The sequence below is a fragment of the Silene latifolia genome, chromosome 3 (assembly GCF_048544455.1).
Source record: "Silene latifolia isolate original U9 population chromosome 3, ASM4854445v1, whole genome shotgun sequence".
Taxonomy (NCBI): Eukaryota; Viridiplantae; Streptophyta; class Magnoliopsida; order Caryophyllales; family Caryophyllaceae; genus Silene; species Silene latifolia.
In genome coordinates this window covers 120,777,730-120,849,818 of record NC_133528.1, presented here as the reverse complement: position 1 = coordinate 120,849,818, position 72,089 = coordinate 120,777,730, and the positions used below count along the sequence as shown (strand labels likewise).

At 39.3% G+C, this 72,089-nt stretch overlaps 1 long non-coding RNA gene and 2 other non-coding genes across 3 annotated transcripts; all 3 read right to left on the bottom strand.

The window, feature by feature from the left end:
- Positions 1-2,096: 2,096 nt before the first annotated feature.
- On the bottom strand, positions 2,097-2,203 carry LOC141650707 (small nucleolar RNA R71). The gene has a single exon (XR_012546725.1). It is a non-coding gene; the product is annotated as a small nucleolar RNA R71 (small nucleolar RNA).
- A 35,304-nt stretch (positions 2,204-37,507) lies between these two features.
- Positions 37,508-38,066, bottom strand: LOC141646254 (uncharacterized). Its single transcript, XR_012545461.1, has 4 exons — positions 37,983-38,066; positions 37,839-37,890; positions 37,668-37,729; positions 37,508-37,587 (listed from the first exon to the last, which is right to left on the bottom strand). It is a non-coding gene; the product is annotated as an uncharacterized LOC141646254 (long non-coding RNA).
- A 2,287-nt stretch (positions 38,067-40,353) lies between these two features.
- Positions 40,354-40,459, bottom strand: LOC141650175 (small nucleolar RNA R71). The gene has a single exon (XR_012546224.1). It is a non-coding gene; the product is annotated as a small nucleolar RNA R71 (small nucleolar RNA).
- Positions 40,460-72,089: the final 31,630 nt, after the last annotated feature.

Sequence of the window (72,089 nt, the reverse complement as noted above, 5' to 3'; positions counted from 1 at the left end):
CCGAGCGGATTGCCAGCAATCCGTACGTCCTGCACAATCCGAGCGTCCCTTGCCAGAATCCGCTCGGATTCTCCCTCAACAATCCGTCCGGATTCCCCAGAATCCGCTCGGATTCCACCGCCCAAATCCGGCCGTCCCGACCTTATTCCGCCCGGATTTCATCACAGCACGGATTGTCTTCTTCAAGCTACGAAAAGGGCTAACCGAGTCCTCCTTGCTCAACTTAAAAAGTGTAATTACTAGTTTAGCCCTTAGTTAACCCTAATGCATCCTCCCTAATTTTCACTATAAATACCCCATTAGGCTAATTAGAGGAGCATGTTCTTCTTATCAATAATTAGTGTAGTTAATATCAATCAAAACTCTCTTCAATATTGTAATCAAGTATTAATCAAGTTTTAATCCAAGTTTTAGTTCTTTAATCTCTCTTTTGTTCATCCTTTATTTTGGGTAATTGAAGATTATTTGGGTTATTATTGGGAGATTGACAACCTCTCAATCTAGCATTCAAGTACTTCTATTATTCTTGCTTTATTATTGGAATCATTAGTAGGTATAATCTCTTAATCCCTTTTTAATTATTGTTAATTACTTTCATTTATTCATCATGTTTCATATTGTTAGTATGATTGACAACCTTGCTAGCATGATCAACATGATAATGAGTGAGTAGTCTCTTAGCTAGGGTTAATGGGTGATTAGGGGAAACCAACATGGGGAATGATTCATGCTTAAATTAATATGCTTTCATGCTTTATTTGTTTGCTTGTTTTGATCTCAACTCATGCACATGTTATACTTGATGAAATGCTAAGCCTATGAATCCTTGCATTTACTATCATCTCCTATCTTTTCAATGAGACTTGTAAGACAAAACCAACTCGAGTCTCATTAGACCATGCATGTTGTTGAGTAGGGAAGATTAAGTCGACTTGTAGGTGTTGTACAATCTAATCGATTCGGCTCCGGGACCCAAACTTTCCTAGGATTGTAAGATATAACCCAACTCAATCCATCACAACAATAATTGCTTGCTTATAATTTGAGAACATGTTTGTATGATCATATCCCATGATTCCCCTATGATCCCATGACACCCTAGTGCCTTTAATCAATTGTTTACACCCCTTTTTATTCATCTTGCTTGTTTATTTTCATTGTTATTCTAGTTTAGTAACCTTCTACATCAACCCAATTTGTGACACCCCTTAGACACCGCTAGTTACAATAGAAATCTCATTTCAACTCCCGTCCCTTGGGATCCGACCTTTACTTGCCTCTTTACTAATTGTAGAGTTGCTTGTTAAGCTATAAATTGTGTTTTGATTCGACCGTGACCAACGACCACATCTATTTATTTGTGAATACGAAACGGACCGATCAAAAATGGCGCCGTTGCTTCTTGGGACGGTGTTTGTTTGACTTAGATTTCTTTTTATTGTTTTTAGTTGTGTCTTTCTTCACCTTGAGGAAGTAACACTCCTCAAGGTTTGTTCTAATTGTTTTTGAGTTGTTTGATATTTTGCATGTCTAGAAGGTTACAAAGTGATTTGTTACCTTTTGACCGTGAAATCGAAAGAACCTTGACGAACAATAGGAGACTTGTTAGGAGGAATTTGAGAGGTGTTGGTGAAGTTGTTCAACCCACTAGTGAGTTTGTCAATCCTTTCGCAATAGAAGGAGAAGAAAACCCATTACACAATACCCCACAAAATCCACCTACAATGCCGAAATTCTCGTCACACTCCGTACCCACCGAGGATAATCTACCAAATGGTACTCCTACACCGCAACATCTCACCGGAAATTTTATTGCCAAGTCCGCCTTCATCCAACTAGTTGAGAGGAGCCAATTTGGGGGGATGCCTAGTGAGGATCCTCATTCTCATATGGAAACCTTTTGCGATTATTGTGATGCTATCTCTCAAACGGGCGTGACTCAAGACCAAATTAGATGGGTCTTATTTCCTTTTTCCTTAATCGGCACCGCAAAGCAATGGTTGAAGGGCCTTGATAAGGCCACCCTTGGAATAGATTCTTGGAAGAAGTTGGCTCTAGCTTTCTACAAAAAATTCTACCCACCGGAAAAGACCAACATGCTAAGAGCTCAAATTACGGGTTTTAAGCAAAGGGATGAAGAGTCTTTGTATGAAGCTTGGGAGCGATTTAAAGGTATTTGTCGCTCATGTCCTCACCATGGACTTAGCGAATGGTTTTTGGTGCAACAATTTTGGAATGGTTTATATGAAGATTCTAGGAACATTCTCAATATGGGATCAAATGGAATGTTCACCGAAGTTGATGACAATCAAACATGGAACAAGATTGAGGAAATGGCGGTCCATAACTCACAATATAGTAGACCTCGCAAGGCTACTAGAGGAGGAAAGCATGAAGTGGACTCCGTTACTCAATTGGGTGCTCAACTTAGTGCTCACATTGACACAATCAACTTGAAGTTTGAACAAGCTATGGCTAGACTTGAGGAAAACTCAAAATCATCGAAGCATCATGTCAATGCCATGACGGCATCCTCATCAATCCCATGTGGGATATGTGAGAATTGTGGAACTTAAGGTCATGACCCAAGTGAGTGTAGGGGAACAACCGAACAAGTTAATGCTTTCCAAGCTTACAAGAGTGGTACCCCTTATTCCAATTTTTACAATGAGCACACCAAGTTCCATCCAAATCTCTCATACAAAAGCCAAAATGTTCAAAACCCTCAAACAACATACACTCCACCACCCATGAGAAACCAAAATCAAAGACCCTTTTACAATCAAAACCAAGGTTACCAAAATCAAAATCCATACAATCACCAAAATGACCAATGTTTTGATGTCCAAAAAGCGGTCCTCCAAATGCAAAAGAATCAACAAGAATTTTTCACCAAAATGCAAAAAGATAGCCAAGCAAAGGAAACCACCATCAACAACATTCTAGCTCACACCAAGATGTTGGAAACACAATTGACTCAACTAGCATCTTCAAGCTCACAAAGACAAAAGGGGCAATTACCACCTCAAAGTAATCCCCCTAGACATGAAACGGTTAGTGCCATTCACTTGAGAAGTGGTACAAGGTATGAAGCACCGAAGAAGCAAGTTGAGGATGAAGTTGTGGAAGCTAGTGAAAAGGAAGAAATTGTGCAAAACTCCAAAGATGGAGAATCAACAAAAGAAGAAAGTTCAAAGAAAAGTGAAGACAAGGCCAAAGAGAAGGAGCCCATTGTGATTAGACTTCCTTTTCCAAGTCGTCAAGCCAAGCCCAAATTTGATGATCAACTTGGAAAGTTCATGGAAATTGTGAAGAATTTAGAAGTCTCAATTCCTTTCACGGAATTAATCAATCACGTTCCGGCCTATGCGAAGTATATGAAAGATATCCTCACAAAGAAGAAGTCGATCCGGAAACTTGAGACTATCGCCTTCACTAAGGTGAGTAGTGCAATACTTCAAGGGAGTTCACCTCCAAAGTTAAAGGATCCGGGAAGCTTCTCAATACCGTGTACCATTGGCGACACAACGATCAACAAAGCCTTATGTGATCTAGGGGCTAGTGTGAGTGTCATGCCATACTCGGTAAGTAAAAGGTTGGGGATGAGAGAGCTTAAATGCACCAACATCACACTCCAAATGGCCGATAGATCGACGAAGACACCGTTAGGGATATGGGAAGATGTCCCCGTGCGAATTGGGAAGTTTTTCATCCCGGTGGACTTTGTCATTGTTGATATGGAGGAAGATTCCAACATTCCAATCATCCTAGGAAGACGTTTCCTACACACCGCCGGTGCGGTGATTGATGTGAAACATGGAGAGCTCACTCTAGAAGTGGGAGATGAAAGCATAACTTTTAATCTTGACAAGACTATGAGAGCTCCTAGTTTGCATGAGCCGTGTTTCATGATTGATCATTATAGCCGAAAAGATGAAAGAAAGAAATCGGAACTCCAATGGAGGAAGAAAGTTGAAGATGCTCCATTCAAAGAGCAAGTGAATTATGACAAGGAGAGCTTGCAAAGCTCATCAAAATCAACCAAGGAAGAAGAGGATGGCCTCATTGGCCAAGAGAAGAAATTGGGAGAGTTGTCTCCATCTAAGCAAGAGATTTTCAATGATCAACTCAATGAAGTTTGTGGTCTTTGGGACGACGAGTTTGAAGGGATTTTTAATCCCTACATTGGGCATGCCATCGATCATGATCAACAACAAGGGCCACGGTCTATTGAGGACCTCTACCATAATAATGAACAAGCTTTTGATTACTTTTTCAAGGTGTTAAGCAACATCAACAACACCTTGAACATGCCCCCTTGACATCTCATCAAGAATGAGAGTTTGGTGGAGTCCTCCCTAAACCACCACTTGTAAATATTTCTAACTCCCTAACTTACATTTCAATTCTTGTATTGCATTTTTGTCATCTTTGGATTTTTATTTACTTTGATCAAAATAATTGTCATGAAAGAGAGAAGTGAGGGAGGGACTAACAATTTCAATTGATGTGTAGTGCTTTACCTTAGTGTGGGGATGACAATTGCCTAGGCTATCCATGCCTTAGTAGTGCCCCCACAAAGAAGAACACAAGACTTGAAAGAAAGAATGGAAGGATGATAAAGGGAAAGCGTGTGCACGGGTGGAACCAATCCGTGTACACAGAGGACGAATCCGAGCGGATTCCCAAGAATCCGCCCGTCTTATGCAATCCGAGCGTCTGCGCGAAAAGACGCCCGTCTGAATCGAGCTGAATTTTGAAATTTTCTTGATCATTAAAGAATCCGAGCGGATTCACGAAAATCCGCCCGTCTGCGAGAATCCGTCCGTCACGGAAAAAGACGCCCATCTTTGCGGTGAGAAAAACAAGCAAATTTCTCTCGGACGAAAATCCGTCCGTCTTTGGAGAAATCCGCCCGTCCGTGTTCAAGAAATCCGAGCGGATTGTACCAAATCCGCCCGTCTTTAGGCGAGCTTTTGCAAAGGTAGAAGAAGCAGAATCCGCACGGATTGAGCCTAATCCGCATGGATTGCCCCTGCAGTTTTGAAATTTTCGGCCTCTTTAAAACCCCTCCCACCTTCATTCATTCATTCATTCATTCATAAACACTACCCACAACATCAAAACCCTCATCCCCTCCATCATAAAAACAAAAACCCTCAACAACATTCAACAAAAACAAATCAAACCACCCTTCCAACAACAAATTAATCACTCCTTCTTCAACAAAAACCAAAACCAAGAACAAAATCTTCAACCTTTGAGTCGATTTTTGTTTTCATAAAGGCAAAGCCTTTCACCTTCAAATCGATTTGGGCATCCTACAAATTGAAGATTTTTCACTCTTTTCTTGGTTAAGCTCATCAATGGCAAGGACTAAGGGTGCAACAAAGGCAACAAAGGCACCAAAGGCTAAGGCACTCTCACAAAGGCAAAAGGCTCTTCAAACAAAGAAAGCTTTGGCTATGGTGGTGGCAACACCAAACTTGGAAGTGCAACAACAACAACAACCTTCTATGGGACCATCAACACCTTCTACTCCGGTAATTAATCAACTTTTGCATTATCCGGAGGTAACCTTTATTTCCGATACCCATAGAAATACCTTTGTCAAGTTTGCTATGAAATCTATTCAATCCACCAAATTCATATGTAAAGATGCCTTGGAAAAATTGGGTGTTCTTGAACAAACAAAAGCCTTTTTCAAAGCCATGGGGTTGGAGAAATTGTTTGAAACAAAGGAATTGACATACCCCTCCCTTGTCTTGGAATTCTTAAGTTATTTAAAAGTCACCAAAGTTGAGAATAGAGAAAATCTCGAGTTTCGTCTAGCTAATGTTAGTAGACGCATTACCTTTACGGAATTGGGTGAAATTTTGGGTCTTAGTGATGAATCAAGTTATCTTAAGCATTATGGAAAGTATGACCCCGAGCCTCTTTGGGAGGCAATATCCGGGAAGAAATTTGAGGATTTTCATGCATGTCGTGCTCTCTTGGTCCATCATCCGGGCATAAGAGTATGGCACAAGGTTGTGGGAAATACCATAATTGCTAGGAAAGACACCAATCATTTCACAAGACTTGACTTTATTCTCCTTGAATCGGCTTTGAATATCGGAAGAATTCATACCAAGCCTTACAATTCTTTGAGGCTCTTGGTAGAAAGATGGCTTAATGTTGATAATGGGAAGAAGGGCACAACCGTTATTGTTAATGGCGGCCTAGTCACGCTCCTAGCCAAGCACTTTGATCCTAATTTCAATAAGGATAGCAAGTACAAAGCAAAGGAAGGTGGCCATCTTATTGATATGCATATTATGATTCACAAGTTCAAGTGGGTTGCCCATAACCCCCTTGACACCAAATATGGATTGTTAACTAGTGAAGCTAGATCGTTCACCTTGCCCTCGAAGATTTGTCGCCTAAGCGTCCACCGGACCAATTATCTACTTCCCCTTTCCGAAGAAGCCGAGTTTATCATTCAACAACAAAAGGGTGATCTTGAAGCTCCCTCCTCTTCCATTGTCATACCACCTTACCCCTTTGAGTATGAAGAGTTCAAACCGGAAGGAATTGAAATTGGGAAAGACTATGTGACTCTCCTCATGCAAGCAATGCACAAGCAAGCCCATGAAGATCGGAAAAATGCGTATTTGGCTCAATATCCACCCCTCCTACATCTAGCTAGGCAAGGACTCCTTGATTCATCTTGTCCTTTGCCTAGTTGGGCGGATAGAGAAGTCTTATTTCCGGGTGCATCTAGGGACGTGGTGGGAGACAATGAGGTTGTTGGAAATGATGAAGAAGTTGATGATAATATTGAGGAAGAAGCAAGTGAAGAAGAAAGGGATGGTGAAGAGGAAGATGAGGAAGAAAGTGAAGAAGCAAATGACAAGGAAAGTGGCAATGTGACCACTTCTCATGAGGGAAGTGGTGATGATGATAGCATGATGGAAGACTAGCAAGCCTTGGAGACTCCTACACTCCCAAGGTTTGTGTCTTGTCTCTTTGTATTTTATTTCATTTTGATCATTGTTAGAGTAGTCCTAGCAACATCAAAGGACTCACACCTCGGTACCATTGAGGTGTTCTTATTTTATTGTTCCCATTTGTAAAATCCAAAATGACAAACTAGTTTCATGCATAAGCATAGTGTATGCATGAACTATACCCATCCTTGGACACTAGCAATAGTGTCTCACTCGGTTTGGGGAAGTTAATGCATACGCAACGGGAGGTAATCTAAATTATCCTCTCCGTCATAACAAAAACCATGCATCATGTAGTGTAGCTTAGTATAGAATTGCATTTAGTGTAGAAATCATGCATCATCTTTGCATAATTTCCATCATTTTGGCCATTGAGGACAATGCCCATATTAGTGTGGGGATGGGAATTCTAACATTTAACTATTATTCAAAAAATCATACAAATTGAAAAATTTGAAAAACCCAAAAACAAGTTCATTTCCTTTGTATATATTGTTTTGTATATATTGTGTTTGTTCATCCTTGTTCACATTGATTGACTACGCCACATCCGAGACATGAGGATATTGAAGACCGCATGGTATGATCTTTCCAATCTCCTTTTTCCTCTTTATGTTAATGACTATGTGGCTTTATTTTGATTGATGTGGTATAACAATGTGAACTTAGGACTTACATTTAGATTGTTTGTCATATTAGTTGGTAGAATCATATGCATTAGGATGTTTATATGTTAGTTGCATCATGGCATGTAGTTTGCATGTTAGAAAAATTTTGCGAAACCGTCTACTTGGGAAGCTTGACAAGTGTATATAGGCCCTAGTAGATGCTTTTTCTTCTTAAGACTTTGCTTGTTAGAATACTTGTAAAACACCCTAGAATGTGTCATGCTAGTATCCTTTGACCCATGGATTAAGGCCTAGTCAAGAGTACCTTGTGGTGTGATAACTCCTTGGCTAACGTTTATTCCAAGGTGACCCTTGAAACCATGCATACAACCATCATCCATGTTCTACCACATTTTTGTCATCAAAGGGAATGGGCACAAAAAGAAATCAATTTGAGTTCAATGAAATGAAAAGTGAAAGAAAGTTTGCAAAAATGCATCAAATGAAAAGAGGAGCAAAAATAGAACTCCTAAGCTTCAAATACAAGGCACCCTTGTTACTAATTGGGGTGACTTTGAAAATGTTCAAAAAGAAAATGCAAAAAGTTGTCAAGTGTTGAAAATACCAAAAATCAAAAGAAATGGCAAAGAAAGTGTTCTCAAATGTTATATGCCACAAGAAATTGGGGGGAAAACAAAAAAACAAAAGCAAACTCCCAAAATGAAACTCAAATTCTATCGATCCCTTTATCCACCGTATCCATTTTTGTGCATGGTAGAGAGGGGACGACCCTTCTTCTTGTCTAGGCAAGAGGGGGAATTCCGCGATCCTCCAGTGTTTCTAACACCATAGGGAGTCTACTCTTGACAAAAGCATTTAACGATTGAGGACAAAGGTACCCTAGCTTGACACATTTTGGAGGTGATTTATTGGTATCCTTCTAGGCTTAGTAGTTTGAACAAATTGCATCTATGAAGGATTGTGTACCCTTGAATTGCTTCCCTTGTAGATAATTTCCGCCACTTAGATGAGGAAAGTGGCTATTCTTTTGTAGATGCATCCATTATGTGTTTTTGTGTGCTTTAATGTTTGGATGTGTCGCCATTTTGGCAAGACCCACCTTGCCTTGCAAGAAGGCATCCTACCTCATGGTTGTCTTGTTGTGAGTTGAAGGGGCGGAGTGAGACCCGCTAATTGTCTCATATCGGCTATATCATTAGGATAGGTTAGTATTGGTCCTAGTCTTTGTCACCTCTTTACTCGGGACGAGCAAAGGTTCGGTTTGGGGATATTTGATGTGACCATAGTTGGCGCATATTTAGCCCCCGAATTAGCCTTGTTTCCATGCTTTTTAGTGCTTATTTGGGTCATTTCTTATCTTTAGTTCTTTGTTTTGCATATTCTTTGAGATTTTGATCCCTTGGTAGGAAAGGAGTAAGAATCTTACATTTTCATGGCAAAACAAGACTAAATTGATCGAATCCAATGACCAAGCATCAAGGAGAGACAAGATTAGAAGGCCTTTGTACATATCATAGTAGAAGAGCAATGTTGAGGAAAGATCCTTGAGTCCCCAAGGAAATCCCCAAGGAATTTATGAAGAAAAGGGAAGAAAAAGAAGAAGTTACTATGCTTTGACCGACAATCCGAGCGGATTGCCCGGCAATCCGTCCGTCTGCACAATCCGAGCGTCCCGTGCCAGAATCCGCTCGGATTCCCCCTCAACAATCCGACCGGATTCCCCAGAATCCGCTCGGATTCCACCGCCCAAATCCGGCCGTCCCGACCTTATTCCGCCCGGATTTCTTCACAAAGACGGATTGCCTTCTTCAAGCTACGAAAAGAGAAGCCCTTCTCTCGAAAAATACCGGGTCCTCCTTGCTCAACTTAAAAAGTGTAATTACTAGTTTAGCCCTTAGTTAACCCTAATGCATCCTCCCTAATTTTCACTATAAATACCCCATTAGGCTAATTAGAGGAGCATGTTCTTCTTATCAATAATTAGTGTAGTTAATATCAATCAAAACTCTCTTCAATATTGTAATCAAGTATTAATCAAGTTTTAATCCAAGTTTTAGTTCTTTAATCTCTCTTTTGTTCATCCTTTATTTTGGGTAATTGAAGATTATTTGGGTTATTATTGGGAGATTGACAACCTCTCAATCTAGCATTCAAGTACTTCTATTATTCTTGCTTTATTATTGGAATCATTAGTAGGTATAATCTCTTAATCCCTTTTTAATTATTGTTAATTACTTTCATTTATTCATCATGTTTCATATTGTTAGTATGATTGACAACCTTGCTAGCATGATCAACATGATAATGAGTGAGTAGTCTCTTAGCTAGGGTTAATGGGTGATTAGGGGAAACCAACATGGGGAATGATTCATGCTTAAATTAATATGCTTTCATGCTTTATTTGCTTGCTTGTTTTGATCTCAACTCATGCACATGTTATACTTGATGAAATGCTAAGCCTATGAATCCTTGCATTTACTATCATCTCCTATCTTTTCAATGAGACTTGTAAGACATAACCCAACTCGAGTCTCATTAGACCATGCATGTTGTTGAGTAGGGAAGATTAAGTCGACTTGTAGGTGTTGTACAATCTAATCGATTCGGCTCCGGGACCCAAACTTTCCTAGGATTGTAAGATATAACCCAACTCAATCCATCACAACAATAATTGCTTGCTTATAATTTGAGAACATGTTTGTATGATCATATCCCATGATTCCCCTATGATCCCATGACACCCTAGTGCCTTTAATCAATTGTTTACACCCCTTTTTATTCATCTTGCTTGTTTATTTTCATTGTTATTCTAGTTTAGTAACCTTCTACATCAACCCAATTTGTGACACCCCTTAGACACCGCTAGTTACAATAGAAATCTCATTTCAACTCCCGTCCCTTGGGATCCGACCTTTACTTGCCTCTTTACTAATTGTAGAGTTGCTTGTTAAGCTATAAATTGTGTTTTGATTCGACCGTGACCAACGACCACATCTATTTATTTGTGAATACGAAACGGACCGATCACTAGGACCTCGGCATTACCCAAACCATTCGAAACCGAAGCCCCATCCTTTTCCTATCCCAAACCCGAGAACAACTCCGCAATCAACTTATTTTGAACATCTAATTTTTCACAAATACTCGTCATAAACGAGTCCAACTTTTGTTCCACAACCGACATCTCATCGAAAGTCTTCTCTACCACATTACCCTTAGCCAAGAAAACCAAGTCGGGTGCAATTATGCCAATTTTCATGAATTTTAGATGAGTGTCACACATCTCATCTTTGACCAAGACGTCATAGCTAGTAGGACCGACAACCCCTTTATGTTCTAATAACCGAGAAATCCACATTCCAAAAGGTAAATCCAAAGTAGTGTACAATTTTTCCTCGGTGACGGAAATACTTGTTTGGATAATCCGATGAAAAACAAGACGGGGAAGACTAACCTTGGTTCCTTCGAGCCACTTTGAGACCAAAACCATTTCATAACTCGACAACTTATCACAACCACCTATCCTCGGGACAACTGTTTTCCAAAGAAAATTTAGAAAGAATTTCAACTTAGGAGTAAACGATCCCGCTAACATATTACTCGACCCCGTAGCACCATCATCAAAAGACCATTTAATTTGAAGCTTTTCTTCCTTCGTCACATCCCCCCATTCCGCACTTGGGTTGATTTCGATCCCATCATCAGGGACCGAAAACAGAGTACAAAAATCGTCAAGGGAGATGGTGACTTTGGACTCTTTGACCATTGCATGCAACATATTATTCCTCATAGAAACCGAAAAATAAAATTGGATTACCTCAATCGGATAGACGAGACCGATGAAAGAGCCAACCGTTTTCCACTCTTGATAAGTTAAAAAATCTTTGAAAAATTGTAAGGCTTCAATTTTTGCATACCACTTTTCGGAATAGGACCGTCCTCCATGAATACCGTATCTCATAACACGGTTTACCCTAGTCCTTTCATCCGCGGTAAGTCGAACCTTATCAAGATCCGTCATTGTTGCATTCGACATGTATTCATGAAACATAGCTCTTTGAGAACCCTCTTGATTTACCACTACCTCGGTTTCTTCCACCGAACCTTCAAAACCGACAACCTTCTTCTTACCCTTATTGAGCTTCCGTCTTTTGCCCTCTAGATTAGGATCAACCCGGTTATGATCGAGATTGGTAGGCTTAGGATTTGGTTAAGGTGAAGGAGTTTTGGTAGGAGTAAAGGGTTTGTTGCATGGTAGCTTAGATGACCCGGTCCGAGTTGTGGACCGAGTTTAGGGAGAGTGGAGGCGAGTTGAAGGTGGTGTCATGATGATGATTAATTTTTGGAGGTTGAGTGTGGAAAAGTTTTGAGAGAGGTAAATTTTTAGGGAGTTGTGTGGTGATAGGGACGTGAGGTTGGGTATTTATGGGTTTAGTCAATATGAATTATGGCAAGTTTGAGTTTGTGTAGGATTAGGAAAGCAGAGTAGGGTGGCGTGTAGGATTAGGTAAAGGGATTTTGATAGATTTTATTTTTTTGTTTTTTTTATTTTGTTTACTTACCAAATTAAACAAAAGGCTTAGGTATATTGTTAGGGTAAATCTTTTGTGAGATATGGTAAGATAAAATTTGGCAAAAGATAGAAATGTAGTAAGAAATTTCGATAAAGAGATGTGAAAGAATAATTTGTTATCGACTTTATGGTTCGTAATAAAACATAAGATATACATGACTAGCAGACGGAATATTCTCGTAATATAATAGAACATTTAACACAAATAAACTTGCAACGAAGAATACGGACACACTTATATAATCTCGTCAAATATAGTCAGTCATACGGAAAATAAAATATTTGTGACAAGTTTAATTGCCACCAATTAAACCAGTTTCCAACCGTAAAATCTCAAAACGTTCTCTAGCCAATGCTTTGGTAAAAATGTCAGCCCATTGTTTTTCTGTACAATAAAATTATAGTCTTATGTTGCTTTTATCTACATGGTCACGTAGAAAATGGTGTCTAATATTTATATGCTTAGTTCGTGAGTGCTGTGCAGGGTTTTTAGATATAATTATAGCACTCGTATTATCACATAAAATAGGTATACAACCGACATTAACACCGTAATCACATAATTGTTGCTTAAGCCATAAAAGTTGAGAACATACCAATCCAGCGGTAATATATTCGGCTTTAGCTGTAGATAACGCAATGGAATTTTGCTTCTTTGACCCCCATGTAATAATACACGGTCCAACAAACATAGCTATGCCGGAAGTACTTTTTCTGTCAAGTGAACAACCTGCATAATCTGCATCTGAATACTCTATGAGATCGAAATTACATTCAATAGGATACCATAGATATAATTTTGATGTACCAATTAAATACCTCAAGATTCTTTTAGCTGCAATCATATGCGATTCTTTAGGGCACAATTGAAATCGAGCACATACGCATACACTAAACATAATATCAGAACGACTTGCAGTTAAATAAAGAAGTGAGCCAATCATACCTCGATAAGTCGTCTCATCGACAGACTTACCATTTTCATCCAAAGTATACTTCTTATCTGTACCCATAGGAGTTAGATTAGAATTAGAATTTTCCATACCAAATTTCTTGATTAGCTCCTTGATGTATTTTTGTTGGTGTATCATAATTCCTTCAGTAGTTTGTTGAATTTGGAGTCCAAGGAAGAACTTGAGTTCTCCCATCATGCTCATCTCAAATTCTGAGATCATTAAGTCTGAAAAATACTTACATAAACGATCATTATTTGAACCAAAAATAATGTCGTCAGTGTAAATTTATACAACTAATAAATCGGAATCCCCAGTTTTCAGAAATAAGGTTTTATCGAGAGATCCTCTTTTAAAACCACTTTCAAGTAGATATTTTTACATCTGTCGTACCACGACCTCGGAGCTTGTATCAAATCATACAAGGCTTTATCTTATTTGAAAACATGGTTTTGAAACTTGCTATCGATAAATCCTGGAGGTTGTTCAACAAAAACATCCTCATTCAAATAACCGTTAAGAAATGTTGTCTTAACTTCCATTTGATAAAGTTTAATTCCTTTATGAGTAGCAAATGATATTAATAATCTAATAGCCTCAAGTCTGGCTACAGGAGCGAAGGTCTCATCATAGTCAATTCCTTCTTGTTAATTGTACCCTTGTACAACCAATCTAGCTTTATTTCGTAAAATTACTCCTGTATCGTCCAACTTGTTTCTAAAAACCCATCTTGTACCAATAACAGTTTGGTCTTTAGGTCTTGGAACCAAATGCCAAACTTTGTTCCGTTTGAACTGTTGAAGCTCTTCTTGCATAGCAACGATCTAATCTGGTTCTGCAAGTGCTTCTTTTATATTTGTTGGCTCAATGGCTGAGAGAAAGGAATAGAATGAGCAAAAGTTGTTAAGTCTTCTACGAGTTCGAACACCTTCATTCAGACTTCCTAGGATGGTTTCCATTGGATGAGAGTCCTTATATCTCTATTTCTCAAGAGGCACATCTTCATCTGAACGAGTCTCACCTTCTTCGAATGATTGGGGTTCAAGCCTTGTTCCCCCTGAATCCTGGGGTTATAACAGAATCAGGTATGCCATTGGATCTAGTTTGCTGGCTCGGAGTTGATGTTATAACATCATCAGCTATAACTTTATTCCTCAATTGCTTGGATTGAGAAGAGGTTTTAGTATCATCAACTAAACTCTCAGTTCACTTTCCTTTATCATTCCAAGGGCTTCCTTGTTCATCATTTGTGCCCACGATTTCTTTATCTTCCTCATCCAATTTCGGAAGATCATCCCTAGACAGTCGAAAATTAGGTTCGTTCAAGTCTTCTTCCTCATCCTGTTCAGCTTTGTCAAACATATTATTCTCATCAAAAACAACATGAACACTTTCTTCGATGCATAAGGTTCTCTTATTGAAAACCTTATATGCTTTACTATGATTAGAATAACCGACAAACACCGCTTTGTCACTTCTGGGATCGAATTTGCTTAATCTATTTTTGCCATTATTATGGACAAAACATTTACTCTCGAAGCAACGTAGATGTGATATGTTAGGTTTACGTCCTCTAAGAAGCTCATAAGGAGTATTCTTGAGAATGGGTCTAATCAAAGCTCGATTATGAACATAGCATGCAATGCTAACAACTTCAGCCCAAAAATTGCGAGGTAGTCCACTACACAATAATATAGTGCGTGTCTTATCCTCCAACGTCCTATTCATACGTTCAACAACACCGTTTTATAGTGGGGTTCGTGGTGCTGAGAAGTTATGCCCAACACCATTCTCCCTACAATATTCTATAAAAGCATGGTTATCAAATTCGGTGCCATGATCCGTATGAATGGAAACTAATTTTGATTTGTACTTATTTTGGGCAAGCTTCATTAGAAATGCAAACTCTTCGAAAGTTTCATCCTTTGAATTGAGAAAGATTGGCCAAACATATCTAGAGTAATCATCAACTAGAATGAAGACATACCTGGATCCACCTCTATTTCTTACCTTCATTGGGCCACATAGATCCATATGCACGAGTTCTAGTGGTTCATTGGTACTTACCATTCTCTTGGGTTTGAACAATGATCTCACATGTTTGAAACGAGCACACGAGTCACATAATGTTTCTTGATCGAATTTGATTGAGGGAAGTCCTTCAACCAGATCCCATCTCTTTAGCTTATTCAACGTTGTTGAATTTATGTGAGCAAACCTTTTGTGCCAAAGACACGGATCATCTGTTGTTACTTTCATGCATGTGAATGAATTAGTAGGAATATTATTTAGATCAATCATATAAACATTCCTTCTACGATGTCCTTCGAGCACAACACTACTTGTTCATTCAATTATTATTCGACAAGAATCTGAATGAAAGACAACTTTATTTCCTTTGTCGCATAATTGAGAGACTCAGTAAACTGTGCTTGAGACCACTAATAAGATAAACATCACTAATATCATGAGAAGAGGATATTCAAACTTTACCAACACCGATAACCTTATCTTTCTTGTTATCACCAAATGTGACCTTACCTCCATCGAAGAGTTCAAGTGAAAGAAATAAATTTACATCTCCAGTCATGTGCCTTGAACATCCACTATCAAGGTACTATAAGTTATTTTCTTTCACCACAACCTGCAAAATGATTAGATACAGTTTTTAGGTACCCAAACTAAGTTGGGTCCTTTGACGTTTGTCACTCTAAAAACTAAATATTTTCTAACCCAAACCCTTTTAATAACCTTACGTTTTGGAGGCAAATAGGATTGTCTGGGAACCGTCTTGGTTTGAGTTCTGGGTTCCTCATGTCGTGGTCTTTCAGGTTGTTTTGGGGGAGCTTTGGTTTTGAAGGGCTTTTTAGGTTTAGGTGTTTGTTTTGATTTGGTAGTCTTCTTAAAATCAAAACTCATATCATAGAACCAACGATGATCATTGTTGCGTTCTTCAATTGTACTTGGTTCAGATGGGGTACAATCATTATCCTCGAAAACAGTGTCAGAAACTTTAACAAAGTTGATTCCTTTTTTTAAATCCTGAGCATATTTGACACAGTTTTCTTGGATATGTCCAGTATGACCACAGTAATTACAAATCAAGTACTCTGGTAGATTTGTATATTTTCTCCTTCTGAAATCTCGTTCGAAAGGGGTTGATATGAATTTAGAGTGATCTCTACGACCATAGCACTCGTGCCCTAATCTCATTTTCATATTATTATCTGATTGCTCAGTTAGGAAATTTAGGACACGTGTGCTACCTTCCCACTTTTCATGGACCTTTCTAGCATGTAAGAGTAAGTCTTTTAAGGACTGATCTTTTTATTACATTTGGAATGGTCTGACTCTACGACCTTGGGAGGATGAGTCTCTTCATAATTGTCACGAAAGTTTTGGAATATGTCATTAAGAACTCGTACCATCTCGGTATGAGTTCTTTTAGTATTTGATAGAATGGTTTTAGATTCCTTTAATTGCTGAGTTAGAGATCAATCACCTTCTTTTGATCTGAGATCACGGCTTCTCTAGCCGTAGCCTTTGACTCAAGAAGCTCTTTGACTTTCCTCAATTCTAAGATTATAGCTTCACTAGCTGTAACTTTGGCTTGAAGATGCTTAATGTTGAGTTTCAGGTATGAGGTTATAGCTTCATTAGCTATAACTTTAGACTCAAGAGCCTTCTTCTCAGCATTTGTCACATCTGAAGTTATAGCCATATTAGCTGTAACTTTAGATTTAAGCTTTTTGGCCTTTGCTTTAAGGAGATGATTCTCTTCAGCAATATCGAGAATTTGTTCTTTCAAGTCTTTCAATTCCAATTCTTGTTCGTGACACTTATCAAGAGATTGCTCAAAGTATTCAATTAAGGCATTTTTAGGCAATCTCTTAACGCTTTTCTTAAGTTCAAGATAGCTTACCTTTTCTTCTTATTCTGAGTCGGAATCTCCTAGAAAGCAACAATAGGAGTCCACGCTATCTTTATCATTGTATGAAAATAGGTCAAGACTCCTCACATTGCTTAGACATAGGTTAGCAACTTCTTCTTCTTCTGATGGTTCGTCGTCCTCAGTGTCGAGATCTCCCCAGCATGATGCCATCATCACTTGCTTGAATTCCTTCTTGGTCTTCTCACGTTTTGCTTTGTCTTTAATTTTCTCCCATGTGAGATAATCCTTAATCATATGACTGGATTCTCCGCACTTGAAGAATCATTTGTTAGAAAACTTATTATTAGACTCAGAAGTTTTCATATTATAGGACTTGTTGTTGTTGTTGAATGATTTTGCTTGCTTATTTCTGAAAATAAGTTTATTAAATCGTTTAGCAAAACTGTTTTGTCCTCTATTTCAACATCTTCTTCTTCCTTAGCAGAAGCTTGTAGAGCCATGCTCTTACTGTTACTGGCTTCGGCCTCATCGTCTTCCAAGACGAGTTTATGAGCCATGAGAGCACCAATAAGTTCTGCATAAGGTAGAGAAGTGAGATCTCTGACTTCTTCCATAACCGTGACCTTGGGACAACATTTTTTGGTTAAACTCCTAAGTACTTTTCTAGCAATATCCTCGGAGAAAAGTTTTACGAAAATTTTTAAGCTCATTAACTGTAGTAGAAAATTGTGCTGACATGCTATCAAGGGATTCATTCTTTTCCATTTTAAAAAGTTCATATTTTTGAATCAACAAGTCAATATGATATTTTCTAACAGCCGATGTTCCTTCATAGGCCAACTCAAGACCATTACATATTTCCTTAGCCGAAGTGCAAGAAGAAAACGATCGAATTCAGTCGATGTCATGCCGTTTTGTAACAGGCTTATCGCTTTCAAGTTTTTCCCAGCCTTATTATAATCAGCCTCAATATAATCTTTTTGTTTTTCCTCATAGGTAGTGGCTTCCGAAGATGCGACCAAATTTTTGTGTGGTCCATTCTTAATAATCGTCCAGCACTCCCAATCATGTTCTTTCATGTAGTAAGTCATCATGTTTTTCCAAAGTCCATAGTTCTTCCCATCAAAGATAGAACACATAAGATACTTGGAATCCATTTCACACGTGTAAGGCAGCGGAATTAAAATAAAATAAAAAAAATAAAAAGATAGACGGATCAGCCTCTTTGCGGTTAGGCAATCAAGAGCACGAGGCTCTGATACCAATTGAAGAGTCTATCACAGTCGAAATACTCGAGGGGGAGGGGGGGGGGGGGTGTGAATTGAGTATTTAAAAACTTATGCCCGCTTTTTATTTTATATCAATGAAATTAATTACTTAAAGTTTATTGATTAAACTTTAACTAATTAACTGAGTGATTGTGAATGTAATGAAATGAACAAAAACGTAAACCGCTAAGACACACGGTTTTGAAGTGGTTCTGCTTCACACGTCGAAGCCTACGTCCACTATTCTCGATTAATAACTTTAGTACCATTCTCCGGATTACAAAATTATCAACCCAAGTCGTATAACTAACTCTAGTTATAACTCAATTTGAATATCACTAGATATTCGATTTTGATTATCTTAAATTACTAAGAAAGCACTTGATTGTTCTTCTAAGTATTCACACAATTGAACGAGTAAGAAACAATATGAAGTACTATTATATTATAACGTAACCTTAAGAATAATATGCAAATTAAAGAGCAAGACTTTTCGTAAAGATTTTCAAATGCAAAACAATAAAAATAACTGATTAAAATTAAACTCAAAATTGTTTGCTAGGTGTTTTATATTTCGAAAAGCTAATTTAAAATTATGAATATCACAAGTATATATAGTAGAGAAAAGCACTAGGGTTTTGATCGAAACCCTAGTAGAACCGTGGGGCAAGATAAATTGTCCTATACGAAACAAATCTTATCTTTCCTTAATTTAATCTACTAAATATTTTGATTAATTAAAATAAGGTATATCTAATATATTTTATAAGATATAGAAATATCTTATGGCAATATAGAAAAGATTTGACCTAATAAAATTTTACTTCAATAGCGAGTAAGGTCGGCCACCACACGGCTCATAAGCCCACCTTGGTCGAAACCCTAGGTCAAAATATCAAGGAGTAGATTAGGGTTAGGTTTAGATAATTTAGCAAACCCTAGGTAGCATGACAACTCATAAGATGTTTTACTAACCAATAGAATAATGCAAATTATTTACTCTAAATAACCCAAATTAAGTCTCTATTTTTATTTTTGGTGAAATGTGAGTATATATATATTGATATCAAACAAATACAAGTACAAGAGAGTCTTGACAGCATATGCAATATAAAACTACTCGCTAACAGCCATCACTTAGAACAAGCTACCACCAGAGTCTAGACTACAATGCCCCATTTCTGAAGCCAAGTCCTTTCTTCATTCACTGCAGGCCTTCCAAATTTAGACCTGATCCTTCTCATGGCATCCTCCATGATCTTAACAGCCAGAGTCTCAAGCCTGGTAAGGATCAAGTTCACTCTCGATTCTTCCTTTGACTCCATATATGGTAGAAGCAGGAAGACCAAATGAGATAATGAGTATGCCTCTTCAGTCTTGCCCCTGCACTCCTACCACTGCTAGCATAAGAATCCACTGCAATTTTGAAATCACACCACTGCTCAATTAAGCTCAGCACCTGTCTACTATATAAACAATAAAAAAAGAGATGCTCCTGTGTTTCAGGTTCCTGATCACAGATACAACATCTGTTGTCAGGACAACATCCAAACTGAAACAGTTTGGCTTTAACATTAAGACCTTGGTTCATCACCAGCCACGAGATCAAAGCATGCTTTGGGAAATTCCAATTATTCCAGACCAGCTGAACCCATTCTTTTTTAGGCTGTTTGTTTCTAAGCCATTCATACCCCTCTCTGATAGAGTACCCCTTCAGGTTAACAGACCATTGATCATTCTGATAGCCAGCCTTCATTATTTCCTTGACTTTGCAACTACTTTTCCAGGACCAGGCAACACCAACTGCATGATTATAGGTGTGCCAGTCCTGCTGCTTAAGATACACCTGGCTTATCCATTTGATCCAAAGCTTATCAGCTTTGTTATAAACCCAATCAACCAGTTTAGCCACAACTGCTATGTTGCATAGTTCTGCTTTCTTTATGCCCAAACCACCTTCATCCTTAGGTAATGTAAACTTGTCCCAAGCAACTAAGGGAACTCTATGGTAATCTGAACTACTATCCCACAAATAGTTCCTTCAAATGCCTTCAATTCTTCTGATTACCCATTTGGGGATAATGAATATCCCTGCCCAGTAGAAGTGTAGAGTATTAAGCACAGAGTTTATTAGGACTAATCTGCCTGCATATGAAAGCTTTTTGGCCCCAATACTTCTTATCCTATTCACCATTCTCTCCACCAGGGCATTGCACTCTAGCTTAGTTAACCTGCCAGCTTGTATAGGGACACCCATGTATTTGAAAGGTAGAGAACCTTCCACAAACCCTGTTGCCTGGTGAATGTCATTCTTCAGTTCTGAGGAGACACCATTATAGTGTTAGGTTTATATACCTATTATTAGACTCCTCTAATAGTGAACTAATTAACTTGTTAATTATATGTTCTTTAGATCTAGTGCATGCATAATAAATGAAAGATTTATAAGAAAAACAATTTCCCTTACATTGTTATATGATTCGAAATATAGGGCAAAAGTAAGGTCTCCTTCCTTCACTTGTTCTTGAGCTAAATATGATGGATGATCCTCCTAAGACTCCAAATATAGAAGCCACTCCAATAAATTGCACCCAAGATTAATCCCAAAAATTCCTACTAATATTAACTAGATATGTAGTAGAAATGTTCTCTTAATATTACTAATATTTTTAGTATTACTACCTCTAGTAATATATTGAGTGTATTAGTATTTGTGAGAGTTTGTTGCAATATGCATATGAGGGAAAGTTAGAGAAAAACAAGCAAAACTAGTAGTGGAAAAATGAGCAACAAATGCTCATTATATGGAGCCAAAACCGGTGGCTTCTTCCCATGTAGGGAATCTTATTGCTTTTGTTTTTACTCTTTTGTATAGTGTAGGTAGAGTGTAGGGAGCATAGGTGTAAGAAGTAGTATGAAAAGGCTTGTGTGATATGTCACAATCACACAACCAACACAAACAAAAGACAAAAGAGCATCTTTTGTGCTCTTCATTTGGCCGAAATATTGGACCCATTTTGGTCCATTTTTGCCTTTTGTCATTTGTCCCACAAATGCTTATAAGTCATATGTTTAACTATCTTACATAATTAATTATTAATGTAATCATTTAACACTTAAATATTACAATTAATAATATAATATACACTCCACTTTTTGAGTAGTATACTACCATTATATTAACATATAATGGGTCCCATAATTACTAGTTAGTTAAAATTACAACTTCTTGTAACCTTAAATAACTAATTACCTCTACCTCAAAACTTATATTAAAACCTCATCTAATTTAGCAATTTAACACTTAATTACTAAATTAAATCTTATTTAATCACATTATAATAAGACGTAAAATTGCACTCCCATAATTAAGGAATTAATTAATCTGTATCACATACAATTAATTAAATATCTATTTGGGCCTCATCCTATAGGTGTGACCTAAAGGGATCAACTGACCACCACCGTCACACGACAGTAATGTCAAACTCTAGTTAGCTAATCATTACCGATTAATGACGGTCAGTCGACTTATATAAAGAATCATCCCTCACGTATTCTTAGTATGAGATTTAATTATGATATTAAATCATGTAATCGCACTGCTGTCGAGGACACATTTCCCAACAATCTCCCACTTGTCCTTGACAAGTGTGCGTCACCAATTCTCTTGTCCTATTACAATCTCCCACTCAATGCAAGGTGTCTTGCAGGTCGTACTTACATTTGATCATATCTTGAGTGGTTTTCTCGATCTGGAGATTAACTGTCTGACCGGAATTATGTATCATAGTTGCCTTCCGAGCGTGGCCACGCATTTCCAGTTAACTACTCCTCGAGTGGCCTTGAGATTTCAAACAACCCTGACAAGGGGTAGAAAATTCCTATCGCCCTATTCCCTTCGTTCAGCCACAGTCCATCATAACCCAAAATATACCCAGTTTGACCTCATTTACGAAAACGTAGAGTATAAATCAAAGCTAATCAGAAGTTGTGCCAACTTGGGCGAATAGTCTCTAGTCAAAAGAATTGACTCATAAGAATACTATAGTAGCTCTTGCCACGACCAGGCTTTGTGAATTACCAGAACTCTATAAGCGGTCACTGCCCGACAGATTGTCCGATACAGTCTATCTATGTGATCGACTAGTCATCCCATATGACTCTATGGCACTTGAACTTGCCATCAATCACATCACACTCTAGTCACTTCGAGACGTCACCTCATATAAGTAACTAGGGGCGAATACCATGTCAATCCAGTTCACTTTAATGGGGTTCAATTTGTCTCTACAACCCATTCGGATACGACAAGGTAGCGGGTGAGTTTATTAAAACTCAAACGATAAATGTGATTATCACATATGAATAGTCAATACACTATTACTACTTCATATTCTATAATCATTAGTGTATTATTAACACTAGTTAAAATGCAATACAAGCTTGGCTAGTGGATATACCCGATGTCTATATATTCCAACTTTATTAATTGCTATTTCCTTCAATTCGATGTTATCTCTAATAACTTGAATTTATCCAGGTATATGTCTAGACTACTTACTAGACTTGGGCTCTTTAACTTGAAAGATGCTCCCACTGTTATCGCATAACTTGTAACAAAATCATTTGTAGAGGGATTCACCCTTAATCCCTTCATTGACGATTTTATCACAATTTACTTGGATTCCTTTTGTAAAATTTGCAATGCACGAAACTAAAACACTTTTCTTAGTTTCTTACTCCTTAGTCAATAAAGCAGCCTAGGATTTCGACAAATCCCTTTTGAGTTTGGAAACTAAAGTTTGTGCAACACTTCAACACCTAACTTAGTTTGTCATCCAAACATGTGAACTAATCCTTAATTCTTCTCAAGAATCTCAAGGATGTTCTTTAAGGCTTTCACAAGCCATAATGTGGGAATTATCCCTTTAATTGACTTATTGCGCTCTCAGCATATATCACATCATGGCACGTGCGTCTGTTGGCATACATGATCATTCTAATGGCGGAAACATTAGAATTCGATTTCATGTGATCAACAACTTAATAGGTTCAGTGAATGATAATGACTCCATCATTGTAATTCCACTTTCATCAACATGAATAGCCTATTTGACTTTGTTGTTGTACAACATATGTGAAATATCTTATCCTCATAAGACTCTCAACTCTATGACAATATTCGCTCACATAGATTCAAAATCTAGAATACTTTGCATCCCTTTCCAAGTCTCCCAATTACTCTTGCCAGAAGAGAGCATTGGTACATCATTCTCAATAAGTAATAGGTTATCAACATATGATACATGGAGAAACAATTCTAGCTCCCACTTAACTTCATGTATAATCATGATTCTTCAATCATGTGAATGAAACCATCCACTATTATCACATGAATGAAAAACATAATCCTTTAATGCTTGCTTAAGATCATTCTAATATCACTCAAGAAAGCTACGCATAATATGTTAGAATTCTTAGATCTTCATCTAAGATTTTGTGTTTCAAACACTTCCTTCTCTAAATTCCCATTTGAGAAAAGCGAATTCAATTTGCCATTCTTCATAAAATGAAATGCGGCAATTCCTAACATAATTTATCTTGATCAACATCTTCATGTAAATCTTATGCATTTATGTACCCTAAAGCTCTATTTACTTTTGAGGAGACCCTCGCCTTAAAGTAATTGTTACTCTTGAGTAACAATTTTCGGATTGTAATGCGATGGCTCGTATGTAACAAGGTCATGATACTATCACTTTCACAAAGTAATATTTTTAAACAATAAGACATGTGCGATAAACTCCCACTGAACTATGCTCTCAATCTATCTTCATAGACTATAGTTCAATACCAACTCCCACTCTATAATTCTATTACTTTCACAAAGTAACATTTCAACTATAAGAGATGTTTGTGACTATTCAATCTACTCCCACTCTATCTCTCAGAAATACATCTATCTTCTTGAGAGATAGCTTTGTGAGTTACAAACATATATATTTAACGGAGTATTAGGAGTTTATCTAGACTATGTATTAGCTTTCAAAAGGCCATCCTAACATGGCAGCTTGATATATGTAATAAGGCAGTCTGATCCATGTGATTTGGTTTAATAGACTCTCTATTCTAGGTATCTCATGGTTGACCATCCGTTTAGAATAATGTGTCCATATGGTATCGTAAATTCCCTACTTGATGAGTTCAAAAACTCATTACAACTTTATAATTGATCTTACATAAGTAAGTTGTTACTTTAAGTAATGATGACATAAGGAGAATCAAATTCATAGCTTATGGACATATAATGATCCCATCATCATAATCGTCTATTTGATCAATTTGAGTTGTTTATCTAATGTTTCTCTACGCAAGTAATTTATGATGATGATTTTAGAACAAATAACATAATAAAACAAGTGATTTGGGTTGAAAACCAAATCACCAATATCCAAAATACAACCCGTGTTTAAAGGATACAAACCAATTTCCAAGTCACACAAGGAAATCAAAATAGTTCTAAAAACTTGAAATACATAATAAAAATTAAAGACAAAGCAAATTAAAGCTAAGCTTCCATTGATTCATCACTGCGGTCGGCTACTCTAGCTTCCCTCATGATCCTCTAGGCTTGCTTCTCCTTGCCTTTGTCCTTGGTAGGAGGCCCTATTTACAATAAAAAGGGTAATCATCACAACTTGTATCAACATACCAAAGTTGAGATTGAAACATAAAAGATAGGGATAGTTATATACCTACTGGAATAACCTTTCCAGCTTTGATGTCGCCAAGGTATTTGGAACAGTTCCTCTTCCAATGCCCAACACCACAACAATAGTGGCACTTGTCCCCAGTGGGGGCACTGTACTTGGGCTTGGAGGTACTACCTTCACAAGCTTTAGCTATATTCCTGTTGGGAGTTCGCTTCTTCCCCTTTTTCCCGCCTTTCTTGAAGGTTCCCTTGCTCTTATGATTGACATTGAGCACATCTTTTGTGGTGCTAACACTTAGCCCTATGTCTCTTTTGGCTTGCACAAGCATTTTGTGCAACTCATCAAGGGAAACTTTCTTATCTTGCATATTAAAATTCACCCGGAATTGAACATATGCTTTGATTTTGTTGAGGGAATGAAGAATTCGATCAATTACGAGTTCATTGGGAATTTCCACCTTATGCATTTTCAAGGTCTCAACATGCTCCATCAACTTGAGCACATGAGGGCTCACTTTTGGCCCTCCTCGACGTTAAGATCAAAGAATGCAGAAGCTGCCTCATATTGAATGACCCTAAGAGCTCGTGAAAACATGTTCACAAGCTTCATGTAGATCTCAGGAGCAGTGCTAATCTTTATAGCACTACGTTGGAGTTCGGCCTCCATAGCAAAGATCAACACATTTTTGATCGCGGCCGACTCCTTTTGGTAAACCTCATAGGTTTGCCTAGCAGCGGGGGTGGACCTAGCATTAGGTTCGGAGGGAGATGCCTCGGTAAGGTAACGAAGCTTGTCGTCACCTTGCGCGGCCAAGCGAAGTTGCGCGTCCCAATCGGAGAAATTAGACCCATTTTTTTCTAACTTACAACGATCCATGAAAGATCGGAGCCATGACACATTGGTAAGCGTGGTGGAACTAGTGGATGCGGACGTGATTGGAGTTGCCATTGCGGTTGATAAAACAAGTTTGACTACAAAATAGGAAATGAAGGAATTAATTATCATCTATCGTTTTAATAATACTCGTAAATTTAATTACAAGTATTGCATTTATATAGTGACCTCCACCCAACTATATAAATGATTCCGAGATCCAAATTCATATCAACTCGGGCACGGTGAGCCGATTCATCCCTTATTAATATAACTCGGTGGATTAACTCTTTAATCGATTCTACTTTTAGAACTCTCGGTCGATAAAAATTACTCTAATTTTCATCTTTAGCCCGGAACACATGCGACTACGGTCAACAATACTTCCGTTGAGCTCAATCCAAATTTCGATGTAATAACATTTTACTACCCCACTTCGCCAACGTAACAAGGTTTGTATTACGGTAAAGCTGGCTCAACTCCCTTATGAAATTGGTACTTCATGGGTTTCTACTTTTTGGCAAGGCTAATTCTCAATTATTATATGTGAGAGGTCTTGTCAATTTATTATCTATCACGTTTTAAGTGAACTAATGAGGCGAACTACGATAATTATAATTGACACGGTCGATGACTCGATATGATATGCATGTGTTGTTATGGCGATTTGGCAATGCATGCAACATATTAAAAGAAATGCAAAGCAATAAATAAAATTCCTAGTATGGCCTTCCTAAAATAGAAAATCAAATAATATATTACATATTCGGAAACCAACTCCTTTGGTCCCTTGGATCTTCAAGTGGCACGCCTCCCAAGACACCGTCTTCGTCGGATCACCTTTCCGAATGGTACCGTCTTTGAAGATGCTCCATAATTACAAATAATAATAAAAATACAAAGCTATTCATATTATACATTTGTAAAATGGAAAAACTAATGAAATAAAAATAAAAGTGATACGAGATCACATTAAATTACAATCGAATCAATATTCCCTTTCATTACGGGTAATATCGATTAAAACTAAGGCCATATTAAGATAAAATTACATAATTCAAAATTATATCAATAAAAGACATTCAACAATTGAAATATGCAGCATTATAATATGTACCTATCATGCATGATGTGCCAAATCGCCCTATTTAACTTATGCCATACATATAACCCGGTTTTATGGAAATGCGTGATAATAACTTTTTAAAATCACTAATTAACACTTAAATCACATCTAAGCTCAATTTAATTATCCTAACACTTTTTAGGACTCAAAAATTAGTCATCACTCAATGTTTGACAATAATTCAACTTGATTTAATTTTATGCTCATTTTTTACCTTAAAATCATAATATTTATGAAATAAATCCAAATTAAATTATAAAAATTTCAAAATTTGAATTTTAAATTTTTGAACATTCTGGAATAATTAAATGACACTCATAATGTCAAAATCATGGTTAAAATTTTCGAATTAATTTTGAGAAAATATAGTTGCATTTTATCGGCTTTATCTCATAAAATACTTAAAGTATCCGAAAATTAATCCAATAATTTTTACAAACATAGATCTGATTATTGGGATATTAATAAAACTTAAAATAATTTTCTCAAGCCATGCAATACATTTTAGCTAATTTTGCTTAAATAGTCACTATTTATGCCATTTTTACTCTAAAAATCCATAAATCATGCTAAAAGAGATATTTTAATCTAGAAATTTACATACTATCTGTAATTATGCATGTAAAATCATATTAAAAGATCATTTCTTAATTCGAGATTTAACTATTTGTAACCATTTTACCTCTTTTAATCCATTTTTATCTCATAAAAATCATAAATTATGCAATATTAATCAAATTAACTCGACTTTTTACACACAACTTGTAAAATATGCATGTGAGGTCATATAAAATTTTCAAGGTCAGAAACTTAGTTTAACTATTTTTAGCATTTTAATTCCCATTTTAGTCATAAAAATGTAATAAAATGATCAAAAATCATTAAAATGAGCTATAAATTTCCATAAATCATAAAAATGACCTAAAAACATTTTAGGACCAGAATATATAATATGCATGGTGATTTCGTGGCTTATACTTATAAATCACAAATTTTTAGTTTTATATGTTAACCTTTTAACTCGGAAAAATAATAACCGATTATGCATGCAACATCCTTATGCTCTAATACCACTTGTTAGGTTTATATACCTATTATTAGACTCCTCTAATAGTGAACTAATTAAATTTTTAATTATATGTTCTTAGATCTAGTGCATGCATAACAAAATGAAAGATTTATAAGAAAAACAATGTCCCTTACATTGTTATATGTTTCGAAATATAGCGCACAAGTAAGGCCTCCTTACTTCACTTTTTATTGAGCTAAATATGATGGATGATCCTTCTAAGACTCCAAGTATAGAAGCCACTCCAATAAATTGCACCCAAGATTAATCCCAAAAATTCCTACTAATATTAACTAGATATGTAGTAGAAATATTCTCTTAATATTACTAATATTTTTAGTATTACTACGTCTAGTAATATATTGAGTGTATTAGTATTTGTGAGAGTTTGTTGCAATATGCATGTGAGGGAAAGTTAGAGAAAAACAAGCAAAACTAGTAGTGGAAAAATGAGCAACAAATGCTCATTATATGGAGCCAAAACCGGTGGCTTCTTCCCATGTAGGGAATCTTATTTCTTTTGTTTTTACTCTTTTGTATAGTGTAGGTAGAGTGTAGGGAGCATATGTGTAAGAAGTAGTATGAAAAGGCTTGTGTGATATGTCACAATCACACTATAACCAACACAAACAAAAGACAAAAGAGCATCTTTTGTGCTCTTCATTTGGCCGAAATATTGGACCCATTTTGGTCCATTTTTGCCTATTGTCATTTGTCACACAAATGCTTATAAGTCATATGTTTAACTATCTTACATAATTAATTATTAGTGTAATCATTTAACATTTAAATATTACAATTAATAATATAATATACACTCCACTTTTTGAGTAGTATACAACCATTATATCAACATATAATGGGTCCCATAATTACTAGTTAGTTAAAATTACAACTTCTTGTAACCTTAAATAACTAATTACCTCTACCTCAAAACTTATATTAAAACCTCAACTAATTTAGTAATTTAACACTTAATTACTAAATTAAATCTTATTTAATCACATTATAATAAGACGTAAAATTGCACTCCCATAATTAAGGAATTAATTAATCTGTATCACATACAATTAATTAAATATCTATTTGGGCCTCATCCTATAGGTGTGATCTAAAGGGATCAACTGATCACCACCGTCACACGACAGTAATGTCAAACTCTAGTTAGCCAATCATTACTGATTAATGACGGTCAGTCGACTTATATAAAGAATCATCCCTCACGTATTCTTAGTATGAGATTTAAGTATGATATTAAATCATGTGATCGCACTATTGTCCAGGACACATTTCCCAACATATAGTACACTTCAGATTGAGCATTGTTCATAGTAAGTCCTAATGCTCTAGAGAAGGAAGAGAAGGCCCTTATCAAAAGCATAATAGACTGTGCATTGCCTTTACAGAACATTAGCAAATCATCTGCAAACATTAAATGATTGAGTTTAATCCCCTTACATAAAGGGTGGTACTGGAAAGGCCAGTGGTCAGTGGCATAGGCAATCATCCTTGTTAGGTAATCCATACAAAGAGTGAACAAGAGGGGGGAAATGGGATCCCCTTGCCTAAGCCCTCTCTGCCCTTTTAAGTACCCTAATTGACTACCATTCAGGCATAAGGAGAATCTTGTTGAGGTCACACAAGTCATAACTCTATGTGAGAAAGCTTCAGGAAAACCAAGGCCATGTAGTAGCTGCTTAAGAAACTCCCACTCCACTGTATCATAGGCTTTTTGTAAGTCAATTTTAAATAGGCATCTAGGTGACACAGCCTTTCTCTTATACAGCTGCACAATATCTTGACAAATCAAAACATTTTCAATAATGGATCTCCCTTTAATGAAAGCTCCCTGGTTCTCACTTACAATGTTAGGAAGGACCAAGGACAATCTATTGCACATGAGCTTTGAGATAACCTTGTATATCATATTGCAACAAGTTATAGGCCTAAAATGTTTGACTGAAGTAGGTCTCTCACATTTAGGAATAAGAGTAATGTTTGTAGCATTCACCTGAGACAGCAGCTTACCTGAGGTAAAAAAATCTTTAATAGCAGCACAGATATCTTCACCAATTATGTCCCAACTGTCTTTAAAAAATGCACTAGTATAGCCATCAGGACCTGGAGCTTTATCATTAGGAGTGTTAAAAAAGATTGATTTAATCTCCTCATTGGTGATAGGAGTATTAAGCATCTGAATATGCTCATCAGTACAATACCTCCCTTGACTGAGAACCTCAGTTCTCACCTTTTCAGTGGACTTCCTGCTGCCTAAGAGGGATTCATAATAGTCCAGGAATGCATCCTGGATACTCTTGCTATCTGAACACATAACCCCCCCTCTGATTCTCAATTTGGATAACTTTGTTCAAATTACATCTCCTCCTGATTACACCATGAAAATAGGCAGTGTTACTATCCCCATCCTCAAGCCATTGAGTCTTAGCCTTCTGTTTAAGGAAACTGATCCTTGCTGGCTGGAGTTGTTTTAACTTAGCAGTACTTTCCAATTCCTTCTGGATGAGACTAGCATTCTGAGGGTCAGAATCAATTTGCACTTGTATAGCAGCTAACTCACTTTCAGCAATTTTTGTGGCATTTTCAATATCAGCATAGCATTCTTTATTCAGATCTTTGAGCCTAGGTTTTAGGGCCTTAAGCTTCTTGACCACACTAAACATCTTGTGACCAGGGTAATCCTTATCCCATTCCTCTTTAACTCTGGTTAGAAAATCAGAAGCCTTCCCCCACATGTTAAAATACTTGAAACTGGCTCTTCTAGTCATTACTAGCTTAGCATTACTCACAGTGCATGGACTATGATCAAATAAGCCAGCAGGGTGGAAATGAGCCATCATATCAGGAAAACTTGATTGCCATTCCTGATTGACAAGAAACCTATCCAACCTACTATAGATCCTCGAGGTATGGTCTTGTTTATTTGTCCAGGTATAGAAAGCTCCAGTGGCAGGAATGTCAGTCATACCACAGGTTGCCAAACAGTCAATGAACTCATCCATATCAGATTGTTTTGTATTTCCACCAAGTCTCTCATCAGGATTAATAACAGTGTTGAAGTCCCCTGCAATTGCCCAGGGACCATGACACTGTCCAGCAAACCTCTCTAAGTGACTCTAAAGCTCCCTTCTATCAAGCCCTTCATTAAAGGCATATACCATTGTTAGGTAGAATTGCTGCTGGGAAACTCTTGCAATGACCTTGGTGTGTATGAATTGTGCATCATACTGCAGTATATGAACATAAAAAAGACTAGGCCTCCATAATATCCACACCCTGCCTCCTTTATGACAGCTAGAATTGGTCGTAACACACCATCCATCCAACATACTACTTGAAATATTACTCACATTTGCACCATTTACCTTGGTTTCAATAAGTCCAAACAGACCTATGTCCTTATTATGAATAAACCATTTAATATTATTCTGTTTATTTACGCTATTTAACCCTCTAACATTACAAAAACCAATATTATTCATTTAAAGTAGGAGATATTGGGTTACCCTTTTGACCTATGCCTACTTTTGGAGTCCCACAGCCTGAGGCAACTTCCTTGTATGACCTGTTATGGGAGCTCTCAGCACTGGTCACTGGTTTCACAGGAGAAGAAATAGGTGTCCTCTCCTCATTAGGAACTGAGACCTGAGTGTTTACCACCTGGGTAGCTAGTTTTGCCACAACAGGTTTCCAAACTTTTTGAACTGTTTGCTTTTTGTTCCCTGTCTATGCACCAGACCTGCAATTAGTATGCTCGTGCCCTATTCCTTTGCATTTAGAGCATACTATAGGCTTCCACAAATTAAGTCTCTATTATATGTACATATGATTTCGAAACATATTTGAAGAATTTTATCTTTTGAAAAATAATTTTGAACTATTTAAAATCGTGCCTTCAAATGCAACCCAAGGTTATAGTAGGAATAGCTATAACTTTAAGTTTGGTAAATAAAGTTATAGGTGAAATAGCTATAACTTTACTTTCCCAATATTTCTTCTTAAGATACCGTTATTAGATGAAGACCTATACTAGCTAATCTTCCTGGAGATCTTCAGTAGTAGGATCTTCTCTTCATCTTGATCATAAGCTCTTCATCTTGAGCTTGTTATAGACTTGAACAAGCCTTTTGCTTGAGTGATCATCATACTTGAAACTTGTTACGGTTACTATGACGCTTTAAGAATCTCCAATGTTATAGCTCAAGCTGCTATAACATTACTTGAACGATGCTTCACAAATATTCAATGTTATAGCCAAGGATGCTATAACATTACTTGCTAAACTCGTAAACCTAAGTCAATCTACTAAAGACTAAGCAAACGATTACGTGCAAGAGTATATGTAATATGAAGCACACACTTGTCATTATCAAAACTAAACATATATCTATATGGTTCAACATCATAGCAATCACACAAAAATCACTAGCAACCTAAAGGACACAACTAACAAAAGGAAAGGAAAAGAAATAGACAATACAATTAAACAAGGTACAAGGGAGGAGAATAACGGGTAAGAGCTTATAATTCCCCCTAACCAGCTGCAAAAATAGGGAAAAAATCATCAACCGCGCAATTCCAAAAATGTGGTTATTCGATTGAGCCTCGTCTTACTCGATCGAGGAACCATCTGGACGAGTAACTTCCTGCATTTAAAATAAATACGCACACAAATCATGATCAATACAAGTTAAAGCTCGTAATAGTAAATCAAAAAGTAGCGCATGTGCCACACACAAGCATAAGTAGCACCAATAAATAGTCCAAACAAATAATAAAAATAATGAAAATTTTCCTGGCTCATCAAACTCAAAGTCTAATATAAAATATGAGCAATGTTTATCATTCTTCGGGTCATCCTCTTGAAGAAGGAGGTAAGGCACTTCGTCTGTCATAGAAGCTTTATCGAAAACTCTAACTGGCTCCTTTTTGAAAAGTTCAGCTTCCAAAGCATTCAATTCAGCTTCTATGTCAACATTCTCATCACAGTTGTAAATCATCTCAGGAGGAGGATCATCTCCACAAATAAGCTTCTCTATAACATCCACTTCCGTGTTCTATGGATATGACGCAGCAACAGGGGTGTCATGTGGATTCCTGTCAAAACATAAAGCAAGACAATCATCAAAAGTAGGATCAAGAGCATTAATCATATGACAAGAAGCTTTTAAATCAGGAGGACATTTTAAAGCATTATCAAGAACAAATCTAATAGTGTCATCCCCAACTCTTAGTGTCAGACTACCATCCCTAACATCTATGAGTGCTCCTGCAATGTGAAGGAATAGTCTACCAAGAATAATGGGTACTTGAGAGTCCTCATCCATATCCATAACAATAAAGTCAACTGGAATAAAACACTTCCCTACTCTAACGGGCACATCCTCTAAGACACCCATAGGTTTCTTTAAAGATCTGTCGGCCATTTGTAAGGTCATATTAGTGATACGGAGGTGACCCATATTTAACTTTTTACATATTGAATACGGCATGACACTAACACTAGCCCCTAAATCACAGAGGGCTCTATCAATATCTATACTACCAATATCACAAGGAATAGAAAAACTCTCTGGATCCTTAAGCTTTGGTGGTGAGTTAGCTTGTAATGCGGCCGCGCACTCCTGAGTAAATGCTACTGTCTCCACTTCATCAAAGGACCGCTTCTTTAATAAGATTTCTCTTAAAAATTTAGCATACGCCAGCATTTGAGTTACCAATTCAGTAAATGGCACTGTCACTTGAAGATTTTTCACTACCTCCATAAACCTTCCAAATTGCTTGTCCATCTTAGACTTTTGTTGATGATGCGCAAAAGGTAGTGCAATAGTAATCGGCTCAGCTTCCTTCACTTTAGAATCAACTTTTGAAACACTGTCATCGACCAGGGAGGATCCTCGATCGAGCCCTGATGACACTCGATCGAGTACTAAAGTTCCTCGATCGAGCCTGATGCTACTCGATCGAGGAACCTTTGCAGATTCGCTGTTTTGATTTTTCTCGCTTTTATTCTCAGCTCGTGTTTCAACTTCGTCAACTTCTTTTTCATCATCACTTAGCTCCAAATTTCCCAATCCCTTAAGATGCATGTAGGGAACCCCATCTTCATTAGTGGGCATGTCCGGACCTTGATAAGAAGTACCGCTCCTCAAAGAAATATAATTAACTTGTTCATGAGCTTGTTTACCTTGAGGAGGAAGACCAGACTATTTTAATGAATTTTGAGCCGCCATTTGAGCATCTTGAGTATCCAACATCTTATTATGAGCCATAAGTTCGGAGATTTGAGCCGTTTGCGTTTGCTGCATCATCAAAGTTTGTTGCAATAGAGCTTTTAACTCACGACACCTCATCACTTGGAGCTTGAGGAGGAGGTTGAAATTGTTGAAAACCTCCTTGATTTGGCCTTTGATAACCTCCTTGTGGTTGGTTAACACGATTTGGAGGAATAATATATGGATTTTTTAGAGGAGCTTGAGCATAAGCATTCGGACACCTTTCAGTGAAGAAGTTAGAATATCGAGTACCTTGTTTGAAAGACTGGAAGGCATGGACTTGCTCAATGGTACTCATACACTTGGCCGCAGCGTGGCCATCTATCCCACATCTCTCGCAGGACACTTCTTGTTAAACCATGTGAACCATCTCTTGCTTACCCAAGGACGGGGTAGTCTTCAATTCGGCTATTTGAGCAAGTATGGCCTCCAATTGTTCTGTGGCCGCACTATCTGAACCATTCCCTCTCTTTATTCCTCTGGTATTTGATCAATCAATTTCCAAGCATTACCATCATTAGTGTTATCTTGGAATCTCCCATTGGAAGCTGAATCAAGTAGAGCTCTATGATCATCATACAACCCATTGTAAAACTGGTTGCAAAGGAACCAAATCTCAAAACCACGGTGAGGGACGGACCAAACTAGTCTTTTGAACCGTATACAAGCTTCATTAAAATCCTCAGTAGGACCTTTCTTAAAATTTGTAATCTGACTTCTCAATGCATTAGTTTTTTGTGGTGGAAAATACCTCTTGTAGAATGTAAGAGCTAGAGAAGTCAAGTTGGTAATTGCTTCGGTCTCCATGTCTAAGTCTCTTAACCACTCAGCTGCATCATCTCTCAAAGAGAAAGGAAAAAAGAGTTTGCTTGACCTGATCTTGAGACACCCCAGCTGTCAAAAGAATAGAACAACAATAAGTAACAAATTTCTCCATGTGCTTTGCGGGGTCTTCTCCAGCTTTTCCTCCAAACATATTCCACTCTATCAAGCTTATGTAAGTGATACCGTCGTTTTAGTATCAAAAATAAATACCTAAGTACTACTAACAGAAGCTAGCGGTAAGTATGGTCGATCTCTACAGGGAGGCAAAAATGAGATTTATCTGTTTTAAATTAGTCTAAGAGTAACGGGGGTTTGAGTAGGATTTCCAAATTAAGAGAGGTGGAAAGAGAAATTGGGCGATAAAAATAAAGGGATTAACAATAAAGAGAGAGAACTAGGATTGTCGGGTCACCAATGAATGTCAGATAATTGCAGCTAAGGTCACAAATCGGTCGCTTGTATCGGTCTAAGAGGCAACGAATATCTCCTTCCGGTCTCAATTCATCCTAAAACACTCTTAGCTTAGCTTCCACCCTCACTAAAGCACCCTAATTTTCACTGCAGGTCTCACCCCTTCCAACCTTCTGATCTAGGTCAAGGCTTACCAAATCAATTAGCTAGATGTGTCAACTCAAGCAACTAATTGCAATTATATGCGGTGATTAACAGTAGAGACAAGATTTTAGCAACAGATCTGCAAACCTAATTAGCAACTAACATCAACTCATTGGATCTCCTAAATCCTAGCAGGAGAATTAGCTAAACATAATAATAAATAAAGCAAAAGAGAAGAAAGAAGCAAGAACAAACATAATGAAAGATACAAACTAGAGAGAGGAAAGATTAAATAGAGAGAGCAAAAGAAGGATTAAAAAGTATCGAATCCGGAAAAGAGAAGCAAAGCAAAGTTTCCAGCAGTAATTAAGAGTAAAGCAGTGATTAAGAGTATATGAGATGTAAAACTATGTTTATGACCTAATCCTGACTTCCTTTATATAGGGAAGTCGTTATTAACATAAAATAAACCTAACACGGAATAAAAATCCCGAATATATAAGCTAGTCACTTGATCGAGCAACTTAATATCACTTGATCGAACAAATCCAAGCTAAAACCTCTCAATCGAGGACTTTAGGTACTCGATCTAACACTATCAAAAAACCCCATTCGATCGAGTAGGAAAAGGACTCGATCGAACAATATAGTACTCGATCGAGTACTTTCCAGCGCATAATTCCTGCTTCGCGCACTGAACTTCAAACGGCCGCCAGTTCTTCGTTATTTGGGCAAACAGAGCGTTTCCGGTGGCGTTGGAAAGCTAAGAGGAAACTTTCATCTCCAATTAGAATCACCTGAAAATCAGTTGTATAACTCGATATATGGCTCTTCAAATTAGGCACTAGTAATTTGAAGTTCTTCCTTTGCTCGCCTAGCTATCTTACTTCTTTGCGCATCTCAAAATAGTAGTCTTAAGGCTCCGACTCAACTCATCTCCTAAATTCATGCATAGGGACATGTATTAAGCTAGTTCCCAGCAGTAATTAAGAGTAACGTAGTGATTAAGAGTATATGAGATGTAAAATTGTGTTTATGACCTAACCCCGACTTCCTTTTATATAGGAAAGTCATTATTAACATAAAACACTACTACAAAACTTGTGATGGACATCGGACTTTTTCCTATATGGACATCGGATACACAATCGATGTAGAGTTTGGTCATGTCCATTGTGGATTAATGGACATTGGATTTTAAACCGATGTCCATTAAAATTTGCACATCGGATTTTTAGGAAAACCGATGTCTATTTGATCAATGGACATCGGATTTTTAGGAAACTCGATGTCTATTTGATCAATAGACATCAGTTTTTTGCAAAAATCCGATGTCTATAATTATTATTTTTTATAAAAAAAAAAAAAATATTACGCTGTTGCACATATTAGTCGTACACATGATGACAATGCAAAATGATTCCATAATAAACAAAAAATATTTGTATACAATCAATCGGTTATCAAAAGTCAATTACAAAAAAATTTCATCTACTGTGTCAAATTTACTTAGACGACTAACCTATACAAAACTATCTTTTTTACCAATGGAAGATCTTTGACTATCCTGCCATTTCCCTCGAAGCTCGGAAGTAATTGCTGCAATACATCATACACAATATAGATGAAAGACTACAAGGCTGAAATGCAACAAACCAGTGTTGGTGACGATAAGAATATTATTGATAACAAGCGAGTTCGAATTTGAATCACATACACTCATCAGGTCCAACACTTTTTCATAAATCTCTTCCGATAATAGAAGCTTCTGGCTACACAGGAACGTCTCCTCAAAAAAAGTTTTCAAATATTCAGTGTACGATCTCCTGTAAAAATTAGATATGAACTTGTGATACAGGTCAATTTAAGAAAACCAAAAACAAAAATTAATTGCAGGCACACTCACGCAAGAAATGGATGAAGAGCAGGACCACCTAAAGAAACCTTTTTCAGACTGTTCTCATTGCCCTGACAAGACAACGTAGCAGGCTAAGCAACTCTTTCATAGTTAATTGGTATAACCAATAATCAGGGCAACTATGGGTGCCCGTCTGGAAAGATGAAAGATATAAATAACCTTATACACATGAAAATACGCGGTTATAGTAGCTCTTTGTTCATTGGTTAACCTGCAAAGAAAGTATGACATCTGAGATTTAAGTAGTTTCCTGCATATCATAGAATACTTAAGATCAAAATCATTTTGAACTTGTTTTTATACCTTCTTGCTTTTGCATCACAAACCAAACAATGTACACCACGTCGACCACTGAATACCCAGAGAATGTGATTGAAACCAAAATCATCTTTATACGAAAGCGATAGTAACATTTCCAGAGACGTAACTTGTTCAAGTACAGTCACATATAATTCTTAACACTATCACACACACTTGCCAAAGTAAAATTCTAGAGGATGAAAGCTGATACGTGCATTTTATATAGTCTTTTTAGCCTATTTTAGCACGTATTTCTATGTACTTTCATATTGTTTATATTGCATTTTGCCCCGAATTTGCTACTTTGGTTCGTTTTGTCCGTTTTGTAGGAATGAACGTAAAAGTAGTGGAATCGTACCATTTTCGTCCCTTTTTACATGCATTTTGAGGAGACGGGATTTTTCAGAGTGAGATCTTGCATTGGGATGCATGAAGGCACGGTCTACGAGGTAGTCGGTTACGAGTTTGAGCTATTTCGGAGGAAGAATACTCGATCGAGCTGTTTTATTGGTCGATCGAGTGGTTTCTATGGCTGAGAATGGTCGAACGAGTAGTATTTTACTCGATCCAATAGTGCTGGAAATAGGAGCTACTCGATCGAGTAACAATTCTACTCGATCGAGCATATTACTTGGAGAAGTACTCGATCGAGCTGTTTTAAACTGCTCGATCGAGTGGTTTTGTCTTTCATGGGCTTTAATTAGTCCGTGAACTTGTTTTTAGCTTATGGACTTAGTAGTTTTCTATTTAAACGTACAATAATTAGGTCATTAGGCATCTAATCTATTATCTTACTATTCATCTTTCACTGTAAACACTGCGTTACTTTTCTTCTTTCACTGTAACTTTTGCTTTCAAATTTTCTCGCTCGGATTTAGTTGTTCTTTACTCCGGATTCTTGCGATTGTAATCCCTTACTCTCTCTTATTCTTAATCTTTCATTTTATTCATCTTAATTACTTGTTTTGTTCCCTTAATTTTCTGCCCTAATATCTTTTATGCAATTTCATTATTATTTCATTATGTTTAATGTTAGTTTATTCTTTGTTATTAGTTTCGACAATATTAATAGCATGAGTAGCTAATCTGTTTCATGTTAGAATTAGGGGATCTACGGTAGAAATGTGACGATATAGTGAATAGGTTAGGTGAATTATTGTGAGACTCTGTCCCCATAGCAATATAACTGTATTTACCGACTTAGTTGAGTGCACGCTTCTGAGTCACATTTTTAATCTGGTTAAATTTAATCCTAAATCGGAAGATTGGACTAAATAGGCCTGCTATGAACAGTAGACTACCCTGACGAGGACGGAAGTTAAGTTAGTGGGAATCTAGGGTAGAAAGTGGACCGGAAGGACCTTTTCATATCCGTCTCGCAGTAATTTATCTAAGTTGTTTACAGTTGAGTCACTGGACTACCGCAGTGAACCGAAATCCTGACATGTCCCCTCTCTATCGATAGTTTATTCCTAATTTCTGCCTTTATTGCTCTTTCTTTAATTCTCTTCCTTTAAAGCCTTAATTAGTTTAGAAATCAAATTATAAACCCCCCCATTTGTGACCGAATAGACGGACTCTTACAGATATCTTGCCTCCCTGAGGAGATCGACCTGACTTCCCTAGCTAAATAGTTAGTTTAATTAGTTATTTTTGATAGGTATACGACAGCCCTGTCAAATTTTGGCGCCGTCGCCGGGGAGGTTATTGCCCTATCTGTTTTTATTTCGTTTATTTTATCCGTCTCAGGGAATTTTTATTCCTTGAGGCAATTCTTATTCATTTTCTTTCAGTGTTGTGTATGCTCAAGTCACATAGGTTGGAGTTAGTTTCAGCTGATTCTGAGCCAGAGAGACTGTTCAGGCATAGACTCCGTCTGCAAAGAGAATCACAAAAGGAAGACTTGAGTACTTTAGAACCAAACCTTCAGCATTTCCTATTTACAGAAAATCCGTCTTTTGAAGAAGATACTTTCAGTTCTGTCAACCAACCAGTAAAGATGTCGAACATTGCCAGTTATTCGGAGCCTAAAGCATCATCTATTCCAAAAGGTTTCAATCTCCAGACTGAGGATGGGAATACATTCGACATCCGTCCATCATATATCAATCTGGTGGAGAGAAATCTCTTTAGAGGTGTAGCAGGTGAAGACCCGAGGAAGCATATGGAGTCTTTACGGACTACTGTTCTATTATCCCCGCCACAAAGGGTGTAACTCAAGACAAGATTAAGGAGGTGTTGTTTCCTTTTTCTTTGACGGACTCAGCCAGGGAGTGGCTGACTGATTTGGACCGCACGGCCGCAGGGATCACAGACTGGGAAACCCTTGATCTTGCTTTTTATAAGAGATATTTCCCTCCGCAACGCACTAATCAGCTGAGGGCCAAGATCACTAGTTTCAAGCAGGCACCAGATGAAACTTTCTATGAAGCTTGTTACTGTTTCAAGAGGTTGGTGAGGTCTCTTCCTCACCATGGTTTTGACCCGTGGTTTCTGTCCAATCAGTTCTATAATGGGTTGTACGATGATCACATAGCCATACTTGATGCTTCATCCAACGGACAATTTCAAAAGAATGCCGATGATGATAAGGGATGGGATATTATTGAAGAGATGGCAACCCACTGTGCTGAGTATGGGAACCCGAGGGATGGTATTAGAATAATTCATGCTGTCGATAAGCAAGTTGTGGCTCAGCTGGAAGCCATGAATGCTAGGTTTGATAAATTGGAGCTGCACTCTGATGGGGAGCCTCAAACGGTCCATTTTCTCACTAGAGGGGACACCGTCACATGTGAGAGGTGTGGGAGCAACGACGGTCATACTCCTATTGACTGTCTTACCGAGAAGGAACAGGTCCTTGCTTTTCAACAATACAGGCAATGAGGGGGTTCCTAATATAATAACCAAGGGGAAGTCCATCCCAATTTGAGGTGGACAAGTCAGAATGTGCTCAATCCTACTCCTCCGCCGCAGCAGCAGCAGCCGTATGTCCCTCCTCACAAGGCTCAACAAGGCTTTCAAAAGCCTTCTTCCATTCCTCAACCCAATCACGGTGCATCATCCTCAGGTGGGGTGAGCGAGTTAGCTGAATTGAAGACGATGTTGCAGTCTTTAACGAAGCAATGGCAGCTAAGTGACCAACAAAAAGAAGCTTCTATTAAAACACTTGAAACTCAAGTTGCCCAATTAGCCGCAAACCAATCCACGAGGAAGCAGGGTCATTTACCGTCACAAGCTGATAAAAATCCACATGAAAGGGTAAATTTAATTAATTTGAGGAGTGGTCGTTCATATGAGGGACCGGAATTGTTGAAATCAGACCCGAGGAAGGTAATTACTGCTGATGAACAGTGTTCTGTTGAAGAAAAAGAGCTGACGACAAAGAAACTACTCGATCGACTAATTTCTGGGGGTTGATCGAGTAAAAATGCTGAAGAAAGGACTCGATCGATTGGAATTTCTGCTCGATCGAGTGAACAGGAAAAAGAAGAGCTCGATCGAGTAAATAAAACTGCTCGATCGAATGATTTTGTCGAAGATTCTGCTCGATCGAGTGATATTTTTGCTCGATCGAGTGCTGCTGATAAAGAAGACCTTGATCGAGAGCCTACTAGTGCTCGATCGAGTGAAACATCGCATGAAAGACCTCATTCAAGAGGAAAGAAGTCTCGTTCGAAGGATTTAGAGCTTGATCCGGCTGATACACTGGAAGAGAGAAACAAGGGGCTCGAGATACCCATCACGGTGCCCTTCCCGAGGCGTTTGTAGAGTACTAAGGCTAATCAACAATTCGGCAAATTTGCCGAACTCCTGAAAAGCTTGCAAGTCACTGTCCCATTCGCTGAATTGCTGACACAGGTACCCTCTTACCTTAAATTTATGAAAGAAATTTTATCATGTAAGAGGCACATTAATGACCATGAGACGGTAGCTTTGACCGAGGTAGGGACGGCCCTAGTTCAGAATAAGTTACCTTCCAAACAGTCAGACCCAGGTAGTTTTTCGATTCCGTGTCATATTGGTACCCACTTGATTGATAATGCGTTATGCGATCTCGGCGCTAGCGTGAGTGTCCTACCGTTGTCGCTGGCTTAGAGACTTGGTTTGACCAAGTTTAATTGCACAAATATGACTGTTCAGATGGCCGACCGTAGTATATCACGGCCGTTAGGTGTCATAGAAGACATACCTGTTAAGATCGGGAGGTTCTTTATTCCCGTTGAATTCGTTGTACTTGACATCCCCGAAGACACCCATACCCCTATTATTTTAGGGAGGCCATTTTTATTCATTGCCCGTGCAGTGATAGACGTCGGGGGCAAGACATTGACTTTTTCAGGTTGGGGACGAGGAATTAATATTCCATCAGTCTAAGTCCCAAAAGGCTCCCATGCAAGTTCAGCCTTGCAATGCCCTCTCTTCTACTGACCATCCTATTGACACTCCAAATGAAAATTTGGAATATTGTGCTGCTATCGTGACCCTCCGCCTCAGAATGAGAGCAAAAAGGAGGAAAGTTCGTCTGTTTTCCTTGCTGCAGTTACAGATGAAAATAATGCAGGAGCTGTCAATGGTTATTGTGCAATTAATGTCAGTCAAAGTGGGAGTGATGATGTTAAAGCTGGTGAGAAAGGAGTAAGGATGAGAAGAGTTCGCGCGTATGTGGACGTCAACTATTCTCCTCCTAATGATTCAAGTTCAAGCTCGTGGAAATTGAAAAGGACGATTAGTGTTTCTGAGGTGACGTCCTCCAGTTAGAAGCCCTCCGAGGGGCTACTGAATTGCTTTGAGAAGTGAGCGGGGAAATGCCCCGTGTAACAAATTGTATAAACAATTTTTAATTTTCCGTCGGATTTTATTTATTGCTTTTAATTAGGACAATTAGAATTTAGACATTTTTTTTAGCGTAGATTAGAAGACTATAGACTGTTACTATTTATATTTGGTATTTTGGTATATTTTTGCGAGTGTTCTTATGCAAGTTTGGGGAATTATACGCAAAGTCAAACGCTTACAATAGGAAAAGAGCTCGATCGAGTACTTTTTGTACTCGATTGAGTGAAATTTCATCGATCGAATGGTTTCTTATTGCTCGATCGACAAAAGCTGAAAAGGGGAGTACTCGATCGAGTAAATGTTTACTCGATCGAGTGAAATATTTACAGGAGTTCTCGATCGAGTAGTTTTAAATCACTTGATCGAGTGATTTTGCAAAGGACACGCAGGGAGTCTCTTTAACTTCCTTCTTTTTCTTATTACTTCCTTTCCTCTTTCATTATTTCGTCCTCCCTCCATTATTTGCGACCAAAAAAATCCCCAATATCTCTATTTTTCTTGTCCATTTAGCAAATCCACCACCTACATTTTGATCCTTGCTAATTAATCGTCCATTGTCCTCTGTTTTCCCTTTGATTTACGCTATTTTACACGGTCAATTAGGAGTTTAGGGTTTCACGGTTTTTCGATCAAAAATCGCCATTGTTGCTTGTTGATTGTTGATTAATTACTATTTGTAGGTTCCTCATCATCAAGTAAGTAATTCCTATACTTCTTTGCATTTTAATTTCATCAATTTCGTCTTTTATGAAGTGAATTAGGAATTAGGGTTCGATTTTCATCTTGGGTCAAATTTTTTTCGACTACTATTGAGTTCTTATGCTTAATTTGTCTTACTTGATGCTTAATTCTCATACCTCATTGATGATTCACATGTTTAATTCGAATTTTTTGGGAAATTTGTGATTAGGATTCATCTTAGTCGAAATTTTCGACTGTCATAGGGTCTCTACTGCTGGTTATGCTTAATTTGTCTCAATTGTTGCTTACCTGTTTCATTCGAAAAATTTTGAGAAAAATTGTGGGAATTAGGGCTGTCAGTCGAAAATTTCGACTGTTAGGGAAATTCTCTGCTGTTTTTATCTTGTTTTCTTATCAATTGCCCCCTGCCCTATTTGTTTAGGATAGATTCTTGCTCTGTGCCTTCCACTAGCTCTACTGTCAGTCCGTCCTTGCCTGAGACGATGGTCCCTGCTGCTACCACCGCCTCCGTACCTGCTAGTACCGCAGCCAGTAGCTCTTTCCTTGTTTTCGTTGCTGGTACTGTTTTTGCTCCTGCTAGCACTGCTGCTAGCCCTGCTGCTAGCCCTGTTTCAGTTACTACCTCAGTCACAGCCATTACTACTGCTAGCACTGCTGCTAGCCTTCCTTCTTCAGTGGTGGTCTCTGCTGCATCTACCGTTGCAGCTACAGCTTCTACTTTAGCCACTGTGAGCACTTCTTTGGCGGACTCACATGCAGTCGCAGCTGCCTGCAGAGCGGCCCTAGTTCCTCGTACCGTCACTAGATGGTCTTCGACCTCAGGTTCTAGAGGCCGGGGCCGGGGTCGCGGTCATGGTCGTGCTACACCTGCTCCTAGCGTGTCTGCTAGCACGGTTACTATTCGGGTGGACGACACCCTCGACTCACACCCTAGGTTCCCCCAGGTAACTTTTGTTAATGGAGTTCATCGTGATAGATTTTATAACTTAGTTGACTGTGACTTTCTCCCTACGCGTTTCCTCTGCCGTACGTCACTTAAGAGGCTCGGCTTCTATGAGCCAGTCTGTGAGCTTTTGCAGGGCACGGGGATGGCCGGACTTATTACTATGAGTGGCCACACCTTTAGGGAGCTGAGCCTTGAGTTCTTCAGCTCCTTTACCTTCTCATCCGGGGCACACGATGTTTTCCCCACTAGTCTTTCTGTGTCCTTCCGGTTATATAACCGGACCTTTTCCATGACACTTGAGGAGTTTGGTACCCGACTCGGCCTTTCCTTCAGGGGTGACAGTTCTGCCCCTAGGAAGGTCATTAGTCTGCTTTGGCACAGACTCCTTTTCACAAGCGAAAGCTCTCCCAGGTCCACCTTCCCCCCGCCCGTTACTTCCACAGACTGATGGGAAGTACTATTTTTGGTCGAAAGGAGCCAAAAAACATCAACAACAACGAGCTTTCTATCTTGGGCGGTTACCTGAACATCGACGACAAGGGTCCCTTTACCCTCAACATCGCTTATTTGACCGCCAAGTACTTCCAGGCTCAGGGAGAGAAGGTCATGGGCACTATCGTCTGCGGTGGCATATCTACCTTTCTTGCCCGTTCTCTCCTCACCGTATTGCCTCGTGACTTACCTTATACAGACGGAGATAGGTACTTGAGCCTAGCTGCCATGCACTCTCAGACTTAGCTGACCACCGACTACCGGACATGGAAGGTCGATGGTTCCCTGACCGTAGACCTTCCATGTGACACCGTACCTCGTCTAGTCCCTGGCCTACTGTTGCACGCGGCGCCCGACCACCACCTTTACCCGAGTACCACCTACCGATCCGACCTCCTACTACTTTTCCCGCCGCTAAGAAGCAACGTAGACTTGAGACCGGAGAGGGGTCCACACCTACTGCGAGTGGCCAGCCTTCCACGACCAGTCCTATCCCGACCACTATTCCTACTCCTACTCCCGCATCCGCCGACCAGACCCAGACACAGACACAGCCGGTCCTATCGGCTAATTTCGTACCTCCACCACCCTTTGAGGCGTCCTCGGTCATGGACCAAGGGCGCCGTGACGGTTTGTTACTTGAGATTGCAGAGAGACAGGCTCGTATGGAGCGAGACTTAGCTTTGACTTTGTTCTCTCTATACGAGGACCACATGAGACGACACCGTCCCATCCCAGAGGGTTGGCCACACCCTTTCTTCTACCGGTTCCCAGCTGAGGGGTATCCGGAGTCTGCTAGTGAGGAGGAGGAGGAGGACGAGGACCCAGCGGCGGCTGCGGAGAGAGCTCGAGCTGAGTAGAGGAGGAGGAGAGAGCAGGAGGTGGATCCGGACTACACGGTGACGGTGGAGGACGTGCGTGACTACGAGTCTGACGAGTAGCTACTGGTCTACTCACTTCCCCAATTTTATGGCTGTTTGGGAAAGTTCGTATTTTGTATGTCCCATCTCACTCTTTTATTTTGTCTCCTTTTTTATTTTTCTTTTCATTTTTCTTTTATAGGTTGTATATTCCCGTTCCCCTGTATATACCTGCTGGTGTATGCTGGAGGACAACGAGGGCGTTGTCCGTTTTGGTTTGGGGAGGGAATTACATCCTTTTGAATCTGCATTTGCATTTGTTTTGTGTTCACGTTTATTTATTTCAGCTTGCATTTTTTATTTATTTTATAAAAAAATCAAAAAACCAAAAAAAAATAGAAAATTTCAAAATCCAAAAATATTCACGTTTACTTTTGCATTTAGGTTGAGTCGGAACGATGGATTTCCGTGATGATATTGCAGTTTAACTTGTCTTTTTACTTGAGCCTTGCACTTTTATTGACGGTTATTAGCTTTGTCATACGCATAGCCTACGAGTTTTTGTTCAAATATAGCTGACTGTTTAGACTTGACCTGATAAATCGGCAAGCTACTTATAATTTCTGAGTTTTAGAGCCCATAACTGGTGACATTCATGACCAGTTCATTAGGAATTGAGAGTAGTACTCCTAGCATAGCATGTTTATCATTTTTGCACTTTTATGACATTCGATTTCTTGTTAAGATGCACACATTCAGGTTTGTGGTCGGTGTCACATGCAGGGAGGTGCTTGCAAATTTTTCCCTTTTCTTATATTTTTTCACCCATTTAGTTCCACTTAAGCCAAAACTTGCCTTTCTGACCCATTAGCTACATCCCAAACTGAGCCTGCCTAGTCAAGCTAGTTTAGTTTGTCTTTTGTGGTATATTTTTCCGTCTGCAGTTTGGCCCGTATCATTTTGATTGGAGTTGGTGTAAATAAAGAAAGGAGAAAAACAAAAACAAAAGAGAATTGAAAAAGAAGAAAAAAAATGAAAAAAAAAGAAGAATCACGTTGTTTAGTGAACACCAGGAAAGAGAAGTTTGAAAAGTTTTGAGCTGGTTTGATTTTTGAGTCCGTCTGTGCTTATTCTTATATTGTGACGGTCTCACTCCTCCGCTTTATTCCATATGTTTGAGGAGATAGTGTATATGATTAGTGAGTTGTGTGCCAAATGAAGGGCACTTGTACTTTATTCTTCAGTCGGTTGAGATTCGGACGGTCTTATATGGTCCTGTTAGGAACTAGCTTGACGCTTTTACCTCCACATTACCATAAGTTGTTTTGCCTTTTCTCACCTGACCCTCACTATTTCCATATCATTTGTAAGCCCTCGGCTGTGACGGACATCATCGGTTGGAGTGTGTGCATTAGTACTTGAATCGTCTTTCATTTTTGTTGCATGCATGCTATGTAGGTCGCAGTTAGGTGAGTGACTGTTTCTCTTTCTCTCTTTTATATATAATATTCACCCTTTGCTTCATGAGAGAAGAGTGACCACGTGAGAGTCCGATTTTGTTGGTCTTGCAAGGTCGATAGGTTGGCTATATTTCTGAACAGCTTATAACTCGTTTGCGTATTGACTGCTTAGCTATAACTGTTAATTTTGTTGCATTAAATTGGTTCAAGTAGACAAGTTAAGTTAGCTATGAGTTTTCATTTCCGTTCCATTAGTTGCATTTTAGTTTACTCGAGGACGAGTAAAGGTTCGGTTTGGGGAGATTTGATACGTGCATTTTGTATAGTCTTTTTAGCCTATTTTAGCATGTATTTCTATGTACTTTCTTATTGTTTATATTGCATTTGACCCCGAATTGGCTACTTTGGTTCGTTTTGTTCGTTTTGTAGGAATGAACGTAAAAGTAGTGGAATCGTACCATTTTCGTCCCTTTTTACATGCATTTTGAGGAGACGGGATTTTTCAGAGTGAGATCTTGCATTGGGAATTGGGATGCATGAAGGCACGGTCTACGAGGCAGTCGGTTACGAGTTTGAGCTGTTTTGGAGGAAGAATACTCGATCGAGCTGTTTTATTGGTCGATCGAGTGGTTTCTATGGCTGAGAATGGTCGATCGAGTAGTATTTTACTCGATCCAATAGTGCTGGAAATAGGAGTTACTCGATCGAGTAACAATTCTACTCGATCGAGTAGATTACTTGGAGAAGTACTCAATCGAGCTGTTTCAAACTGCTCGATCGAGTGGTTTTGTCTTTCATGGGCTTTAATTAGTCCGTGAACTTGTTTTTAGCTTATGGACTTAGTATTTTTCTATTTAAACGTACAATAATTAGGTCATTAGGCATCTAATCTGTTATCTTACTATTCATCTTTCACTGTAAACACTGCGTTACTTTTCTTCTTTCACTGTAACTTTTGCTTTCGTATTTTCTCGCTCGGATTTAGTTGTTCTTTACGCCGGATTCTTGCGATTCTAATCCCTTACTCTCTCTTATTCTTAATCTTTCATTTTATTCATCTTAATTACTTGTTTTTTTCTCTTAATTTTCTGCCCTAATATTTTTTATGCAAATTCATTATTATTTCATTATGTTTAATGTTAGTTTATTCTTTGTTATTAGTTTCGACAATATTAATAGCATGAGTAGCTAATCTATTTCATGTTAGGATTAGGGGATCTACGGTAGAAATGTGACGATATAGTGAATAGGTTAGGTGAATTATTGTGAGACTCTGTCCCCATAACAATATAACTGTATTTACCGACTTAGTTGAGTGCACGCTTCTGAGTCACATTTTTAATCTGGTTAAATTTAATCCTGGTTCGGAAGATTGGACTAAATAGGCCTGCTATGAACAGTAGACTACCCTGAAGAGGACGGAAGTTAAGTTAGTGGGAATCTAGGGTAGAAAGTGGACCGGAAGGACCTTTCCATATCCGTCTCGCAGTAATTTATCTAAGTTGTTTACAGTTAAGTCACTGGACTACCGTAGTGAACCGAAATCCTGACATGTCCCCTCTCTATCGATAGTTTATTCCTAATTTCTGCCTTTATTACTCTTTCTTTAATTCTCTTCCTTTAAAGCCTTAATTAGTTTATAAATCAAATTATAAACCCCCCATTTGTGACCGAATAGACGGACTCTTACAGATATCTTGCCTCCCTGAGGAGATCGACCTGACTTCCCTAGCTATATAGTTAGGTTAGTTAGTTATTTTTGATAGGTATACGACAGCCCTGTCAAAAGCACAATTAGTAATATCAATTTTTTTTACTGAAAACAACATTTCGTTTTAATACAATCATACAATTTAAGGCCTTCTCCATTCTTAGCAAAATCAAACGTCTAGGTATTAGGTTTTAAGAAAGTGGACATGAGCAGAAAGATGACAGCTCAGAAATTATACACAATATAAGTTAACTACCTCTAAGAGCAGTGTCCACAACTTAGTAGTTGCATCATATAATATCAAATACGAGCTCTCTCTCCACAGGAGTAATTTGTGCATAGGCGTGTCGCTTGGATGGCTGCAGAGAAGTTTAAGTACACGATAATTAGACAGCAGTAGTCCATAGGTCAAATTTTCAGACTGTTCTCATTGCCCTGACAAGTCAACATAGAGGCCTAAGCAAGTCTTTCTTAGTTACTTGGTATAACCAGTAATCAAGGCAACTTTGGGTCTGAATCAACTTTCCTGGCAGATTGATCTCAGTCAACAACAATAACAACATTAGCGTAGTGTATAGAGTAGCTGTTAAATTATCGAATGGTTATGTCTTAGAGACCCTCAGTTAAATCAACAGGAAAACAACAACCATGACATTAGCCTAGTGTCTTGGATTACCTTTCCCTTCCGTTCTTAATCTCCCCCATCTTCCATCTCTCAACAACCATTCTAACAACAAACCAATACTGAAATTAACATTGCCCTGACGAGAAATAAAAGTTACCGACAAAACCAAGCCAGTTTAAGTAGGTGAAACCGGCACATCAGAGAACATCGACAACTCACTTTACTATCTTACCACAGTAAGAGAGACGGGATCACGTATACAACGCTAACTCAACCCACTTCTCACACTAACCTACTACCTCCAACCAAATAAAACTTCCTATTCCTCTCATACTTTCCGACCCTTCCTCGACAGCCAAACAAGGACAAAACTCACCAAAACTGATTACCACTGTCATAGCAATACACATGGAACATATAAGAATCCAATTAACCAAATGCTGTCAAAATAACATAGCCTATGCTAAATCAGATAGCACAAAACACAACTATATACAGCAAAAGCGAAACGAGAACGAAGGGGAAAATGCACCGAGTAGCAGCGATAGAGTGAGAGGGAGCTTCACCTCTTATGGTTATAGCTTTCATCTTTTTCGACATTGCTTCCAATTGATCCAAATTCCTCTAAATTTAACTCAAATCATATCAGTATTAGTGAATCAATTATCAAATAAAACCCTAATTAAATGCAACAGCATTAAAATGCTCGGAAATTACAAACTTGTTAACAAAAGAAAATTATAAAAATGAAATTGAAAAAGGAGAAAACCTGGAGATGAGGGAACTGAGCGGAAGGGGCGGCTTGTTCGCAAAGCTTAGAAAAAGAGTGAAAAAGGTTAGTGAAAATGAGACGGCCATGGTGCAAGCGTGGTGGTAGGCCGGTGGTGCAGTCGTGCAGGCGTGGTCGGAGGCACCACAAAAGGAAAAGAGAAAAAGAACGCCAAAGGAAAAGAGGAAAGGAGAAGGAGAAAGGCGTGGTCGGAGGCAGGCCTCTTGCGGCAGGCTGGTGGTGTGAGGACGGTGGCGGTGGTGGTGGTGATGGGCGATGTGGTGCGCGATTTTAGGTTTTGAGTGTGATTGAAATTGATTTGGGGGAAATGAAGGAGTATCGCGATATTTTTTTCAGAATAAAGAAGCATGTGACGGTCTATCCGTCACAAGTCCATCACAAATCCCTATATGTGATGGACAGTCCATTACAAAACCGTGTTTTCATATTCCTTTATGTGACTGATTGTCCATCACAAAAGGAATTATGTAAGGGTTTTGGGGGTTAGGGTTTGGGAGTGAGAGTGAGGGAGAGGGATTTGGAGAAGAATGTATGTAGTCGAAATTATAAGTGATGGCGGTGAGGCAAATATTTTTGCCGCCTATAATTTTAACTTTAGATTCACATCGGTTAAATGGAATGCCCCATGTCCATGACTTTTATATAAACATGGGTTTTATTAAATATCACATGTCCTTTAAAATCAGAAATAATGGACATGTGTTTCTTAACGCAACTGATGTACATATAATTATATGCACATCAGTTTTTTGCAAACAACAGATGTGCATGTTATGTACATCGGTTTTTCAGATAATCCGATTGTAATACCCCGTATTTTATTATCGACTGAGCGAGATTTTATTATTTAATGGTAGCGTAAAGGTAATTAAATCATGTTTTATGGTAATGGTAAAAGCGTAAAAGTAATTGATTAATTCATATCGCAAGATGAGTCGGGTTTATAGTTGAGTGGCATTTTTGGGTCAAGGTGTCATAGCCCATTTACCCACTTACCGATTTACCATTTTACCTCACCAAAACCCTAAATCAAACCCTAATACAACTTTAAAACCTTATTCCCCCTCCCTACCGTCATTTTCACATTGTAGATACCCGTATCCGTCGATATTGGAATTTATAGAGAACCCGACAAACACCCGATGATGATAGGACACATGTATTCTTTAGTTGTCATTGTCATTATTTGGAGCTCGTTTTACGAGGTAGAATGGGCGTCGTCGATGAAGTATTTTATTAATTTAAATGATATTTAAATTAATGTTTTTAGTGAATTCATTTTTTTTAAATGATATTTAAATTAATGTTTTTAGTAAGTTCATTTTGTTATTTTAAATGATATTTAAAATTAATGTGTTTTTTAAGTGAATTCATTATTCATTTAATTTAAATGATATTTAAATTAAAGCTTTATTTTGAATTTATTTTCCAAAGTTTATTTTATTGAAAATAAAATAAATAATTGATTTGAAAAATTATTTTATGAGAATACTTGATTTGAAAAGTCATTTGTTTTAATTTATTAATTGATTTGAAAAATCGATTTGAAAAGCGAAGAAAACTCGTTTTGAACACTTGTTTTGAGCTCGATTTTAGCTCGGTTTTTAAGCCCGTTTCCTTTGCGAATTGGCACGAATCTCGAGTAAATTAAGCCACCTAGACCAATACCCATCAACCCATGTTCGAACCCCCTCACAAGCAGCCCAAATTCTCGTCCCAAACAGGCCACAAGCAGCCCGCAAAACACCAATGCAGTCCCCTGTTTTTGCGTGTCAATTCGCGAGCCCAAACCCGCTCCAAACACTACCAAGACCCATACCCATTAACCCTAACCCATACCCTAGTATCCTACCCATATTATCCTAGCTTAATCACCAAGAAAACCCTCCTCAAACCCTCACAAAAACCGATGGACAGCAGCCATACGGGATTGAGCCCGACTGCCTCCTCCTCTCTTTTAACCTACTTTAACTCCCTATAAATACGACCCCTTCACCATACAATCATTCCTCTAAGTTCTCCCCACATCCTACCATCCCCCATAAGCTTAAAACCTCAGAAACAAACCCTAATTGCCTCCCAAAAACCCTAAACAAAACCGACACACAAACTGAAACTGTTTGTGTGTCCTCTTCGAAAACCCATTCGTTCCTCCATCAAACCTCCATAAAAACTCGAGTTTCTTGTTCCTAATTAACCACATAACATCCATCTACACATTAGACAAAGAATTACGAGCCAAATTGCCCTTGAGAGTACACGAAATCCCTCGAAAAACAGAGTGAAATAACACTCTGTTTTCGCGGTTTCTTCTTGTCTGTCCAGTTCTGTTTGTGCTCGTTTTTCGTGCCCAATAACCCAAAACGAGCAGGGGTTGCTTTAAGATACTTGTTCTCCTCTCTTTCTAGTTTCCAAAACATCTTTCGAATCGAATTTTCGTCGTGAAACGAGGGAGATATCACTGTTTTAAAATCGCTGTCCAGAAACTTTCCAAAACGCGTGTTTGCTTTATTCTTCGTCGACGACGGCCTCTCGAGATAAAATCTACCATCGATTACGACCCAAGACGGTGTCAACGATACATGTAGGTTGAGGGTGCATCAAATCCCCTTTTCTCTCTTTTTTTTATTTCGTTTTTTTATGCCTTTTTATAGTTTGTTTTTTGTTTGTTTTCGTTTTGTTTATCGATTGTTTTAAATTAACTGTGAAACTAGTTAGTCCGAGTATGAGTTAAAGTACCACCATGAACACCCGCGTTGACTTGAGATGGGAAAAGAAACCGCTACTTCTGTCGGTCGTACACCCCCGTCTCATTTACATATCCTCGTGTTCAAGGTAGGGCATAAATAAAACAATTATCTAACTTCGCTCTTCGCTTTTGACCTCCTTGTTGTTTCGGCCAAATCGACATACCCTAGGACCCGTTGTATGTTAGTTTAACCTCTGATTGTTAACCTATGACATATTTAGATAACATTAATTTAATTTAATAACCTAATTAGACACGATAGGTGGCTTCGACGTAAGTTATAAAATCAATCGACGATTACTCTCGTAAATAATTGAATGCATCTCTCTCTTTCACCTAATTTCTCGCTAGTATAAGAGTGCGTGATTAGCACCTTCTTATTGACACTCGATGAGTTAAATTAATTAGCGAATTTGACCTAATTAGACCCTTTAGGCCGTGTAGAATGCACCCTCATGCGACAATCAATCAACATCGTTTTTAACTCATTTTCTAACTTGTTTCCTATCCCTTTTCGCAATCATTCGATCTAACCAATGAATCTAACTTAGGAACTAGGTTGGCCTCGTCTTGGCCGTGAGGGTGGCCGTCGGTTTGGGCCGTGAGGTGGCCGTTTTCTTTACCTTTCTCGTTTTGTTTTTATACCGTTTGTTTTCTCGTTGTTTCATTGTTTGTAATTTATCGTTGGTTTATCGAGTTGTAATCTTTCAAGTTTGTTTTCTTTTATCGAGTCAAATAATTTCTAAAAACCTTAGTCTTGTTTGGTTAGACGGTTGTTCCCCAATGCTTGTAGGAGCGTAGTAAACCGCATGTTGTTTAAAGCAACATGGCCCGGTTTATGCTAATGCATGCTTTGGTGCGTGGCCCTATGTCTAATTCGATGAGATTAAGCGCGAGCACGCATTACGAGGAGTGACCCAAGGACCGTGGGTCATGTGAGCCGTGGGCCACCCCTCATGTGCACGGTTTTCAAGGCCAAACGGCCGTGTGTTTTGTGTCGTGTACGGTTGTATGTAGCAATTGTATTTAGATCGAGTTGTATCTTTAATTTGTTGTTGCGTCGACATGAAATGCCTGGTTTGTAATAGGTAGATCCCAACGGCTCCCCCATTCCCCTTAAGCCTTGTTTGCTTTGTATGTTGTTAGATCAATCAACCCACATGCTAAATTACAACTTTGACAAAGTAAGTTTAGTTGCATCTAAAACGACATAGAAATTGTTGTCACATGATAGGGTTAAAACAACGTTTGCATATCATACATCGTAGTAGCTATGACCTTGTTTGAAATCCGACACTTGACTTAGTAGAGGCCGTTATCGACGGGCGGGGTTGGGTGTCCTTATGGGCTTCCCAACACGTACCCTCACCCCTTACTCAAGATCTATGGTTTGTGGATCCGTCTAAATACCATTGGATTACGAGAGTCATTCAAATCGAGTGATATAGGGTACAAGTCTTTATCTTTAATCACTCGTAGTCGATTGGCTTTATGCTTTTCGATGAAAGGTGTAAAGTTGACTTGAACGGTTCCAAGTTCCCAAAAAACTTGGTGGCGACTCTAATATGTCTTAATTCGATTCGAAAGAACCTCGAGTCGATTATGCCTAGTGTGGATCCCGCGGACGCAGTTCCCAAGGGCCTTGTCCACACACATCACCAACATCAACCCCCTTTCCTTTCACGTTTCAAGCCTTCTTCACGGCCAACGAGCGCACGCCGGTGAGTGTGGAGGGAGTAGGGTCTGCCGTGGGTCCAGGGAAGCCGTTGTTAGTGGATGTGGGTGGCTGTACTGGCCGGAAAAGCACAGGTTCACGGCCGTCATAGGTAAGGTTCTCTGTTTTTCATTTTGTCACGATAAATTGATCTGGGTTGTGCGTTGTGTAGGGTCTGTTGTGGTGGTCGTCGGGGTGTGGGACGTGTTACTGGTGGTGAGTCGAGTCTGGTGGTGGTAGGTAGGGTGATTGTCGTTGCTGTGGGTGGTTGCAGTGGTGGTGTTTAGGTGTCGGGGTTGGTTGGGTGTTTTTGGTTGCATTTCAGACATAGAGTAAAGGGGTAGCACCACCGTGGACTCGGGGGAGGTCGAATCGGTGGTGCCACGTGTGTCAGGGTCACCTTTCTACGGTGGTGTCAGGGGTGGTGGTTGGTAAGCAGGAGGGGTTGTGTCGTGGTGGCGGGCGGGTTAAAAAGGGGGCCGGCCGTTGTGGCGTTTGGTGGCGGCCGGGTGTAAACAGGGGTGTTGGTGGTGGTGGTTCTGACCACCGGCGTGGGTCGACCACGTTGGTGGTGGTGGGAGGTGACCAGGCCAGACCTGGTGTTAGGCCTGGTGGTCGGCGGTGAGGATTGGTGGTTGAGGGGTGAGTTGTGGCGGGTTGAAAAGGGGGGTGTGCGTGTGTCGGGTTGTGTGTTGTTTTTGGGTTATTTTTGTTACGGGTTTTATTTTAATAAGTCGGGAATATGTATATTTCTATTATTTACATTATTAGTGTAATTATTAAGTTAATATTAAGTAGCGGTGACGGAATATTATATTTAAGTTTTTGAGTCGGGATTTTATTTCGGGACGGTTACTATTTTTAGTAACCTGCTATTTTTGGTAATTGTTATTTTGGAAACTTCCCATTTTAGGAAACTTTCTATTTTGGGTAACTTATATTTTTAGTAACTTCTAAATTGGGAAAGTTTCTACTTATAGTAACTCTTGATTATGGGAACGGGAATAGTTAAGTGAATTAATTATGTTATATATATGTTTAGGTGGCGAGTTTCGGTGGAGTACTTCGATCTGCAGCTTAGCTTATCACCGCTATTTGAGGTAGGGGAATACACTGGACTTGATATAGTACTATGTGACTGGATTGACTAAATCGGTGATTTACATGTTATAATATGATTGTCTGATTTTATTCCGTTAAGTACTATTGTTGAACTGTTTTATTATATTATTACATTGGAGTTGGTGGAGGTGGTGATGATGACGTTGTGATAAGGCCCAGGCGGGTTCTGCAGGACTTGCCCTGGTGTCCTCAGCTGTGAGCTGGCAGATCGGCTACGGTCGATATTTATAGTCTACCGGGGATCGGTATGGCTGGGTTGTCCGGGTTATGAGTTGTGATGGCGGTGGTGGTGATGGAGGAGCATGTGTTTTATGTTACTCGTTTATCAGTATTACCTACTCGGTTTTGTGGTGACCCCGTGTATTCGTGTACGCTGTGATGATCCAATTATTGGGGAGCGGTTGACAGGTATTCGAGACGATGGGAGCTGGCCGGGAAGAGAGCTTGGATGACTGACTTAGTGCCTAGCCCACCTTAGTCTTTTTAGTAGTTTTATCAGACTTATCTTTTGGTCGTATTTGGAGACTTTGTTTTAATTTCAGTTGTAATTTCACTATAAACATTATAATAAAGTACTGTGTTTCTTTCCTTTGTTATCTACTGCCTCGGGTTTCCGAGATGGTAACACCATCATTTATCTGAGGAGTCCTAGTTCAGGCCCTTAAATAAATGGGGGTGTTACAAAGTGGTATCAGAGCGAACGATCCCCAGGCCTAAACCAATGAATCTAATGAATGTAGGAAGAGTCAAATAAAATGAACCCCGGGATAGAACTGTTAGGAGCACACTAAAGGCAAGGGATGAGTTAGGGGCCCCCTCACACCGAACCATTGGCCCTCTCAGTTTGACCCGGGTACCTTGAGATCATACGAGAGAAAAGGGTAGAGTAGGAAAGTTGTGTGATATTGAACATGAAAAACTATTCCATGATGTGAGAATTAGGCAAGGTGATATACTGTTAGCATAAGTATACATGTGTTTAATTGTGATTCGGAGGCAAGAATTGGCATAATAATGAAGTAAGATATTTATATATATGATGCTTAAGATTTTAAGATGGATGTTATGTCTAGTGATATGCGGTTATGTGATCCCTGAACCATGTTAGCTAGATATGTAGGGTAGGGGATGATTAGGATTGACTAAGTAATTCTAGTGTTGCAGGGAACATCACTAACTCTCTTAATTTTTATAGACATGCCTCCGAGAAGGGATACCGCTGCTAATGACATCCAAGCGGAGTTGGATAGGCTCCGAGCTGAGAATGAGGCCCTAAAGGCCAAACGATTGGATCCGGGAAAGATGAGTACCATTGTGGCAAGGCATAACCCCACAATATTCACTGGAGAGGGGGAACCACAGTTGCTGGGGGAATGGTGTAGAGAATTCACCAATCTGTTTGAACTGTTAGCATGTCCTAAGAGCTGCAGTGGATCAAGCGCCCACTATCTTAGGGCCACAGGCCGGATGGTGTGGACCAGAACAAGGTGGAGATACGAGAGGTTGCTAGGGATCTTGAGACGGGACATGTATCTTGGTTGGAATTTCAAGAGCTTTTGAAGAATGAGTTTATGCCCGAGTTCCAAAAAGCCAAACTACGGGAGGAGTTTGACACCTTCAAGATGACAGAAGATATGACCGTGGAGGCTTATCATCGGAAATTTCGTGATTATCCTCATACATTGATGACTTTGGGCAGAATGAGGCTATGCTGGCTATGAGGTTTGAGTGGGGACTCACTATGGACATCAAGAAGAGGCTCACAGCAGCTCCACCCACTACGATTCAGGACATTTACTTGAGGGTCGGTGCTGAAAGACTCTCGGAACGGATCAAGGCGATAAGAAAGGCAAGGCCGAGAAAAGGAAGCTGGAGACCACAAGCAATATATCTTGGGGCAAAGAAGCGAGTTCGGGTAGATATGGCGGGTACTCCACTAACGGTGCCCCGGGGGGTATGAGAGCTCGAGTGGAGGCGGCCGGGGGCACCAAATGAGGAGGTAGCTCTGCGGGGATTACTTGTTTTGGCTGTGGAAAGACAAGACACAAGAGATTTGAATGCCGATCATCCGGGGCGAATCGGTCCCGGTGGATACAGGGCACCTATGTCCGGGTTCGGTGGCTCTCGTTCGGTGGGGTCTGGGTATAACAGTTATCGCACACCTATGTCTCGCTATGGGGGAGGTGTAAGGTCTGGAGCTAGTAACAGTTACCAAGGAAGCTACAACAACTACCAGAACCGTAACCAGCAGAGCCAGCAGAGTGGGAGCACCAACTTTCGAAGACTGCAAATGAAGGGAACAAACGATCTGGAGCACTTCTTCAAGTCGAGTGGGCTAAGTCCAGGCGGCAAGCTCTTTGCCATGGGCAAGGAGGCACTAAGAATGACGCTCATGTGGTGACCGGTACATTTCTGTTAACTCTAAACCCACCTTTGTGTTGTTTGATTCCTGAGCTACACATTCTTTTATATCTCGGAACATGCCGAGTCTTAAGCCTTAAGTCATATGATAGAATTGTCGATTCGGTAGTGGTACCTTCGGGGGAGTCGGTGTCTTGTGATAAAGTCTACACTGGGGTACCAATCCAGATCGGAGAGGTTGTGTTTCACTGTGACCTTATAGAGTTTCCCTTGGGAGGTTTTGAGGTGATTCTGGGGATGGACTGGTTAGGGAAATACAAGGCTTTTATCGATCGCTATCGAAGAAAATCTCTTTGAGGGGACCTAAGGGAACTAGGGTGTCTTATAAGGGGTATGTGGTCAAGCCAAGAGTCAAATTCATATCTGTTAACACCCTAAAGTCGAGTCCGAGGAAAGGGGATCGATTAATCTTGTGCCAGATGTGGGATAGTGAGTCGGAGACCCCTAAGGTGTCTGAGATTCCAGTGGTGAGGGAGTTCGAGAATGTATTTCCGGAGGACATTCCAGGGTTACCACCGAAAAGAGAAGTGGACTTTTCCATTGATCTGAAGCCGGGAACGGGGCCGATTTCTAAACCACCTTACCGTATGGGGCCGAAGGAGATGGAGGAATTAAAGAAGCAGTTGGATGAGCTAGCAGAGAAAGGTTACATACGGCCTAGTGTTTCACCTTGGGGAGCACCAGTGTTGTTTGTCAAGAAGAAAGATGGAAGCTTGAGACTTTGCGTGGATTACCGTGAGTTGAACAATGTGACCATCAAGAACCGTTATCCTTTGCCAAGGATCGATGATTTGTTCGATCAATTGAGTGGAGCCGGAGTTTTCTCTAAGATCGATCGAGGTCGTTATCACCGTTGAGAATTAAGAACGAGGATATACCTAAGACCGCTTTCAGAACAAGATATGGGCACCATGAGTTCGTGGTCATGCCATTCGGGTTGACTAATGCGCCAGCAGTGTTCATGGACTTGATGAATCGAGTGTTCAGTCCTTACCTGGACAAGTTCGTGGTTGTGTTCATCGATGATATCCTGGTATACTCCAAGAATGTGGAGGAACATGAGGAACATTTGAGGTTAGTCTTGAAAACCTTGGAGGAGAACCAGTTATATGCCAAGCTGAGCAAGTGCGAGTTCTGGTTGAAGAAAGTTGCTTTTCTGGGACATGTGATTTCCAAGGAAGGGGTGTCGGTTGATCCTAGTAAAATTGAGGCAGTGACGAGATGGCAGAGTCCTAACAATGTGGGTGAGATCCGAAGCTTCTTGGGGCTAGCAGGTTATTACCGAAGGTTTGTCAAGGACTTCTCAAAGATCGCAAAGCCATTGACGTCATTAATGCGGAAGGAGAACAGGTTTGTTTGGGATGAGAGTTGTGAGGAGGCGTTTCTAACCCTCAAAGAACGACTCACTACAGCTCCTATCCTTGCACTACCAGATGGGAATGATAATTTCGAGGTGTATACTTGATGCTTCCAAGAAGGGTCCAAAAGGTATTGATACAAAACGGGAAGGTAATCGCTTACGCTTCTCGACACTTGAAGACCTATGAGGAGAATTACCCTACTCATGATCTAGAGTTGGGGGCAGTGGTGTTTGCACTTAAACTATGGCGACATTATCTTTATGGGGCTACCTTCAAGGTGTTTTCCGATCACAAGAGCTTAAAATACATCTACACACAAAAGGAGTTGAACATGAGACAGAGGAGATGGATCGAATTGATTGGCGACTATGACATGGAGATACTTTATCATGAGGGGAAAGCGAATGTCGTAGCGATGCGTTGAGCAGAAATCTATCCATGCTTTGAGCGGTGCGGATCTAGGGTGAGGTTGCATAATGAGCTGCGGGAGATGGGAATCCACATGATCCGGAGAGGAGAGACTCTTGGGGATTTGACCGTTGAGCCGGAGTTATATGAGGAGATCGAGAGCTACGAGAAGCCGATGCTAGAATTCGAAGTGGCGCGAAAGACGGAGAACAGGCAGAAGCCGGGGTTGACTCCAAGTTTGTTATCCATGCGATGGTAGTCGAGGTTTGGGGGACGGTGGTGTGTTCCGGATAATGAGGAGTCAAGAGGAAGATTCTTACGAGGCTCATGCTACGCCATACTCGGTTCATCCTGGGGAGATAAGTTGTACAAGGACCTCAAGAAGACCTTTTGGTGGCCGAATATGAAGAGGGAAGTTGCTGAGTTCGTAGCTCGATGCTTGACGTGCCATAGAGTGAAGGGTGAACATAAGAGACCGCAAGGGAAGGTTCAACCATTAGATGTGCTGGAGTGGAAGTGGGAAAGCATTTCCATGGATTTCATTGTTGGGTTGCCTCGAACTCAGAAAGGTAACAATATGATTTGGGTGATCGTGGATAGGCTAACCAAGTCGGCTCACTTTATTCCCATGAAGGATACTTGGAGTAAAGCTGAGTTGGCCAAGGCTTATGTTCAGTATATGGTGAAGCTGCATGGTGTACCCAAGGACATCATTTCCGATAGAGACTCCAGTTTCTATCCAAATTCTCGCGGGAGTTGCGATCACTAATGGGTACTCGATTAAAGATGAGCACCGCTTTTCATCCAAATACCGATGGTCGACAGAGAGAGGACTATTCAGACACTCGAGGACATGTTGAGGGCTTGTGTTTTGGAGTTCGGCGGGTCTTGGGAGGATAGACTGGGGTTGATTGAGTTTTCATACAACAACAGTTACCACGCTAGTATTGGGATGGCTCCATTTGAGGCTCTATATGGCAGGAAGTGTAGGAGTCCTGTGTGTTGGGATGATCGAGCTGATGCGGTAGTTTTGGGACCAGAGATGATTCAGGAGATGGTTGAACAGTGTGCGGATCATTCGACGAGAAGATGAGGGCTGCCCAGGACCGGCAGAAGAGCTATGCTGACGCTAGGAGAAGCGACATTTCTTTCCAGGTGGGGGAGAAGGTACTTCTTAGAGTGTCTCCGATGAAGGGAGTGATGAGATTCGGGAAGCGGGGAAAGTTGAGCCAGAAGTTTATTGGGCCATATGAGATCCTGGATAGAGTTGGAGAAGTGGCATATCGGCTAGCTCTACCACCACTTTAGCCAGGGTACATAATGTCTTCCATGTTTCTCAGTTGCGGAGATATTTGAGTGACCCTTCGCACATTTTGAGCCATGATGTGGTCGAGGTGGACGAGCAGTTGACTTACATCGAGACGCCTAAGGAGATCTTGGACAGGAAGGTTAGAAAAACCAGGCACGGAGAGACTGCTTTAGTGAAAGTGTTGTGGACTAATCATAAAGCAGAGGAGGCTACCTGGGAAACCGAGGCCGCGATGAGAGAGAGTTATCCACATCTGTTCACTTGAGGTAAGTTACGGGACGTAACTTTCTTTTTAGGAGGGTAGAATGTAACATTTCGTGTTTATGTAGTCTAGTTGTGTGTATGACCGTGTTAGTTATACGAGATGTCTTTTATATTCGGATGACATGTTTGGTATGGGGGCGAACTTCGGGACGAAGTTCTTTTTAAGGGGGGAAGACTGTAATACCCCGTATTTTATTATCGACTGAGCGAGTTTTATTATTTAATGGTAGCGTAAAGGTAATTAAATCATGTTTTATGGTAATGGTAAAAGCGTAAAAGTAATTGATTAATTCATATCGCAAGATGAGTCGGGTTTATAGTTGAGTGGCATTTTTGGGTCAAGGTGTCATAGCCCATTTACCCACTTACCCATTTACCATTTTACCTCACCAAAACCCTAAATCAAACCCTAATACAACTTTAAAACCCTATTCCCCCTCCCTACCGTCATTTTCACATCACCAACATCAACCCCCTTTCCTTTCACGTTTCAAGCCTTCTACACGGCCAACGAGCGCACGCCGGTGAGTGTGGAGGGAGTAGGGTCTGCCGTGAGTCCAGGGAAGCCGTTGTTAGTGGACGTGGGTGGCTGTACTGGCCGGAAAAGCACAGGTCGACGGCCGTCATAGGTAAGGTTCTCTGTTTTTCATTTTGTCACGATAAATTGATCTGGGTTGTGCGTTGTGTAGGGTCTGTTGTGGTGGTCGTCGGGGTGTGGGACGTGTTACTGGTGGTGAGTCGAGTCTGGTGGTGGTAGGTAGGGTGGTTGTCGTTGTTGTGGGTGGTTGCAGTGGTGGTGTTTAGGTGTCGGGGTTGGTTGGGTGTTTTTGGTTGCATTTCAGACATATAGTGAAGGGGTGGCACCACCGTGGACTCGGGGGAGGTCGAATCGATGGTGCCACGTGTGTCAGGGTCACCTTTCTACGGTGGTGTCAGGGGTGGTGGTTGGTAAGCAGGAGGGGTTGTGTCGTGGTGGCAGGCGGGTTAAAAAGGGGGGCTGTTTGTGGCGTTTGGTGGCGGCTGGGTGTAAACAGGGGGTGTTGGTGGTGGTGGTTCTGACCACCGGCGTGGGTCGACCACGTTGGTGGTGGTGGGAGGTGACCAGGCCAGACCTGGTGTAAGGCCTGGTGGTCGGCGGTGAGGATTGGTGGTTGAGGGGTGAGTTGTGGCGGGTTGAAAAGGGGGGTGTGCGTGTGTCGGGTTGTGTGTTGTTTTTGGGTTATTTTTGTTACGGGTTTTATTTTAATAAGTCGGGAATATGTATATTTCTATTATTTACATTATTAGTGTAATTATTAAGTTAATATTAAGGAGCGGTGACGGAATATTATATTTAAGTTTTTGAGTCGGGATTTTATTTCGGGAAGGTTACTATTTTTAGTAACCTGCTATTTTTGGTAATTGTTATTTTGGAAACTTCCCATTTTAGGAAACTTTCTATTTTGGGTAACTTATATTTTTAGTAACTTCTAAATTGGGAAAGTTTCTACTTATAGTAACTCTTGATTATGGGAACGGGAATAGTTAAGTGAATTAATTATGTTATATATATGTTTAGGTGGCGAGTTTCGGGTGGAGTACTTCGATCTGCAGCTTAGCTTATCACCGCTATTTGAGGTAGGGGAATACACTGGACTTGATATAGTACTATGTGACTGGATTGACTAAATCGGTGATTTACATGTTATAATATGATTGTCTGATTTCATTCCGTTAAGTACTATTGTTGAACTGTTTTATTATATTATTACATTGGAGTTGGTGGAGGTGGTGATGATGACGTTGTGATAAGGCCCAGGCGGGTTCTCAGACTTGCCCTGGTGTCCTCAACAAGGAGTGGCGGATCGGCTACGGTCGATATTTATAGTCTACCGGGGATCGGTATGGCTGGGTTGTCCGGGTTATGAGTTGTGATGGCGGTGGTGGTGATGGAGGAGCATGTGTTTTATGTTACTGTTTATTGTATTACCTACTCAGCTTCGTGGCTGACCCCGTGTATTCGTGTACGCCGTGATGATCCAATTATTGGGGAGCAGATTGACAGTATTCGTAGACCGATGGGAGCTGGCGGGAAGAGAGCTTGGATGACCGACTTACTTGCCTAGCCCACCTTAGTCTTTTTAGTAGTTTTATCAGACTTATCTTTTGGTCGTATTTGGAGACTTTGTTTTAATTTCAGTTGTAATTTCACTATAAACATTATAATAAAGTACTGTGTTTCTTTCCTTTGTTATCTACTGCCTCGGGTTTCCGAGATGGTAACACCATCATTTATCTGAGGAGTCCTAGTTCAGGCCCTTAAATAAATAGGGGTGTTACACCGATGTCCATCGACTAATGTCCATAACGAGTTTTGTAGTAGTGAAATAAACCTAACACAGAATAAAAATCCCGAATATATAAGCTAGTTACTCGATCGAGTAACTTAATATCATTCAATCGAACAAATCCAAACAAAAACTTCTCGATCGAGGACTTTAGGTACTCGATCTAACACTATTAAAAAAAACCCATTCGATCGAGTAGAAAAAGGACTCGATCGAACAATATAGTACTCGATCGAGTACTTTCTAGCGCACAATTCCTGCTTCGCACACTGAACTTAAAATGGCCGCCATTTCTTCGTTACATGGGCAAACAGAGTGTTTCCGGTGGCGTTGGAAAGCTAAGAAGATAAGATTTCATCTCCAGTTTAAATAACCTGAAAATCTGTTGTATAACTAGAGATATGTCTCTTCAAAGTAGGCACTAGTAATTTAAAGTTCTTCCTTTGCTCGCCTAGCTATCTTACTTCTTTGCGCATCTCATAATAGTAGTCTATCTTAAGGCTCCGACTCAACTCATCTCCTAAATGCATGCATAGGGACATGTATTAAGCTTGATTTAGCTTCTCTTTGGTTCATTCATGAAAATAAGACAAAAGAAACCAAAGTAGACAATTCGGGGGACATTTGTAGTTAAACACTACACAAAATGCATAGAAATGCGTGCAAATGAAGTACAAAATGCCTATATAAAATGAACGCATCAAATCTTATCAAACCAAACCTTTGATTGTTCCCAAGCAAACTATATGCAAAACTAATGGAACAGAAAAGAAAACTCAGAGCTAGTTACAAATTGTCCACTTAAACCAATTTAATGCAGCAAACTAACACTTATAGCAAAAATGTCAAATACAAACGAGTTGTAGGATGTTTATAATAAAGTTGAACCGTCAACGTTGCAAGACCTTTGATGATGGACTCTCACAGGCCACTCTTCTCTCATGAAGCAAAGGGTAAGCAATTAAATATAAGAGAGAAAGAATAAGAAGTCACTCACCTAGATTACAACCCACATAAATATGCATGCAACTAATATGATAGACAATTCTAGCTACCATACATACATTCCAACCAAACAAAGTCTGTCACATCCGAGGGCTTACAAAAGTTATGGTAAAGTGACGCAATGGGTAAGAAAAGGCAAAACAAGTATGGAAAATGTGGAGGTAAAGCGTCAAGCTAGCACCTAAACAATACCATATAACAACATCCAATTCCCAACCATCTCAATATTAAACACAAGTGCCCTTCAATTTGGCACAAAACTCACCAACCAAGAAACAACAACTCCTCAAATGATATAGAATAAAGCATAGGAGTAAGACCGCCACAAACGAATTTTTTTCTTTTTACACGGCCTATTTTTTCTTTTTTGTTTCACGTTTTTCTGTTTTTTTTTCTTTCTTTTTTTTTTAACTTTTTTTCATAAGTATTATCCTCATTCCTCCATAAATTACCAACTCCAAGTAATGAAATACAAAACCAACTTGGCACAATAAATTATATACCGCAAAAACATACACTAAACTAGTTTGACAAGGCAGACTAAATTTGGATGTAGTTAAGGGTCAAAAGGCAAATTTGGCTAAATGTGGAGTTTAATGGGTAAAAATGAAATAAAAGGGGAATGTAAGCACCTCCCTGCATGTGACACCAACAACTAACCCGAATGTATGCAGGCAAAAAGCAATTGAATTTCATATACGTGCAAATTAGTGAACATGTTATGCAAGGAGTATACTACTCTCAATTCCTACATGAAACTGGTCACAAATGACACCAGTTTATAAGGCTCTAAATCTTATAAATTATAAGTAGTTTGCCAAAATTTCAGGTCAAGTCTATTTGTTCAGCTAAATTTAACATAAACTCGTAGGTATACAACAAGACAATGCTAAAGAATAATTAGTTTGTGCAAGGCTTGAGCAAAATGACTAAATGTAGTGCAATTTTATCATTGAAATCTACCGTTCCGACTCAACCTATATGCAGAAGTAAACGTGATATTTTTTTGAATTTTTTGAATTTCCTAATTTTTCTGAGATTTTTGAATTTATAAAAATAAACAACAATGCATACAGAAATTAAACGTGCTAATAGAAATGCAATAAAAACATAAATGCAGACACATATATGGATGCATAACCTCCCCAAACCAAACCGTACAATGCCCTCATTATACCCAAAAATAGGGAAAATAAATGCAAACTAAAAAGGAGACAGTGGAGATGCGGACTCATAAGAATACGCGAAGTAGGGACCTCCCAAAACCAGCCAACAACGTGGGAGGTCACAAACAGCTCCAGGACAGTGTCACGGGAAGCGAATCAAAGCAAGCTAACTCGATCGAGAGAGTAGATTATTCGATCGAGAGAAATGGGCTATGGAAGTTCTCGATCGAGAAAAGGGAAATGCTCGATCGAAATGGTCGTGTCTGTGGTTGCTCGATCGAGGAAGAAACGTGGTCGATCGAGGGAGGCAAATACTCGATCGAGTAGAATATTACTCGATCGAGAGCTCCATATTGCTCAACTCTTAGGCGCCAATAAAACACCTGTAAAGACGCAAATAGTAGCCACAAATACGACCAAAAACCAAGCCTAAATTGTTCGCAGTCTATGATCTTAAAGACCAATTATTACACACACAAAACTGAAATGCAAATCAACTAAAAATTTAAACTCTAGGTTGCCTCCCGGACAGCGCTAGTTTCAGACAGGTTCCCGCTCGGCCTTTCTTTTCTTCATCCAGCCATTCCAATTGAGCCCAGTCAAAACAGCTCAAAGCACGCAGCAGCCGTTCAAATAACTGCGCATGTGCTACACAAAACTGTAAGTAGCACCATAATATAATAATAATAATATAGGAAATTGAAATGTGCATCCGTTTAAGCCTAACGAATTTCCTATGACAGCTCCCAAATTTATCCACAAAATAATTCTGCCCTCAAGCTACGGGCGGAATATAAGAGCTCAAATTAACCGCGAGTGGAAAATAAGAGAGCTCATGAGCGTTTGACTCAAAAATAACGCGAGTATAATATAGATGCACTGACGGGTTTGTATTGTGAGGTGGAGGAATCTGTTCTGCTAAAGGAGAAGGTGGGTATTCATCCCAAATGCAAGGGACAGTAAAGTCAATTGGGTCCTCAATAATAGGTTCATCCATAATATCGTCATAACTATCCCATTTAACCTCAAGACTGTCAAAAATTTTCTCATCACTCTCCTTATAGCTAGACTCGTCAGTAGGGAAGTTCTCAAAGAGACCTTCACAGTCATCCTCACTATCTATGCAAGAATCATAGAGGGGTTCTAAATTATCCTTATAAAAGGAATTATCAACCACGCTAATGGTCTCCTCTATTTCTCCGTCAATATTTCTTAAAACGGTTTCCAAGGTCTCACGCACCCCCTCATCTGAGTCAACATGAAGAGAGAAATTGGGTTTAAGAGTTTCAGTAGCAAACCATTCAAAAAATTCTAACACCTCTTTTATGGGTATTCCTTCGAAATCCCACTTACCATTAGCCTCGAGGTATGCTCGCGTAGGGGCATTGATTCCCCGGCAACGGCGCCAAAATTTGATACCGTCATTTTAGTATCAAAAATAAATACCTAAGTACTACTAACAGAAGCTAGCGGTAAGTAGGGTCGATCTCCACAGGGAAGCAAAAATGAGATTTATCTGTTTTAAATTAGTCTAAGAGTAACGAGGGTTTGAGTAGGATTTCCAAACTAAGAGAGGTGGCAAGAGAAATTGGGCGATAAAAATAAAGGGATTAACAATAAAGAGAAAGAACTAGGATTGTTGGGTCACCAATGAATGTAAGATAATTGCAGCTAAGGTCACAAATCGGTCGCTTGTATCGGTCTAAGGGGCAACGAATATCTCCTTCCGGTCTCAATTCATCCTAAAACACTATTAGCTTAGCTTCCGCCCTCACTAACGCACCCTAATGTTCACTGCAGGTCTCACCCCTTCCAACCTTCCCGTCTAGGTGAAGGCTTACCAAATCAATTAGCTAGATGCGTCGACTCAAGCAACTAATTGCAATTATATGCGGTGATTAACAACATAGACAAGATTTTAGCAACAAATCAGCAAACCTAATTAGCAACTAACATCAACTCATTGGATCCCCTAAATCCTAGCAGGAGAATTAGCTAAACATAATAATAAATAAAGCAAAAGAGAAGAAAGAAGCAAGAACAAACATAATGAAAGATACAAACTAGAGAGAGGAAAAATTAAATAGAGAGAGCAAAAGAAGGATTACAAAGTAGCGAATCCAGAAAAGAGAAGCAAAGCAAAGTTTCCAGCAGTAATTAAGAGTAAAGCAGTGATTAAGAGTATATGAGATGTAAAAGTGTGTTTATGACCTAATCCTGACTTCCTTTATATAGGGAAGTCATTATTAACATAAAATAAACCTAACACGGAATAAAAATCCCGAATATACAAGCTAGTCACTCGATCGAGCAACTTAATATCACTCGATCGAACAAATCCAAGCTAAACCCTCTCGATCAAGGACTTTAGGTACTCGATATAACACTATCAAAAAAACCCCATTCGATCGAGTAGAAAAAGGACTCGATCGAACAATATAGTACTCGATCGAGTACTTCTCAGCGCATAATTCCTGCTTCGCGCACTGAACTTAAAACGGCCTCCATTTCTTAGTTACTTGGGCAAACAGAGAGTTTCCAGTGGCGTTGGAAAGCTAAGAGGACAAGCTTTCATATTCAGTTATAATAACTTAAAAATCAGTTGTAAAACTCGGTATATGGCTCTTCAAATTAGGCACTAGTAATTTGAAGTTCTTCCTTTGCTCGCCTAGCTATCTTACTTCTTTGCGCATCTCAAAATAGTAGTCTTAAGGCTCCGACTCAACTCATCTCCTAAATGCATGCATAGGGACATGTGTTAAGCTTTATTTAGCTTCTCTTTGCTTCTTTCCTGCAAATAAGACAAAACAAACCAAAGTAGACAATTCGGAGGACATTTGTAGCTAAACACTACACAAAATGCATAGAAATGCGTGCAAATCAAGTACAATATGCCTATAGAAAATGAACACATCAGTAAGAAGGCTTGATCTCAAAAGTTCCCTTATCAGCGGTAGGGAGCTTGAAGTCTTTAGGAATTGAAGCGACCGTGGGTTCGGAGTGACTTGCTAATGTAGGCATCTTTGGTGTTGTAGAAGTCACAGCTGCAGAAATAAGTGTATCCTCTTCTAAGGATGAATCTTCTGCAAAAGTATACCGCTCCTAGTCAAGTGTACTCAAGTCTTCCACTTGACTTACTTCTCTTTGAAATCTTCGCCTGTAGCGAAAAGTCTTTTCTGGCTCGGGATCAAAAGGTATAATCTCTAACCTGTTAGACCTGGGCATACATGAAAACAATAAGAAAAGATAAAACTGTCTCCAGGAAATGATGCTCCCTGAGACAAAAGATAAAAATAAACAGAAAAAAACAGAAAAATTGTTCCCTCCCCGGCAACGGCGCCAAATTTGATAAGGTTGTTTTCAGTCGTTTTCCTTAATCAAAATAAATCCTAGCTTAGTACTAACAAAATAACTAGCGGTAAGTCAGGGTCGAATCAACAGGGAGGCGGTGATTATCTAGTTTAATTTGTTTATATTTAAATCCGTCTTAAAGGTAACAAGTTATGGGGTTTTGATTGGTTTGATTTCTAACAGCTAATTACAAAGTAAATAAAAGATGAATAACAATAATATTAAAGAGTCTAGGGATTCGGGTTCACTGGGTCGTCATCAAAGGGTAGGATTTAATTCATTGATTGAGCAATTTATATTGTTGAAAGTCATATGATCAGTCGATTCTAATATGTCTTTTTAGATCTAATTTAACATGCAATCGCTATCATTAAGTCGGTCTAATTCAATTATCGTGGCTTATAATAGTCTTAACCTTGTCGGTGATAATCCTAGTTTATGCGATACTAATTAATCAATTCTGATCAGTAATGAACTAATTAGAGGTAAAACAATAATTGAACAACAATAGAAAGCAATTTAACAATCAATTCATAATAATCCCTTTTCTAACAACCTAGATCCTCTTTCACCCTAGATTAAAGGCTTAGCTACTCATACTAATAACAATAACAAAAATAACGATATAAGAAAGCATAATTAAGAATATAAAAGATGAACAAGTAATTGAAATAGTAATTATTGAAAGATTAGAACAATACCGTAAAATAGCAATGTTTAGATCCGGAAGAAAGAACAATAAATAAACTAAACTAAGTATTTGAGAGAGTTTTCTAAGATAGATATACTAAACCTACGTAAAATAATGCATAATTAACCTAGGATACGAGCTTAGGTATTTATAATAATACATAACCGACTTAAGGGATTTGCTGAAAAATATGGAAACTGAAAGGTTCCTCGATCGAGCCTAAGTACACTCGATCGAGTCACCACTTCATCAATCGAGCCTGGTCTCACTCGATCGAGGCACCAAATTTCAGGAACCCCAACTCTCGACATTGCGAATTTTAATTGATTATGGAGGTTCCTCGATCGAGCCACGTTGTACTCGATCGAGGAACCAAGTTCCTGCTTCGTGCACTGAATTTCAAACGACCGCTATTTCTTCGTTACTTGTCAGAAACAAGCGATTTGTGCGGCGTTGGAAAGATAAGAAGATACTCTTTCACCTACAGTTAGAATCAATTGAAAATCAGTTGTAGAACTCGAGATATGGCTCTTCAAAGTAGGCACTTGTAATAAGGAGCTCTTTTCTTCCTGTTTTCTTCTTAACTTCTCTTCTTTCATTCTTATGGATTCTCGTGCCATGCTTCGTGTATCCTTCATGCCCACTCCGCGATGCCCATTTCATTTCTTTTGCTCTTCAAATGCATCATTTCTGCATTAAACATCAAAAAGCGAAAGTATCGACATTCTAACATAAAAGGCATGTGAATGACATAATTTAGCACGAAATCGTATCAAAAGCAATTAAGGGAAGTCATATATATGTATATAATTATGACTCATCACCATACCAACACAACGTTAACAATGTCCACAACCAATCAACAATACTGACTCAACATCAACCAAACAACATACACAGACTCTCTAGACGACCACAGTACTGAGTAGGCGAACCTACCTTTAGCAAACCGCAGCAATCCCGCGTCCGATCACAAGATACCAATCAACCAAGCAAACCACCTATACAAACAGTACAACCATCTATCACTATCACTACAAACCTAACTGAAACAATGATGACGATGATGGTGACGATAACATACCTATACATAGCAAACCGGCGTCAAGACCGCTACCCGACTCAAGCATCCCATCCCCATGATGTAAGCATCCTCAAGGACCTCAATGAAAGGACTATGGTGAAGGCGAAAGGGAGTGGCGGCATCTAGGTTTTGGAAAAGAAGTGCGGAAATGATTTGGGGTTTCACGATTATCGATTTATAATTCCCCGCTGCAAAACTCATTACTCGATCGAGTAACTGACTTACTCGATCGAGTGACCCCTACTCGATCGAGCTCCCAAGCTACTCGATCGAGTAGCCTAAGCTAGATCGAGTACCACACAAACCAAAGCTCACCACGTCACAAGTCATCACTCGTAAAGTTTCCCAAGGTGAAGATCAATGTCTAAGGTCAGTCAACGTCGGTCAACGGGTCCCTAAAAGGACGGGTATTACGGTCTTCCCCCCTTAAAAAGAACTTCGTCCCCGAAGTTCGGCTCAACCTCTCCCGCAACACGAAGACAAAGGAACCAAGGTAAATCCACCGCTTATCCGACACAGGTCAACCCTATCGTTTAAGAATACCATCCCACTATGTATGTTCATCAACCATCGTCATCATCTACCTTAGTACATATTACACAGCACGACTCCCAGCGAATCACCAACTTCCTTTTGAATCACCAAACACACTTTGTCCACTAGAACTACCAACTCGACTATCACTTGCACTTATTACATGATATTGCTCAAAT